This window comes from Aulonocara stuartgranti (assembly GCF_965226115.1).
Source record: "Aulonocara stuartgranti genome assembly, chromosome: 3".
Taxonomy (NCBI): Eukaryota; Metazoa; Chordata; class Actinopteri; order Cichliformes; family Cichlidae; genus Aulonocara; species Aulonocara stuartgranti.
The window spans coordinates 63,141,835-63,213,923 of NC_138941.1; the positions used below are offsets into that span (position 1 = coordinate 63,141,835).

Consider the following 72,089-nt stretch of genomic DNA (forward strand, 5'->3'; position numbering starts at 1 on the left):
GTTTACTCTTCTGTCAGAGTCCAACTTCAACTGAGAACTGCAGTCGACTCATTTAGTTGTCATCACTTCAGTGTCACTACACGGGCAGCACAAGACCATGTTTTGGTCATAGTTGGTGATTTTTTGTCTGTTGATGTTATTGCAATTTTTACGATAATGAAAACGCTGCACAAGATCATAAAGTATTTTATTACAGAAACTTTGAATAGTTCCTACCATTGTGAAAGTAGAGTTAAACCAATGCTATTCTCCAACCCTGCAAGAACATACATACACTGAGGTCGGTGTAAACAGTGACTGACACCTTAAATCCTACAGAGGAAACAAGTTTCAAAAACACCAGAGACAAACTAAAGTTAAAATCCACTCAGAATAAGCAATGAGCATTCCACAAGCACCAAAAGCTGCTGCTACATGTCTTGCAACATTTACTTGCTGCCATGTGATTCGCTGATTAAATATTTCTAGTAACAAGCAGCTGAAGGGGTGTACCTATTAAACCCGATTTACCAGTAAAGTGATACCCAGCAAAGTGGCCAGTAAGAGTGACTTAAATGTACATCACTGCTAATTTGGATGCTAGCAATCTTCTGAAACTAAACCAGACCTGGTAGAGCAGAGTTACCTGATAATCGTAAAGGTCGATGGTTCGATTCCAGTCTGCATGCCAAATAGGCCAAAGCCAAAAAAGGGCTTTGAGTGCTCAGAGCAGAAAAGCAATATACATGAGCTAGTCCATTTATATTTAGCTCTGATCATCACATGAAACTTAAATGAAGAATTTCCTGCAGCTTTGAGATGCATGCCTGCATGTTCCCTAGGATGAGTGGACTGGTCTTGATGAAACTTTGTGTGGTGGCGCTAAGGCGGATAACCAGTAAAGGTGACTAAATGGTGTTGACAACACCACCTGGGGAGGCAGTTACACCCCAGGAGAGATTACTAGTTACAGAAGCCCACAAATTCGTTATTAGCAAGCAGAGGCAAGGAAATTTCACAAATCCAAGTTAAGCCACTTAAGGAGGCAAACTACAGGGAAGAGTGCCACCAATTACTCACCAGCAGTGTTGGGACTAACGCGTTATTAAGTAACGTGTTACAGTAACTGCGTTATTATTGTGGTAACGAGCACGGTAACTAGTTATTATGCCAAAATCAGGAACGCGTTAGTCGTTACTGGGATTTAGATAGGGTCGTTACTCGTTACTTCGTGTGGTGGCTATCGCGGAGCTTCCACAGATTCAGTAACATTAGCAAGTGGTGGAGGCCAGCAGGTGGATGAAGGAAAAGGGACGCAGAAGGAAAAGAGACCCGAGGCGGCCGCCGGTCCAAGTGTGAACTGAACTTCAGGTAAGAAGTTATGACCTGCAGTCTCTCTGGGTCAGATATGAACCAAGTTTAGTTTATTTTCGTTATTCTGACTTTTTCCGTACTGCGTGCTAGCTAGCATGACGGAGTTTCTACACAGCTGGGTGGTGCTATGAAGTTAATGATGTTGAACTTTATTTTGTTCATAAGTTATCAGAGTTGCCAACCGTCCCGTCTTATATTCAGAGAAAATATTACGCGTTTCTTATTGAGGTGAAAAGGAACAGTTTGTCCCGTAATTCAGCTACAATGAAAAAGGCACAAAGCTGGAGTTATTCTGTGTCTTTGCTGCACAGCTGCCTCTTCTTCTCTCATTCTCCCCCTCCCTCTCCCGTTTCTACTTCAATCATGAAAACTGATCAATGATCAGCTGATCGGCTCTCTTGTTTGTTTATCGCCCACTTTGCGCCTAAAGAGGAAACCAGCGGATGTCGCGCTAAACAACAGCAGCAGTTTAAGCTTGATCAGCTGTTGTTAGAATTTAATATTAATTTCTAGTATCAGCTGATGTTTGCTGGAGCCACAGCTGCAAAAAAGCTGCTGGTCATGATATGGTTTGGTTATCTGGTGAGAGGGAAACATGAAGATGAAACCAGGAGACGTCCTTACTGAATCATCAGAGCTGAACAGGTGATGGAGAAACAGGTTTAACTTTTAGGTGACATGAATGAGTTGAAGTTATGAACTGTTTCTGAGAGACAAATAACACCAGGATCCTTTTTTAGGTAGCTGACAGCTGGTAACTGTGCAGGGGCGGATCTAGCAAAGTTTTGCCAGGGGGCCAGGTAGGGCATTAACAGGGAAAGGGGGGCACAAAGAAATACTTTTCTTTCTTATTCTCATTTAAAATGTCTAGCTTTTAAAAAATAATTATCTGAATCTTACAACAAACGATTGATAGATTGATACATATATACCATCAGAACAGTGTACATCACTGTCACAACAGTGTTTATTTTCATTCAAAGGCTTTATGATTTTTCCTATAATGGTGGGCCAGTCTCTAGTCAAAATGCCCGGGCCAATTTTCTGTCCCAGTCCAGCCCTGTATGCAGCTCATCTGCAGTCTGGTGTTACCTACATCTTCCTATTCAGAAGGCAGAATTTCCGAGTTCTGAGTACAATCGAAAGCACCACGACTGCAGTTTTTGTGTTGGATGTAAAAGGCGCACATGACGCTGTGACGTAGGCTAGAATCATGGCAGTAGTCAATGACGGTCCAGGCGTGGGATTTCTCTCGTGGAAATATGCACATTATCTTTTCCTTTCTATTGGTAGGTGGCACAGTGCACCTGTGGCAAGTAAGCAAGCTAGAAGACTGGCAAAGTTATGGAAGCAACACATTAACAAGAGAATTCTGAGTAAAACCAAAGTTACTTTCCCTAGTAACTAGTTACTTTGAAAGTAACGAGTAACTTGAAGTAACTGAGTTACTTTTGAGAGAAGTAACTAGTAATGTAACTAAGTTACTATTTTAAAGTAACTTACCCAACACTGCTCACCAGTGTAGTTTCGCTGCAAACCTCACTGCAATCTGAGTGGTGCAATCTACCCATTTCCCAATGTGTTCCACCATACCTGCCTAGCCCCCACAACAAGAAGCCGTGCCTCCACTAAGGCAAAAATCAACAATAACCTATAAGATCAAGTTATAAAACACAAAACCACCGAGTAAATGAGATATTAAAGAAAAACAAATACATTAAGATACAACTCCTTTGAGGAACATGATTAAAATATAATAAACAGTTAACACTAAAACACCATAAAAACAAACAACCAGTCAATGCCGGACAACAAAACAGCAGCAGTGCGTAGGCCTGTAACAAAAGAAAGAAAGCAGTTATCCAGGGTCCATCCTACTATAAGCCAAACTGTAGATAATCTATGAGGATCCTACTTAACACCCTTTAATAGTTACACAGCTTAAGCAACTGCCAGGGGAAATTAATCTGAACTGCGACACTTAAAAACAGCCTGTGAGCTTCGCCACCTTCACCTGAAAAGAGTGCAAGTTGCCAGGGATCAGGAGTAGGCCACAGCTGTTCCTTATAACCAGCCTCTGGTTACCAGCTAATGGAGGAGTCAATGTTTATGCTTCATTCATACACACCATGCATGAACCAACATCTACCAATCTAGCCCACTACACCAAGGAATATAATGTAAATGACTGGGCTTTTTTGTTTGCCTTGCTAGCTAAGTCTTTGTCGATAAACTCTACAGAGCAAGTCACTGTTCTGTGTGATAAGCTAATTTTTTTTTAAATTTGTTCTTGCTCTCAGGACACAAGAAACTCCCCTTCAGAGAATGGCTTGCTGGTCTTTGCTAATTCGAATGCCAGCAAATAACTTTCTTTCATGCTTGATTATTGGATGGTAGTTTGTCAGATAAATGTGTTATGCTGAGCCTGCAAACTATCTCTGAGCGGTAGTCGTCCATTCTTGTGTTGACTGGTTGTTAACATAATTAGCATGCTTGGTGGAAAAGTGACAGCTGATGTTGTATTCTTCTAAATCCACAATGATTTCTTGGCAAATAAGATATACAGCCTATGGCTGAGCTTCTGTGAAAAAGTATTTAGTTGTCCATTCTTTGTTAATTAAAAACTTGTCACTCACTGTCAACTTTTCTTTTATTTGGCTCACTCATTGTGGCAGATATGCAGATTGCAGTATGTGGTACAGTTTTCAGTATTCACTGCTCAAATGCATACCTAATTTCAGTAACCTCTTACTGCATGCCCCATGACTTCACAGCATGAGACACGGATGAGACACACCAATCTTTGGCAGGCCAGAATAAAAAGACCAATGGGCAGGAAGTGGCCCACGGGCTGCAGTTTGCCCACCCCTGTATTAGAACCAGCTTGACTACTGTTTTTGCCAATCTGAGTTACAGAAGCTTATCTGTTGGGTCAGACCTTACAGGCCAGCCTTCACTCCCCTCACTCATTAGTGAGCCTTGATAAACATGTCGCTGATTCATCACTGTTGCTTCTTGGGCCACTTTTGATATACTGACCTCTACAGACTGGCTCCACAAAGAAAGAAAGAGTATGACACACAAATGTACTCTTTCTTGTCTGGAAAAGCAGCAGTGAGCCCTGAACTGATCCTTTAAGTGTGTAAAACACAGACCACATGGGCACAAAAGGAGCATCTCTGAGTGCAGCTCTAAACATCATGAACCAACTGCTATGTCTGTGTGCTATCATGGATCTGATGAAGGATTTTAAGACTCTCCTTCACCCTTTTCCAGATTTTCACACCTCTGACCATGTGAAAATTACACAGTTGCATAACTTAACTTAACAATTACAAATAAAGATATCAGTGTAAGAGGAAAGGTCACCCTAACATGATCTGGAAATTAATTTGGTTGCAATATCAAGGCAGGAGAAAAATCTTTTCACTTCTTCCTTACTGAAGTTGAAAGCTGCTCTGTTTTGGCTCTCACCTCTCCACCTGATCTAAAAACAGACTCAATGTAATGCATGTGAATCAGCACAGGAAATATAAAACTGTCATTAAAATTACCTTTGATTTGAGATGATGTTCCTGTGGAAAGGTGAATAAGAAAATTGCTTCTCATCCTTGTTAAACTGATGATGTTTTTGAGCTTCTCCACCTCATAGCTGCAGATCACCCAAAAGCATGTGCAAAGATTCACTGAACCTCATCAATCTCTTTACATGCCTTTCTTACATAAGAAACATTACTCATGGCTATATATCTGTAAAAGACCAATTCAAAGACAATTACTGGCATGCAGCACTGAAAACGAGAGGACTTACTCTCAAAATATATCATCCAACCTTCCCGTTGGTCTCTGGTTGAAGGTCTTCAGTCACTGTAAATTTTGCAAAGATGCAGATGAGGCAGAGACGCAGGCACTGATGCGCATTCAAAACTGTTCCCAAGCAGCTTCCATTATATTTTTTTATGTGTGCAACTTATTAGAGAGGTGAGATACAAATGCTGAGAGATAAACAGCATAACACAGTTCGGAAACTAAGAAAAATCAAAAAACAAAACAGCTCTGAGAAAATCTATAATTCCATATTGCTTTGACATTTACACAACCTACAATATTCACACATCCTTTTGTGCATGACCACTAGAGGGCTAGTTTTATCACTTACTTTCATCCTGTTGTCTTGTTCAATGATTCAGTTATTGAAAAAAAAAATTCAATTTACCTATGCCCCCCCCTCCCCAAAACAAAAAAAACCCAAAAAACAAAAAGACAATCAGGGCGGGGATTAATTTTTTCGTGTCCTCAGACTATAAATGAAAAAAAAAGCTCACATCACTGAGAGGAACGATGAGGGAAGCGTCTCTGCGATGTCTGCTTAGTAAGTAAAACATATCTTTAAGTTGCGTAAAGCTTATTTTTACAGACTTTTAGTCACTGATTGATGATGAAGATGAAAGAAACTAACGTGAAAATCAGGTTAAACTGAATTACAAACAGTTTTAAAACACAGGCCTTAACCCCAGACCTGTACAAAAAAAACAGGCTGTGGAAAACTTCTGTAATTTAGTGTTTTTTTTTAAAGAACTGTACAGTGAATATACATTTATTTTTATTTTAATGTTGCAAAATGTATAATTCATTTATAATAGGAAATCTTAGTAATTGATTCTGCACTCATTGGTTTCTAAAATAAACAAAGGCATACTGCATTTGACCAACAGTTACTAAAACAGAACTCTGAGAAAATCCACATTTCCGTATTTATGGATGTTTTTAAATGTTCAGAAGAAAGATAAACACGTTATTCACGTGCCTGACCGCTAGAGGTCGCTTAATTTCAAAACATACAGTTGGTCATGAAATCTGCTCAGTAAGTAAAAGACCTCTTTAAGTTACCTAAAGTTTATTTTTATAGTGTTTTTGGTTGCTGATTGATGATGGATGAAAGAAAATGACATGAACAACAAGTGAAATAGAATTCAAAGCAAGTTTAAAACACAAAGAAGATGCATTTCAGCTGTATAAAGGAAGTTTGAGCATCTTAACGCCAGAAAACAGGTTGTGAAAACCTTTAGTTTCTCAGGCAATTTAGTGATTTTGAAATAAGAACTGTAAATGATAAATATTGCCTGTTTATTAAAATTCCATAAATTCCTCCCTCCCAAGATTACGATAACAGTGTTTCAATTCGAATGGATGAATGATCACTGAGATCATTCATGAGTGTTTCAATTTCAATGCGAATTTGCATAATTACGATTAAGGAACTGACCTCCCAGCCCATTGTTCCTTCAGTGGGCTGGTTTCAGTCATTATGCAAATGTACTGTTTATAAGATTTGGGGAAACCTGCAGTCAGCTGAGACTGAAGAAGTCACTTGGATGAGTGACGAAACGTTTGTCCCACAAAATGCTACGTCCAGATGAACAGAATCAACTTTTGGAGTTTTATGTAGTTTATTTCTGTCAGTGTTTTGTGGGTGTGATTCATGTCTGTCTGCAGAAGCATAAATCAGACTTTAGAGGAACATTTTACTCAACACTAACACCACAGAATCTCTTCTCTTTATCGGACACAGAAGTATTGAATAAAATATGACTTATCACTTGATTGTTTGACTGATTGATGAAGAATTGATTTGTTTGTGAAAGCTCAAACCAACCTTTTCTCTTTAGTTCTGATCTCACTGCTGAGCTGCACAACAAACCAAGGTCAGTAACCTTCTTCTGTCCCAGTTTAAACCTGATAAATGCTCACTGATATGACCTGTTTGGGTTCATGTTTCAGAGTGTAAAGTAAAAAGATCATCAGTTTTTCATTGTAACCCTCACAGCTCGTCTGACTGTGAGTCCCAGCAGCTCTCAGTTCTTTAGAAGAGACTTTGTGTCTCTGAGCTGTGAGGAGGACGACAGCTCTGCTGGATGGACTCTGTGGAGAAACACAAGCAAACAACAGAGGACTCAGTGTGGGGCTGACTGGGGGAAATCAGCTGGTTCTTCCTGTAACATCAGCTACACTGACACAGTTGACAGTGGAGTTTACTGGTGTGAGTCCAGAGAGGGTCCCATCAGTAACATGGTTAACCTGACAGTCACTGGTAAGCTGAGTGTGTGGAGTTAGTGTTGATGAAGCTGTGTGTAAATGGATGAAATGCTGTAGTTTGTCTCTGTGTTGAGGTGGATCAGTGATCCTGCAGAGTCCTGTCCTCCCTGTGATGGAGAGAGATGACGTCACTCTGCTCTGTAAAACAAAGACCACTCCCTCCAACCTCCCAGCTGCTTTCTATAAAGATGGCTCCCTCATCAGGAAGCAGCCTACAGGTCACATGACCATCCAGCATGTTTCCAGGTCTGATGAAGGCCTCTACAAGTGTGACATCAGCGGTCATGGAGAGTCTCCATCCAGCTGGATCACTGTCACAGGTGACACACTCACCTGTCTGTGTTTCTGCAGCTTTCAACATTCACAATGTGACGACAACTTAATGACTGTGTTTGCTTTATTTTAGGGGAAGACACCACCACACCTCCACCTACATCCACACCTCCACCTACATCCACACCTCCTTCTTCATCCACTTCTCCTCCATCACTGTCCTCCACTGCTCTCTCTGTGTTGTCATTTCTTAAATCAATCTGTGGGTTTTTACTGGTGTTACTGGTTCTGTTAGGGAGACCATGTGTTCACAGGAAGCTTGAAGGTGAGACTCAGACTTTCTATTTCATGGTAAATTATTTTGATGTGATGTTCACTAATATTTTATGAAAGAGTAAATTATTTCGCTGTTCATTCTGACTGATTTCAGCTGATGGGGGAGAAGTTGGCGATAATGACATCACATACAGAGAGAGAAAATCTCAAATCATTGGCAACAGCCAATCAGAGGAAGCAGAGGTAGTGTTTAATATGCTGTGTCTAGCGTTCATGTTGATATTGAAAGAAAAGGTTACATGGTTACATGAACTCATTGTGAACTCACTGAGCCTAAACTAATGTGTTAAACACAATAAAAAGTCCTTACATATTCTGTGCATAATATGTTTATGTCCACATTCACGCTTGTTAATGATTGAGGAATAACTCTTTGAGCTGCTTCAGCCCAAAAATATACTTTTTATAAGACTTTTCATTTAAACAAATTAAACTCATTACTACTATGACTCTCCAAAAATCTAATTCTACATGTAAATGAATCAAATTTATAGAGCCAGTGAGAAAAATAAACAACAAGTAACAACTTGCAATTTTATCAACGTGTTATTATAAAATTGCACACACACACAGAAGATCTTATTTCCTGTTGCCTACACTGGTTTATTTTTTATTCTTTCCACTGTGAAGTTTTTTTTATATTTGTACATCTTTGATTTCTTCGTCTTCATTTTAAAGTGACGTCAGTTATTTGTTTTAGTTTTTACTTTTCACCAGCAGGACGCTCCTAATAAAGTTAAACAGTTACACAGTGAATTAGCGTTTATTATTATATTTACAAAATAACAACATTTTTATCTTCGTCGTAACATTTTATTTTGTTGTATTTATCCGCAACACCTTAGGCTGGTCCATGAAAATATTGTCTGACATTAAACTGAACCGTGGCGCAAAAAAGCTTGGGGACTGCTGCTGCAGGTCGTTCAATTTTGCTTATTCTTGTCAGGGCCATTGCAGGGCTGGAGCCTATCCCTGCTACCACAGGGCGAGAGGATGCCAGCGTGACATAGGGGTAGCCATTCAAGGTTACATTCACACCTTGGCAATTTAGAGTTGCCCTTAATAATAACTTAATAACTGCATGCCTCTGGACTGTGGGAGGAAGCCGGAGTACCCGAGCTGTATCTCAATTCATCGCATTCCTCGAAGAACCCAGCCTTCATGGTCGACGTGGGCAAGGTCCTCCAAAGACCAGAAATGCGAGGCTGTGAAGTGGGACGGTGTAGCCTTCAGATTTGCGTCACCAGTTGTCTCACCAGTTACCGCGCTATGATTTCTGAGATATGGTAGGCCACGAAGAATACACCGGACCCATCTTTCAAATCAGGGGAAATGAAGGACGCATTTGTCGGCCCCGTTTGGAGCAGTCTTAGAATTGGGACAGCCTTCGTCGTCTGGCTGTGACGTAATTGGCCTTCAAATGTGGCCTCCGAAGGATGCAGCTCCTGAATGAAAACGCTATCTGCTTTTTGCACAAAATTATCAAATTTGCAGCTTCAGTTAAGTTAAGTAGGATGGTTTGTCAGAACACCTGTTGTAGGTGTGAACGAGTGTTTAGTTGTCTGTCTCTTTGTTAGTCCTGTGATGGACTGGTAACCTTTCTGCTGTGTATCTCAGCTGGAATAGACTCCAGACTTTGTGCTTCAATAAGATGGATCAGTGATTCAGAAAATGGATGATTTCTTTCAATGATACCATTTTACGGAACTTATTTAAAGACTAGAATTGAACTCACTGTAGGTGTTCTGAGTTTGTAGGTGACCGTTAATGAATGCTGCTCTTTGCATGTGTTTTTCAGCCTGTGGTTAGTCTGTTAACAGAAACAACAGCTCTGTGGTCGTCATGTTTCCCCTGTCAGATAAAAATACTTCAGCTCCTCAGGTTGTACTGCAGGACTGTTAATGTCACATGTATTTCACTGGTATGATTGCAATTATTTTGTAGTTTGCATGACATCCTGGTCCAGTGAGTCTGTGAGGCCCCTGATTCAGCGGTTCTGTGTTCCACACGTACAAACATTATATTTGTATTTATGAGTAAATCTGTTTTATGCTTGTGATAGCCTAGCTCTGTATTTGTCAAAGTGTGTGGCATAGTTCTGAGTTGGGGCACAAGTTACCTGGCAGAAGATTCATGCAGAACTAATGTTTAACATTGGAATCACTTTTACAATGGAACAAAGAAATTTGCAGCAGTTACTTTAATAATATGCACATCCGCTGAAAAACTGCAGCCGTGTGTGTAAGGGGACAGCCACAATGAAGAAGAAGTGTACTGCAAAGTGCGAACATGTGGTCGGGTCTGTCGTGCTAGGACTAAGACTGAGACTAGGACTGAACTTTATTTTTCAATGTTTGACAATATCTAAAAAAAAGTTGCAGCTTTTCTGTCATTGTTTTATTTAGATGGGGCGTGAAAAAATGTCTTCCTGCTATTTGGTAAAAGATGTAAAAAGTTTGAGAGCCACTGGCCTAGATGAAAAAGATTGTGAGTTTATGAGAGGCCACAGTATCTCACATAGAGTTGTTATGCCTGTGATCAGGATGTATTTATGCAAGACGGATTATGAAGACGTCATAAAATGTGTGTTTTCTTCTCATATTTAAAAACAATAAGCGAACAAATATATCTAGTGGGTTTCCCCCCCCAAAAAAGAGCTGATCAAATTTTTAGGAATTTTTTTCATTGTGCTACATAGGAATAGTAATAAATTTTATCTTTTTACACACATCCTGTTCAATAGCATCACTTCTATAACTTCTAGTATTTGCAGTGATTCCTCTCTGTGTGTTTTGTTGTGCAGAGAGTGATCCCTTTCCTGTCCACTCAGCCCTGAGAACAGAAGACATCAGTTATGGACAAACAGCTGTAAGAACAAACACACTCTGGTACAGCTGCTCTTTATTCACTAAAAACAGAGTAATTATTTTTCATTATTATTATTTTCCACATTCAGCAAATTAAAGTCTAGGGTCTTCAGAGACCTGCAGCAAGCTTTCTTCTCCACACTGAACCAGGTCCTAGCTTACTATGCTAGTAATTAACAATTTGGAATAAATCATCAACAGCTGAGCGAGAGAAAAACCAAACTAGAAATCCAAGGTGAACAAGATGATCCCTTAAAAATGTCATATTGATTTTATTGATGATTGATTTTATGTATGAATTTAAACAGTTACATCCTACTGTAATGCTTTACTGTTATAAAGAATTTAGCAATCAGATGTCATGTTTACTGTGTAGGACAAAAATGTTCATTTTTTGCAATTGTTTTTTACTGAAATGAGCTCAGATGATGAGAAACACCAACTCCCTCAAATGCCTTGAAACGTTTGACTGGTACTATGTAAGATCTGAATTAAAAATGTTACATAAGTCAAGAATAGATTTAGAAAAACGTGTCCCAAGAATGAAAGTAAAAGTAGATCTTATGACTCATATCTGATTTTACCTGACTTTATTGCATTACTGATCCTGGTATTCAGGAAGGATATTGTCAGGGAATTTTTAACTTTTATTGTCATGAAATGTAACTGAGTGATATACTGATAAGCAGAGATGGGCAGTAACGCATTACTTGTAACGCGTTACAAGCTCACATAGATGAGGCCCTCATCTATTTAATGTGATGCAGTGTTTGTCTCTTTTCTTTAATGAAAGTGAGCTTCCAGAAATTATTAAGTTGTTCTTCTTGGCCTCTTTTTATAAATAGACCAATATTATATACAATACCATAGAATGTGACAGATCTGACAGACTCAGTAGATCAAATTGTAAAAATGACTTTTATTAAGATAAAATCACATCAGCAGCAACCTCCATCTGTGAAGTGTAAACAACCTGTAAAATGTGTGAAAATAGGAAGATATGTCCATACTCAGCAGTTAATTTATTTTAGTTTATTTCGTATTTTGTAGTTAAAATTCTTTTGTACAGCCATGTGGACTGTTAATCTGTTAAACTTTAAACTGAACTTACATAAATGAAGCTTTATCTGGAGTTTGTTTCTTCTGTAACAGTTTAATGTTTCAGAGAGATGATGTCTCAGCGTCACTGTCTGAACACTCAACAACACATTTAAATTTAAATCCTCTCCCCATTCTGTCAGTTTACTTTACATAAACATAACTGAGTTTTCAGAGCTGCTTATCCTTCTTATGTTGAACTGTGTGTGTTTGTGTTTAGACTTTAAGCCAGTGCCCAACGTCGCCTACTTTTCACTGAAGCAGTCCACCGGTCCAACCACTGATGTCCAGCTGCTGGTCTCTAACTGGCCCACGCAGCCCTTGTAATCACTCTCAGTGGTTGTATAAGTCTGTCTGCATATAGTGTAACAAAGCGTAACTAAAATATAAATGTAATGAATTATTTTAATTGTCCTCAATAAAGTTTGCTTTTTGTTACATTTCATTTCTAAGTGTGGCACCTCTGTTGCTTCTATACAGCAGTGAACTGCTTCCTCTGCAGCATCAGTAAACTTTGCGCTCATGTGTCGTTCCTGTCGTGTGGTTCTGTGGGTTTCAGAAGTAGTGCTGATGGAAAATTTGAACTGTGTTTCTAACTGGTACACACCTCTATTCAGAGCAGATAACAAAGAACAGACAAACAGCTAAACCTCAACCACAGACTAAAAACAGCAGGAACATCATCGAGTGGCTGAAAAGATTCAGAACACAGTGTGTGTGTGTGTGTGTGTGTGTGTGTGTGTGTGTGTGTGTGTGTTTGTTTGAAGAGTTTCAATTCAAGGAAATCAAATCTGTAAGAATTTTCTCCCTGGCTAGCTTGGTGTTAGCATGCTCTTTGTGCAGATGTTTGCACAGTTAAAGCCGCAATGTGATTTTTTTTCTGTCCTTGATGCAGTTTACACTTTACCATCACATTCTCAGCCTCTCATGCTACAAAAATAAGAGGAATATCTCCACTCATCCAAAGTTGTGGACCTCACCACCAATTTCCTCCTCCGTGCACACAAACTTCAGCTGCTTGTAGCAGGAAGGAAAACACATCTGATATGTATTTAATCCGTCCATTGTGCAGATATTTAAAGAGCCTTTGTAATGCAAGTAGCGACAAAATTGTAATATTATTACAGAATTTTGTACAGTAGTGTGTTGTATTACTACATTATGCTAATGTAAATGTGTTATTTTGGAAAGCATTACACACAACAGTAAACCAGTTACATCAGGAGGTGTCCTGGTAACAGTCAGTGCTGCAGGGGGTTTCATTTGTTGTAATACCAAAAGTGACCACTTGTACCTAAAAGTGCACAATTTGTGTAAAAGAAGTAAAGTAGCCAAAGTGCAGATGATAGTTTAGGTGTTGATTTGGATTTTACATTTGGAACCACACATCTGTGTGTGTGTGTGTGTGTGTGTGTGTGTGTGTGTGTGTGTGTGTGTGCTTTAAAGCTTTGTGATGAAAATTGCTCTTCTAATGACCGTCCCAAGGGAAAACCATGGTCTGGTGCTGCCACCTACTGACACTGAAGTGCACCAGCAAACCCTCCAGCACTGTCAAGATGACAGAGTCCAAAGTGCACAGCATGTGAGACCAGAGAAGTTTGGGGATGCATGCTCAGGGTGCTGTGATGGCTTTAAGGTAAAATAAATAAATCTGTGTCCTCCAAAGTTTCCAGACACTGAATGCTTGCTGTATTTAAATTAAAAAATGTGCTATTTCCTGTGTTTTAATGAATCAAATATCACATTTCCTTCACTGTCTAATTGCCCTTGAACCTGGACTTCATGTGTATCACTGAGACTTGGCTTAACCCTGGTGAGTCCAGTATTTTATCAGAACTTTTACCAGCGGGTTGTTCCTTTTTAACACACCGAGGGAGAGGAGGAGGTGCGGCAGGTGAATTTTAAAAATGATTTTAAATGTAAAGAGTTATTTTTGAAGTCTTAATCTTCCAGCTCTGATCTGACGTGTTTTGAAGTCAATCACTCCAACTCAGTGCTCTTTGCACACATTTATCGTCCCCCAAAATACAATGAGAATTTTGTAAATGACTTTTCAGAATTTCTAGCTGGGATAATGTTCTTATTATGGGAGATTTTAATATCCATGTCTGCTGCACTGACAAAGGAGGAGAAGTTTTATTGACTCTTTTAATCTGGTCTAGTCCATACCTGGTCCTACACATGAACATGGACACACACTAGACCTGGTCTTGTCACAGAGTCTACCTGTGCCTAATGTGGAAGCTGTCGGATCATTAACCCTTCTACTGCTGCCCCGTTCTCCTCTGCTTTTAGCCAGCTGTCTGTCCCCACTGTTTTCAGCTGGGAGTTGTTCTGAGAGTGATATATAAATTGCTTCCTTGCTTGCCCCATGGCCAAGTAGATGAAATCACAATGGTTGTACTTATCTTTGATGAAGATGAGAAAGCGCACTGGGCAGAGGTAGAGAATTTATTCTTGGGAGGGGCCGTGCTGACACCTACTGCTTTCTGGCAGGAAGCACCATGCCCCTCCTGTGTTTTAAACAGTGTTGGGGAGTAACGGAATACATGTACCGCCGTTACGTATTTAAAATACAAAATATGAGTAACTGTATTCCGTTACAGTTACCGTTTAAAAAGGTGGTATTCAGAATACAGTTACTTTGTCGAAATAAATGGATTACACTGCGGTACTTTCCTGTTTCATATTGTCGCGGGTCAGGACTGTTTGGGTTTGTTTGACAGCTACGTTCTGTTGTTCCAGGTGGCAGCGTTACGGGTGGTTGCATGGTTACAGGGTGACGCTCTCTCTCTCTCTGTGTTTCCTGGGTGAGAGAGCGCCTTTTTGTTGTTGTTGTGCTAAGCTAATAGGCAGAATGCTACAAGCATAGCTCTAAAGAATGTAGCATCATGGGCAGTGTAGTCCGTGTTGCAGGGAGAATAGACTGCCATACACGTTATGGGTCTGTGAGCGAGGGAGGGAGAAAAAGGGGAGTGGAAAGGTACGAGTTGTCGTCGAGGAAAAACGGAAGCTGGAAGCATGTAAATATAATAATAACCACTGCAGCCAAGAAGAGTGCCTGACGAGCCCAGTTGTAAGTAAGCTATTAAGACTCGACTGTACACCGTGTTCGTGTTTTCCTCCGAAAACAATAAGTTCCGTTGGAGCAGCCTTTCAACGCCTCTCTCTGTCTCTCGCAAGAAAAGTTGACCCACACAACAAAGTAAAGCTATTTTTCGGCTACCAGCCGACAGGGACCCCGCCGTATTAGTCAGAGGTCCCTTTACTACAGTTCGGAGTCGTGGACCTTCAGTAACAGTAATATATCACAGCAATAGTACTTTCACGTTGTTGTAAAAAGCATGATAATATATTAAGTGATCCAAAGTATTCAGAATACGTTACTGTCATTGAGTAACGTAACGGAATACGTTACAGAATACATTTTGGGGCATGTATTCTGTATTCTGTAATGGAATACATTTTAAAAGTTACCTTCCCAACACTGCTTGTAACCTATATCACCAATTATGTTATGGAAAATGACGCATTAACTACTACAAAACTCTGACCTTTGTGGGAATGCTTGGAGCAGACTAACATGTGAGCTGGAGTGTTCTGGGACGTTATATATTTTTTTTGAATGGCTGCAATCCAGGCCATCCGTCGCCTCTTTTTACTTCGGAAACATGGCTCGAACAATTTCTCTTCAACGACGTAATCCATTAACAACCGATCTCTTTACCCGTCAGCTTCCCGTGGCTGTCATGAGACCGGCTATTGCAGTTAATAATGCAACAAAAATTAAATTGCTTTATACGGTGCTAAAAGCACTACTTAAATTCTTCTCTACTTTCGGGCTTCCAAAGGTTGTTCAAACAGACCAAGGAACGAATTTCACCTCAAAAATATTTGCACAGGTTGTGGAGGAGTTGCACATAAAACATGTAAAATCCAGTCCATACCACCCGGAAAGTCAAGGTGCTCTGGAAAGATTCCATCAAACCCTCAAAGCTATGCTGCGCAAGTTCTGCGCGGGGTCGGATAGAGAATGGGATGAGGGTCTGCCGTTATTGTTGTTTGCAGTCAGAGAAGTCACTCAGGAATCCTTGGGATTCAGTCCGATGGATCTGGTGTTTGGACACGTGGTCCGCGGTCCCCTCCGCCTTCTGAAGGAGAGGTGGTTGTCAGAAACTTCTGAAACTCAGCATAATGTTCTGGATTATGTTAGCGGACTTCGGGAAAAGCTTCACCTTGCATGTCAGTTAGCTCGAGAGAATCTGTCACATACGCAAGCTAAAATGAAAACTCGCTATGATAAAAAAGCTGTTTGCAGAAGTTTTCAGCCGGGAGAGAAAGTGTTGGTGTTGTTGCCTGTGGTAGGGTCCAGCTTATCAGCTCAGTTCGCTGGCCCATATGTGGTGGAACAAAAACTCAGTGACAACAACTATGTGATCCAGACCCCAGACCGCCGGAGAAAGTCTAGGGTTTGTCATATTAATCTGTTAAAATCGTTTCACTCGAGGAGTCCTTCGGGTGCGCCGTCTCCAGTGTGCGCCGCTAGTACTGTTCTCCCTATGAACCCTCTGATGACGGGCTACTCCAGAAAAGTGAAGCGCTGGGTAGCGGCCGGTTGAAAAATTCGGAGATCTTAAATGATTTAGACACATATTTAGTCCACCTGTCTGAACCCGCTCGAGCTGACATCACTGACCTGATAGAAAAGAACTTATCACTTTTTTCTGATCACCCTCGTCAAACTGCGGTCCTGTGCCACGATATTGATGTGGAAGGACATAAACCGATTAAGCAACATGCTTACCGAGTGAACCCAGTGAAAAGGGCGATAATGCAGAAGGAAGTTGACTATCTCTTAGAACACGGTTTAGCCTTTCCGAGCGCCAGCGCATGGAGTTCGCCGTGTGTGCTAGTACCAAAATCCGACAACACTCCTCGGTTTTGTAATGATTACAGGAAGGTTAACGCTGTTACCAAACCTGATTCATTTCCTCTTCCTAGAATGGAGGATTGTATTGATAGAGTGGGATCGGCATCGTTTGTAACCAAACTTGATTTGTTAAAAGGTTACTGGCAAGTACCTTTAACTCCCCGAGCCTCTGAAATATCTGCTTTTGTTACACCGGACCATTTTCTCCAGTATACGGTTATGCCGTTTGGGTTGCGTAATGCACCCGCTACTTTCCAGCGCCTTATGGCCAAAGTACTGGCGGGCGTGAATAACTGCGATGCCTACCTGGATGATGTTGTCATTTACTCATCCACCTGGTCTGACCACTTACAAACACTCTCTCTCGTTTTCAGCCGTTTTCAGGAGGCCTCGCTTACGTTGAACCTAGCCAAATGTGAATTTGGCAGAGCCACCATCACATATCTGGGAAAACAGGTGGGTCAGGGACAGATACTGCCGGTGACCGCGAAAATACAGGCGATCGTTGAGTTTCCAGTCCCACAAACGAGAAGGGCGCTGCGCCGATTTCTAGGAATGTGTGGTTATTACAGGGGTTTTTGTAAGAACTTTGCCACTGTTGTCGTTCCTCTCACCGATTTGATCAGTCCGGTGAAGCCTTTTGTGTGGACGCCTGTTTGTCAGACTGCTTTCGAGTCTGCGAAAGCATTACTGTGCAGTTCCCCTGTTCTTACGGCACCAAATTTCATGTCCCCTTTCAAGCTCGAGGTTGACGCTAGTGCGGTTGGTGCAGGAGCTGTCCTTATGCAGGAAGGCCATTGCGGCGTGGATCGCCCAATTTGTTACTTTTCAAAAAAATTCAACAAACATCAGATGAACTACAGTACCATTGAAAAGGAAGCCCTTGCCTTGTTGTTAGCCCTACAGCATTTCGAGGTGTATATCGGATCCAGCTCTATCCCTGTTCAAGTGTTCACTGACCATAACCCATTGGTTTTTCTCTCCCAGATGCAGAACTCAAATCAGAGACTTATGCGTTGGTCCCTTCTTTTGCAAGACTTCAACCTGCAGATCAAGCATAAGAAAGGGACGGAAAATGTCATCGCGGACGCCCTGTCGAGAGCAATTTTGTAGTTTAGGAATTAAACAATAGGAGGATTGTTTAAATCTTATGGAAGGGGGTGTTACGAACTTGTATGTCCGTGTGTTTGTTTGTGCAAGTGCTGTGTTTTTGTCTATGTTAATTTAGCTGTGCCAGGTCCCTGTTCCGATTGGTGCGTGGACTTACTGCCCCGGCGTGATTGGATCCAGCTGGAGGACCCGCCCAATAAAAGGAGGCTGGAGCGCTACAGCGGGAGAGGTCCTCGCATTTCTCCTCATCACCCAGCAGTAGTCCTGTGGTAGCCGCTGGCTGCAGTATACGTGCGAGAATTGTAGAAGTGGAGTGGGTAGGGGTGAGCTGCCGTTTATTTTGATCACCCGTTTTCTCCTGTTTTGAGTTGGTTAAGGAGGTCAGACTCTGTCTTTATTTTGACTTTATTTTGGTGAGGTCAGGGGTGCGGGATTGGTGTAGGTTTGTTTTGTTTCTTGTTTTGGCCTTGGCTCACCCTGAAGTGTTGACACTCCCGTTTTGGTTCTCTTTATTCACTTTGTAAATAAATCACTTCACATCTAACGGATTTGTTGCGTGTGACTGCTTGGGTCTTGGGGAGGGAAGCGAGTGCCTCGCTCATGTTATGGCCTGGCCCTAGACGGGTCGTAACAATGACACAATAAGATTACTTACACAACATAAGTACTATGAACACCAGGAAAAAAAACAGGTAGTTTACTAGCAAGGCAAGTTAAAGAAGTTGCAGCATCAAGACTGATTACAGAAATAAGAACTAGTGCAGGGCAATTAACAACTGACCCAAAGAGAATTAATGATGTATTCCGAGAATATTATAAAGCACTTTACTCTTCAGACTTAAAAAAAGATCCAGACATAATCGAAAGTTTTTTCGATGTTATTCCATCTAGAACACAAACTACTGTTAGAAGAACCAATAACATTAAGGGAGATAAATCAGGCTATTCAAAGTATGCAGTGCTCAAAAAGCCCCGGTCCAGATGGGTATAGTGCTGAATTCTATAAGACCTTTAGCGAACAGATTTCACCCGTTCTTTTGGAGGTATATAACGAAGCTCTAACTAAAGGATGCTTACCTTCAACCATGTATGATAGCACTATCTCTCTAATCCACAAGCCTGGTAAGGATCCTTTGGAACCTTATTCGTACAGACCAATAAGTCTATTGAACGTAGATAATAAAATATTGGCAAGCATTCTGGCTATGCGATTAGAGATAGTTCTCCCAACAGTTGTGTCGGAGGACCAAACTGGATTTGTAAAAAATAGACAGTTATCTTTTAATATTAGAAGGCTATTCAATATTATATATACACATGATACTTATGATCAATCTGATATACTACTCTCATTAGATGCAGAGAAGGCCTTTGACAGGGTTGAGTGGGATTTCCTCTTCTCGACCCTGTCAAAGTATGGCATAGGCCCTAATTATATCTCCTTTGTTAAGCTGCTTTACACAAAACCTCAGGCCTCGGTTAACACAAATAATATAACTTCTAGTCCTTTCCTCCTCCACTGCTCTACAAGACAAGGGTGCCCTTTGTCCCCATTGCTATTTGCACTTGTCATAGAACCTCTCGCCATTCAATTACGCTCTACAAAAAATTACAAAGGAATAAGGAGATGTGATGTAGAACATAAGGTGTCTCTCTTTGCAGATGATTTGTTGCTATATATCACTGACCCTACTAAATCATTGCCAAAAATTATGACAGTTCTAACTGAATTTGGGAAAATTTCTGGATACAAAATCAACTTAACAAAAAGCATATTGTTTCCTATTACTTCGTTAGAAAAATTAGATAGCGCTACATTGATTTTGTTTCCTTTTACAATCTAAAATACCCGTGTAACCCATGAATTCTCTGGCCTTTTCAAACATAATTTTATTAATTTATACCATCAAACTTAACAGAACTTGGAAAGACTGTCTAAACTGCCCAGCTCGCTTGCTGGCCGAATAAATATCATTAGGATGAGCACAAGCATACGTTCCTACCCTCATTCCTTCAAATACAAATACTCAGCACTCTCCCAATGTGGTGACAAACAGAAATGAGCACTATACACCTATTCATACTCCCGAGACATATTCTATACTCCCAGGTCCAGGTTTCACCACCCCCACGGGGGCAATCAACTGCCAGACACAAGAGATGTTACCCCTTTCCCTGCCGTGGGGGCAAGCAGACCACCCCCGGCCTGGCAGTCGCGGGGGAGGCCCAGTGTCACAGATCCTGACCAACTCCTCCCAGCCACCCTGCCCCGATGGTGAATAGAGAATGGGGGTGTGAAAACCGCATACCTCACTCCGCCCTCTCATATGTCGTGTTACTGCGTCCTGTTCTAAAGTGCATTTAAAACACAGGAGGGTCATGGTGCATCCTGCCAGAGAGCAGTAGGTGTCAGCACTTCCCGAGAACCCTCAATGTCTATATGCATTTAAAATTAAGAGGTGCACACCCACCCCAGAGGTTAGGTTGGATATACAAACCATACTCTGGACGCCATATATCGTGCCCACTCCCAAAGCCCTATATGTATGTGTTATGAGACTATAAGTAATGTGGATGTCTAGGTTGCGGAATAAAATTGAGGTACAGGTCGCAAGAAGAGGACAGTCCCCTGCACACTGGTGACACACCTGCACCCCAAGGCCCTGTGTGGGTGGGTGAGATGGAACGGGAACAGGGAGGCCAGGGTGGCCCACACAACCCCACCGCAAAGGAAACTACACCCACCCCATCATCCAATCATCTACCATACCACATAAGACAGTAGACACCCAGGTTGAGTTCATTCTCCATCTCTCCTGCAGGGTGGACTCTTGTGGATCCGAGACCTCCTGTAAGGATGTGACAAACTCCATGCCGGTCTAAGCGACACCTATTTCCACCAGCGCATCAGAGGTCCCCCACACCAGGGCAGGGCCCCAATGCATGCACCCACCCACCCACAACCCTGGCGACACACCAGCCAGGGCCCAAGCCCCCAGGACCTAGACAGATCCCTAGCCCAGAGGCGGAGCCCCCCAGACAGTGTGAGCAGTTGTTAGTAGATGTCCTGTGTACTCTATGTAGTATTTTGTATTGTATTAATTGCAGACTGGGATTTCTTATCATTTGAAAGGGTTTTAAGCATATCTGACTGAAAAGTCTGCTTCCCACTTTGCAATAGGAAGGGATATTGATTCATCTATTTTAGAGAGTGTTTTGTATATTTTAGACAATGATTTGGGCAGATTAAGAGTAAAACATTGTACCACACTTGGTAGTGTTTGTAATTCAATTTGACTGGGTTTATCTTATTATTTTTTTACTATGGATTTAATTTGTTGATATTCTAAAAATCTTTTCTTGTTGATCCCATGTTGTATAACTAGTCTGTCAAACGGAATAAAGTCTGTTCCTTCTAAATTCCTTCTTCCAAGTATTTAATTTCTTTGCAACTCCAATCTGGGAAGTTAATCAGAATCAGAAATACTTTATTAATCCCGAAAGAAATTATAGGTTACAGCAGGCAGCACGCTAATGGCGCATGCACACTTACGAAGGAACCCTCTGACCAAACATACTTTACACAAACATCACATTGAGGAGACATGTCAGAGAGCTAAGCTGATAGGAAAAAAACAACGAAAATACATAACTTGAGGTGAGAGGAGGAGAAAAAAAAAACACTCCACTCAGACTGAGCTCCTAATGGGAGAACAGAAAAAAAACACAAAAAGTCTTCCAGCCGACCCAGGTGGCCTTGCGTAGGATAGGGATGAACAGTCTAAACACCGTCTGTTCTCGGGATGAAAATTTGTTTTTGTTTAGCTCCAGTCTCGAGACCACAGCTGGCACCGATATGGTAGCCGCATGAAATGATGGTGGTATTCCTTTAGTGCGAACAACTGCATGTCAATTTCACAGCCGATCTAGCAGTCCTAAACCGGTCTCTCAATCTCCGAGATGTTATCAATCTTGCGCTCAAAGACCAAAGTCTGAGAACTCACGCCCGCCGTGAGCTTCTCCAAGATGTTATCCAATTTTTGCTCAGAGGTCTTAGTCTGAGTGCTCACAGCAGCCTCAAGCTTCTCCAAGATCTTATCTTCAATGATCCCATTTTGAGAAATCACGACTCGTCCAATTGCTTCAATCACAGCAGCCTTGTGGGGTTTTGAATAGCCGATTCCGCTTTCTTTAATCTTTGATAAACCAGGGGCCAAGCCAGGTCCGATCAGCAAGAACCCTGTTTTCATGGTTCCGAAAAGGTAGATGTCTTCAGTGTCCTCGATCGACAGTCCTGGCAAATGACCCTCCAGTTATGCCACCCGTCCATCGTGTATCTGGCAGGGAACGTCCCTCCAGGACACTCAGGCTTACCTGAGCCCAGGCTTGTCATTGTCAATTGCATTCAGGGACCAGCTGATCAAATCCATAATTCCTCTTTTAGGTTTTAGAGAACAGACTGTGAGAGAGTGTTCCAGGGAAAAGTAATACAAAAAACATGAGACTAGACAAGGACACAAGAGGCTAAGCAGGGAAGCTAAGGGAGAAGAGAGGAGGAGAGGAGAAAAGTGCAACCGCCTTCGTCAAGAGCAAGAGATAAAATGAACTGTGTATAATTAGGGGTAGAAGTTACTAATTAGTGGGATGTGAGTGTGCATTAATCTGTCAGAATGATAAACTGGAGCTCTCACCCTAAATACAGACTGAGGGGATCAGACCAAAGAGGAAGGACATGAAAACAGACCAGGTGGAAGCTGACATCGTAACATCATAAGTCAAAGGTGATGTGTTGTCCTTCAGAGCAGGTAGCCTTGACACTGGTGAAACTTTGTTTTCACAGCTCAGGGTGGAAATTTTATCCCACATCTTTCTGTTTTATTTAGCAAAATAAACATGTCACCTGGTCCTTGCCTGCTTTTGTTTGAGTTCATTCTTTTTTTTATTGTGCAAACAATAGAGTCTGTTTCAAGGTGAAGTGTTCCCAGCTGCTCGCACATGTCAGTCTGCTGTTTTCCTCTAGCTCAGAGTCACAAACTGCAACCACGTGAGGAACAAATTCAACACAGAATCGAGATCAAATATTTAGTTTTTCCTCAAGATTGTTTCTAGAAAGAAGTAGTCATATAGTCATAGCTGAGGAGACACCGGAGCGTCATGAAAGGAAAAGCAATAAGAAACCATCTCACCATCGAACTAGATAGTGAGCATGATGAGTGACACATCATCATGTCATCATGTCAGTCATAATGTATTTCGTAGAAAAAATTTTCTGGCACAACTTCACCTGCTTCCAAGGTGCATGGAGAGGATGAAAGAATTCACAAAGCAGGTTAAAAAAAAAGAAAAGAAAGGGGGGTTGGGGGTCTTTAATGGTAAAAGCACGTTTAAATAAGAAAACAAGATTACATCATCACATAGGAACACATTTGTTAAAAGTTTTGAACTTTTAACAAAATTTGCTTTTAACTTTCGGTGATAAAAGGATTCAAGTTTGATTTGTTGCTTGTAGCAAAGAAAAACATCACTTTCTCTCAACTCTGTGAAATTTAAAACAACATTGGCAGTAACAGCGTCACACTGTGTGATGGAGCGTCAGCGTCACAGGGGCGCACACAACCCACTTCCCTGTTCACTCTGTTTGCACTAAGAAAGTTAAAACCACCATTACTGTTCTCCATGAACAAGAGTTTACAGTTACAGAACATACTACACTTTGACTTACCCTTCATTTATGAGGTGAGCACATGCTTGCCTGATATTTATTTATTTATGTACCGGATTCACAAAATAAGTTGTTGGAATAATGACCAAAAGATTTAAGAAAAGCTAACTTATACAACTGAGTTTTCAGTAGTGATTTAAAAAGAATCAAAGGGCCAGTCAACCTGACAGGCCGATGGAGGCTTTTCCAAAGTTTAGGAGCTAGTGTGAATACAGTAGAAGATGAATAGAAGATTGAAATGGTCTGAAACAGTGGTATGTAGAGCGGGGTTTTATTTAAGCAAAAGGAAGACACTGGCATGCATTCAGATGATCTTTTAGAGGAGCCAGGAGGTGATGAGTATAATCTCCTTAAGGAGGAGTAATGGCAAGTTGTGGAGATCTGGATGAAAGTTAAATAACGGGGTTTGCTGAGACACTTGGATAAACTGACAGGTTCCACTTCCAGGCTTGTTCTGTGATCTGCTACTGCCCAAAAGATTAAAGACCTTCTTCACAATCATCAAACAATGTGGCAGGAAAACCAGACTGAGTGGCATCCAAGGCATTTCATTGGTTATTAATAACAAGTTATGAAAGTAGAGATGCCATTGATGCCTAACATTTATGGAATATTATCTTAACTTGTGTTTAACAACCGAACAATGTTGATTGACAGGGCGAGTGTCACAAAGATACCAGGGGCAAATGTAAAGAAAAACACAAGCATTCATTACCTCTGACACACACACACACACACACACACACACACACACACAGTGAACATATTTTTTGTATGACTGAAGTGCAGTTTATCTGCCAGGTTTCTCTGCTGTGATTCAAGGTGAAGTGACATAACCTGTATAAAGCTACCATCAAGTTTATGTCTAACCTGTCTCTATAAGAGATGTACATGTGTAAAAGCTGTGATCAATACAACTTTCATGCTTATCTCTGTATCACAGAGTCTGGGGGAGAGCAGAGCTGCTCTGATTAGAGACGTAAGACTTCACAGACATTACATAACATAAAGAAAACACTTTGTAAACACTTCACAATACAGATGTTTAAATGGACTTTTAGTGGGAGTGTAACTGCCTCCCCTTACCTTCACTCCATATGGTACAGATGTGAGAGGTGACACAAAACACTAGTCAGTAGTGTGACGGTGTCAGAGCAGGTTTTAATATTCAGTTCAGTTTTATTATTTAAATTTGACATAAAGTCCACAGTGTCCTATTTTATGATCACATCGATAAATATGGAACAATAAGTGTAAAACTGTATGCAAGAGTCTGTATCGTGTTACTCATCATGGAAACAAAGACATTACCTAACACGGTGAATCACAGTGATTCATAAAGACCACCAGCAGCCAGCTGACGGACAGCTTTTTCCCAAGATCTGTGAAAGCCATCTGTCCACCCACCCTTCCCTCTGCTCCTGTGGAAACACCGTCACATAGACCCATTGACCCCCTGTACGTACACTCACATCCTGTTACTGTACTCTAAAGAATGCTAAGCATTTATCTTTTTTTAAGTCTTTTTATTCATTTGTCTTTTTTTGCATTTTCTTTTTCACTGAGAGAAACAGTGTAATTAAATTAAAGAAACTGACATCTGAATATTTATTTTTTCGAAAAACATGATGATATCATGCCTGAATCAAAACAAAATGTCACAAACTCATCAAGGACCATTCTTATATTTTAATGATTATATCTCTGTATGTATGCATGTAACAGGACACTGCCATGAATGGTAAGTGTATTATTTAAAAAGTTCCAACAAATTATTGAGATTATTTCACTTTATTTTTCTAAAAAGATGAACATCCATCAGTCAAGAATTAGAGAACAGTTGTCAGTAGCAACTGGTGACATGTCTGTCTGTATATCTCTGTCAATCTCTCTCTGGTCACTGTTAACAAGTCATTATGAAAAAACAAACACATAAAAGACTCCAGCTTCTGTCATGGACCCGTTTTCACTGACTTTCTGCCGAGGTGTGTTCTCTCTCTTTCTCTTTCTTTTTCTCGCCTTCTGTTTGTTTTGATTTTACCACCTGCTGTGGAAAAGGTTAGGTGAGTAAAGTGAACCAACATTCAGTACAGAAAAATCCAGGGTTAATCCTGAAGTTACCTGCATAAGACAGAATTCTGCTTCATACTACAGGCCTTTGGTCTTCAGCGTCTTTGTGAAGAGCAGTTTCTAAACTTCTACCACCTGAGGAGCAAATGCCTCATCATCCTCGCCTCAGAACAGATAGCAGAGATGAGCAAAGCCAAAATTAAACAAACTAAAAGTTCCACAAATGTAATCGTAATTAAAAGAATAAAGGGGTCATTCTTACTATTCGGTGCCATTTGAGTCCTAATGACATAATATGGTATATTTAGTGTAAAACTTGTCTAATGCTTATTTCTAAACCATTTTCTTGTATGTTTAACCCCCCTCTACCATAGAACACATTGATATATACACAGGATAAATACATTAAAAGTAAATTACTTTTATTTTAGCACAAGTCACTAAAGTACTATGTCCCCAGTCATGCTTGCTCGACTTCAGTTACAAATATAACTTAAAAAAAAAAAAAAAATCTAAATTTTTCATCATTTCTGGATTGGCTTATTTCTAATGTTCCTCATCAAATGTTCTTTTTTATTATTAATGCATGTTTAATACTTAAAATCTTTAAAAAATGTTGTGTCCCTGAATCAACTGTCACCCCTGTTACTCTGATAAGAATTCCATAGAACACATCACCTGATTATTCTTTTAGTCACATGACACTCCCGGATGTAACATATTTTGGAGGGAAAACTTTCAAGAAGAAGACGAGTAAGTACCACTCTTTAATCAACCCTTTTTTCAATGTTTTAGCAAGATTTTGTAATGTGGCAAAGCATAACACGTCCAACCTGTTACGCTTATTAATAGTGGAAACAATTTTTTTTTTGTAATTTTTATAATATGGCTAATAAACATGTTAAAAATGGTTCTTAGTGGTCACCATGTACTAGCTTGTTGTTCATCATACTAGTAGTAATGGCTAAGTTTAGCATAAAATCTCCCCCCTGTTACCGTCACCCCTGTTATTGCTATGCACTGTAACATGAAATTTCCTTGCAGATTTTAAAAAGGGACATTGTAGCTTTTAGAAAATGTAAATATTACTATAACTGTGTATTCAAAACAGTTATTAATAGAAAATTGAATGTCCTGTAACAGGGTGGACATTTGGCACGTCATGGGTAAAGACTTTGATTTTAAAAAATATTATAATATAATATCCTTAGCTGGACCAATACATTTTTCTTATAGGTTGAAAATCCCTCTTTTAGATGAAATGTTAAAATAATTCAAAATTTTGTATTTTTTGATGAAGAGTGATCACACTGAAATGGCACCGAATAGTAGGAATGACTCAAAGAACATGAATAAAACTGTTGGATCATCAGTCTGAGCCAATCCATCTCTTTGGATCAGGAACTGAAAATGCACAAGAAACAGACTCATCTGCTGTTGACAGTGAGACAGTTTTTAAATTATTATTAACAGTTATCATTATTATCAACAGACAGGTCAAAGGTCAGATGAAAACCACCATTTGTTGAGCATTCTGAAGCTCCTCTGCTGCCACCTACTGGCCCTATGACTGATGTCTTTCTACACAGTGCATACACTCATTGGCCACATTTTTAGGTACACTTTGTTAGTCCTGGATTGAACCGTCTTTTTGCTTTCAGAACTGACATAATCCCTCCTGGCATGGACTCAACAAGGTGCTGGAAATATTACTCAGAGGTCCGTATAGAGATGATAGCATCGCACAGCTTCAGCACATTTGATGATGTGGATCTGAAACATCGCTAAAGTGCTGCACTGGATTTTCAAGGTTTGGTGCAAATGTTAGACATGTGCTTATGATAAAAATAAGTCTTTTCACCCCCACAATATTCTTTTTGTTGAAAGTAACTGTAATAGCTTTATATTCTAATACTTGTTTACTGTTTACTCTTCTGTCAGAGTCCAACTTCTATTGAGAACTGCAGTCGACTCATTTAGTTGTCAGCACTTCAGTCTCACTACACTGGCAGCACAAGACCATGTTTTGGTCAGTAGTTGGTAATTTGTTCGTCTGTTGATGTTACAGCGATTTTTACAATAATACAAATGTTGCACAAGAACACAAAGTATTTAATTACAAAGGTTTTGTTTAGTTCCCACCATTGTCAAAGTAGAGTTAAAACAATGCTTTTCTCAAACCACAAAAGAACTTAAAATACACTGAGGTCAGTGTAAACAGTGACCGACACCTTAAATCCAACAGAGGAAAAAAGTTTCACAAACACTCAGGTTAAAATTCACTCAGACTGAGTACTGAGGAGTCCACAAAGCATGAGAAGAAGCTGCTACATGTCTAAATACATTGACTTGCTGCCATGTGATTGGCTGATTAAATATTTCTAGTAACATGCAGTTGAAGGGGTGTACCCAATAAAGTGGCTAGTAAGTGTGACTTAAATGTACATCACTGCAAATTTGAAACCAATCCAGACCTGGTAGAGCAAAGTCAACTGCTAATCGTGGAGGTCGGTGGTTCGATTCCAGTCTGCATGGCAAATATGCCAAAAGGGGCTTTGAATGCTCAGTTGGAGCAGAAAAGCTGATCATCACATGAAACATAGATGAAGAATTTTCTGCAGCATCGACATGCAGAAAAGAAACTTTGAATTAACATTATATAGGACACTGAGTGGCAGCATCTATTTGACTTACACAAATATTTTATACAGATGCTGTAAACATCTGTGCTTTTCACAGTCTAGTTGAGCAAAGAATGAAATGTTAGATTAAAATGAGTCACGCTATAATGTCCATACCATCATATTATAATGATTGTAGTATAGATGTGTCTGTCTGTGTAATATAAGTTTTTTAAACATAGATAAAAAGAAGTCGAAATTACACGAGGCAGTTAAAGTGACTCAGAATGATCCTAAAATCAGTGGTTGGAGCTCTTCAGTGTCACTAGATGGCAGCACCAGACCGTGCTTTAAGCTGTTGTTGGTGCTTTTTACTGTCTGTGGATGCTGCTGGAATCAGCTACATACAGTTAGCTGTAAACTGACCAGTTATTGATTGTATATAATTAAAGTGGCCGGAAAGACCGTGGGGACAGTTTAGGCACAAAACTGACGTGATCACATCTACAGACAGATAATTATTTGGGTTTGAACAGATGACACTCATCCTCATACCTATAATAATAAACATGTAGAGCTCAAACCTCTTCCTACCTCTCTGAGAACAAAGTTAAATTCATGTTTTTACTGAGGAGCGTGTAAGCATGGATTGAAGTAACCAGAGAGACACTGTATAAAAATCACTCTAACACAAACTCGAGGAGCTGCTTTGAAAAATGAAGCAAACAAAAAAGCAACAACAAGCGATGCAAGCGAGCTTCCACACAGACTGCTGCTAAATGCAAGTCTCACTTTTCCACCTGAACCAGTGCTAATCTTAGATTTTCTCTCCTGATTCATTCCAGATTATTCTAAATTATGAATGAATGGTTTACTTCACCTCTTTGATAATAAAAATGTGTCATATGACAGGTCCCAGTGGTATTTGGTATTGCAGAAATTCAAAATAAATAAATATCAGTAGAAGTTATTCTCTTTCAGAAACACATGATTCATGTTAGTGTGCATTTGTTATGGCCGCATAATCTGACCCCGATTTTGACTGAATCGACACCGAGATCATCATCATCACACTGAATGAGGACAGATGTCCTCACTATGTGTCCTGTGCAAGCACAACCACACATATCAACAACACAGTTACTAAGATGCATCTGAAAGATATCTGTTGATGGAGACGTATTTATTTCAAACAGCATCTAAAGTCTCACATATTTCATTTCCTTGAATCTAAACTTACTGTACACAGACACATACGAGCTTCTCAAGCTTTTGTGTGAAGTTTCCAGCCACTGAGTGATGTTAGTGCTGCTCTCAGTCTGAGGTTGTGGTTTTATTGATATTTGTTGTTTTCTATCTGCTCTGTGGAGACGTGCATGGGTTAGCCACAGCAACTCATGTTTTCCATCAGAGAGCTTCATGAAACCCACAGAACCACACGAGAAGAACAACAAGTCCGACCAAAGTTTATTGATCCTGCACAAAAAAACAGATTTCTGCTGTGGAGACGACAGCAGGGTCCCACAAGTTACTGATTATTTTAAATACATTATGTTTATTTATCAGTTATAGATATAATACATAGCATATACTTACAGTATAATGTTTCTGTTTTGGCCTGAGAGACATAGAGAGGCAGTGTGACAAAAATACATTTACTTCTTTTTTTTTTGAGCTTCTTTACAAAATGTCTCATCACCACATTCAGTTTTTCTTTGTCTGTCTGCAGTTCTGTGAGTGCATTTAATGAAGAGATCAAACAGAATACATACACATCTGTTTTATAACGAAAACCCTCTGGTCTGACGGCCTGTGTGGACCAGCAGCTGGTTGTCAGGTTGGACTTGCAGATTTCTTCAGTGAGGAATAGACAACATCTGGATTTGATGGAAGCTCTGAAAACACAAGAACACACAATTCAAACAATATGAGACCAGTCACAGTTAAAATAACTCACTCATTTATTTAAAAAAAAAAATCCACATCAGTGGTGCCTCAATTTTCACATTAATAGTCTTGGAGCCAAACTGTCACAAATAATGTGAAATAGACCAACCAGGAAGTGTGACTCAGAGCCTCCCTGTTTCAAAAAAACATACTGATGAGCGCCACGAAAATTTAAGCTGGAGGATCCAAATTGGAAACATATTCACATATATAGGTAATCTTTTTATTAGGTGTTCTATCCAAACTCAAAGAAAGACAAAATCTGAAAATATTTCCAGCAGGGCAGCTCAAAAACCTGAATTCTGTGGATAACAACAAAAAGGCTGCAACTGACCGAAGAGTGCAAAACAACCAGGCAGTGGTTTCCTTCCTGACTGCCTGAACTTTTAGACTTTCACCTCCCTTAAATTCAAACTCTTCACTAAGTTCAAACCACATCCTGTGCTTACACTGAACGTTAACATGGGACCCATAAATCATTAAATATGAGCATAAATCCAAACTTCAACATTATCCTTTGGCAAAGTAATTTGCCCAAGACCCACAGCAAAAGATTCAATCACTTTAATAAACTGTATCCTTTGTAGTATTATACACTGAATCCTGGGGCCAAATTCTTTCAGCTGTTTGCCCGGGTGTTACGATAAAGTTCAGCACCCAGACATATAGATGATGTAATGAAGCAACAGCATACACATGGTGTGTGTATGCTTTTCTGCCTGTTATGTGGTTTGAAATCCCACATGATATTGTGATATCGTGAGTCTAGCAAACTAACACACTTGCTAGATTGTATGACGTCAACTATACAAGAATAAATGAAACCAGTTTTAAGTTGTTGAATGCAGATCCTATGATTTTATACATTCACCACAGAAACAAAATTATTTTGTTCAAATTACATGTTCAACTCTTGTAAATGGAAAAACCACCCAATATCACAGAGGGGAAATATTTCCTTAAAATTTTAAGTCGCTGTAGCTGATAAGAGGACAAGTGAAAGTAGGTCCAGGGGAAGCTTGTCTAGCATGATAATTCTCTTCCAAAGACTAGAGGCTTATCCAAAATGTGCCAACAATCAGTAAAGCAGCTGGCATCTTAGCTCCGCATCTTAGCTCCACCATTGTTAAAAAGAGATGGACACGCCTGTGAAATGAACATGCTACAGTCTCTATGGGAGGCAAACTTGCTTCCAACAACAATCAATTGTTGATAGCATAAGATGGCATTAATGTAAAGGATGGATGCAAATACATAAGAGGCTTAATGATCTAATGCTGTCTGAGCTAAAAGCAGAGAGATCATTGATATTTTTTTAATTGACTAGACCTTCAATATTCTGACAGACACACAGCACACAAAACAATACCTCTGCTCCGGTTGGTTGGCTGGTGGTGGTGATGATGTAATATTTTGAGGTCACTGTATGTGATGTCATTACCTCCAGATTTTACTCCATCAGCTGAAATGAACAAAGACACACACACACACACACACACAGACACACACACACACACACACACACACACACACATACATATATATATATATGACTGGATAATAAATTTCACTGGAAACTTAAGAATGCTGGCCTTCCTTGTTTTTCTTGTCTAAAGATGTAGACAAGCTGCAAGCTGTGTGTATAAATATGCATGTATACACAGACGAATAGAGAAAACAAGGAGAAAACAAAACTTTTGCTTTGTTTCTTTTATGTGTAAACACAAAAGTGGCTCATTCCTAAGTGCATTTCTTGTATTTCAGTGATTTACAGGTTGGGGTTATGTGGCTTAACAAATAAACAAAAAGAGAAATGTCCCTCTGAAAATGGAAACTAGAAGGATTGGGATGAAAATGAGTGAAAAATAAGCCAATGTCCAGAACAAAACTTCAGGAAGCCTGAAGAACTATTACTCAAGACCACTATAATGTATTACAAGAAAATAATTTCTTATTTTGCATCTCCTTGGATACAAAATGTTAATAAAGAGGGATGGCTCAAGACTTTGCTCAATACGAGAAGTATATTAGAAACATCATTTTAAAATTTTGGTGTTTTGGTTCTTTAGGCGCTACAATTTCTTTAAGGTTGTGATTTAGGTTTTATTTTGTTGCATGTTATATTAAAAACACTTGTTAAAATTATAACATATACAATTAGCCCATTCCAAGCTCCTCCAGTTCCCATTTAAAAACATAATTCTTTCAGCCCCAAGAAAACCATCTCTGTATCTGTAGGAGTTCGGAAAGAATGTGACTGGACTTCATCACGTTTCTTGACATCACACCTTTCAACTAAGAATCTTCTTCAGTTCTAACACCAAATGCCTCATCACAGGTAATGTCTCACAATGGTTTTACTCTAAACTTCTGCTGATAATGACTTACAGCCTGATGAGAGATAAGTATTTCTCAGTAAACGCTCAAGGTGCTGGACAGAAATGGGCACAAATGAGATATAGAGCACCATATGACCAGATAAAAATAAATAATAATGTCCAGGCTGAAAGTTGACCCAAGACTCATTCTTAAACATGTGAGAAACATCCAGGGCTTTAACACTGATTGTAGGCGACCAGACTTCAGAAGTTGGCTGTGTTCTCCTCATGGTTCCACATAAGGGTCAATAATCTATTAATGCTATTACCTCTACTTTTTAGTCACTATGTTAGTTGTTGCATGCACTATCAACAAATTAAAAGGTTTTTGAGGCTTTTTGAGGAACAATGTCTGAAAAGACATGAATGCAAGTTGTGAAACTTAAAGTGCTGTCAGTATACAGGATGTGTGTTAAAAGAACAGTTATTATTTCCCAGTCAGCATCATGAGCAGATTTCTTAGAAACTGTCAGCAGGTTTCAGAACCCCTGTGGTCATCTTTCCTGTTTCAGAAAAACACCCACCCGTTATTTCTAGTCATTCATGATGAACATGAAAAAAACATGCATTTTACCACAAAGTACTGTGTAGATCAACACTCTGTCAGACTATATATACATGATCATCAGCACTGTGAATTGAAATCACTCTTTATCTAAATACAAATTCCGTGTGCAGATAAAGACAGGAGGAAGTAGCTTGTATGGTTTCAAATACAGAGCTTAAAACATTAAAAACTTATTAATGTTGTTAAAGGACAGTTTGACAGAAAATACACATTGTCCATTTACTATATTACTATATTATACTATTATTATTATACACTATATTTACTATATTTTACTGAACTCATTTTCATGAGTTTTGCTGCAATCTTGTCTGCTATTAAGACTCAGAATTTTCTGGGGTAAAAAAACCCTGTAATGTGCTAGATCCTGTCAATGCCCTAGAGTATAAAGAGCTGTATGTCCGAACCATGAATCTAGTTTGGGGCAGCACTGACTGTCAGGCTCAGATCACAGTTCAAAAAGCGCTTCAGAAAGAAGAGGTTATAGATATGTTATTGTGAGTCACCTTAGAGCCATTGAATATATTTAATCCTGACTTTTTAACACAATAACATATAGGATAAATCATGGGCGTAGATTTGGCATGGACGGAAGGGACACGTCCCCACCAATATCCAGCGATTATTGAATTGTCCCCACCAATAATTTGATCTCTTCGAGTAAAGAAAAATAAATCCGATAGAAGGAAAAAAAAGATATGTCAACGTCTCATTCACCCAAAAAGCAAGAACCTGGATATAAGAAAGTATTTTTCAAAGAAACCTGTAAGTCACTTAAAGTCAAGTTCAACTCATAAAATGTGTCCCTCATAGTATCGTTACAGGCTATGCTAGGCTTTGGCCCACATCAGTCTAACCACGAATAACGTGTTGCCATGTCCACTAGGAGAGACTGGGTAGTATAGATGTAAAACAAATATGCCAGCAGTTTATCTCAGTTAACGAGAGGAGAACTATAAATTGTAATTTTAAATGGTTTAAAAGCATGTAAAATAGCATATGTAGGCAAGCAGTGGCGGTCCTAGCCTGTTTGGCGCCCTGGGCGAACACTCCCTCTGGCGCCCCCCCCCACACACACACACACACACACACACAGACAAAACATATTAAGGATTATACATTAACATAAAGCTGTTGTACACACACACACACATATGAAGAGAGAGAGAGTATGCATAGTATGCAAACAGCCATCATATTTTGTCATACAATGAGAACAGGACAAATCAACAATTGACACTGACTAATTAATACTAAAATCTGTAACATAATGTATTGTTTGGAGTTTAATCTGTTACTGATACTATTTTTTACCATTTCTTCTTGGAGCAACTGTAACCCACATAATTTCCTTAGGGATTAATAAAGTATTCTGATTCTGATTGGTTCAGGATGACCTGCCATTATCCAATCACACATCTGCTTACCTGTATCTTTTGCTCATTTCTCCTCCTCTTCTTTTCTCTTTTTTCTAAACTGAGCACCTGATGGCTTTGAGCTTTTCTTGTCCATCTTCCATTGGTTTTAATTTTGCACTCCAGTATGAACACCCATCTCAACCCAAGGATCACCACAACATAACCAAACACACCTACACCTTAGTTCACAGATTCACTTTGTCTAGGGTGCATTTCTGAGATTTCACACAACCCAGAATTCAAATCATGAATACATAATGGGCTTGGATTTACAACAATATAAATGAAATGTGCTCTATTTGGAAGCATCATGTCCCCCTCCCCTTTTCAACGGGTTGTGTGAGACTTTAAATCATCAAACTGTAAATTTTAAATTGTTATTGATCCCTTTACTACGGTGGCCCCTAGAGACAAAGCACGTACAAACTCCAAAACACTTGCAAACTCCAAAACACATGCAAATTCCAAAACACATGCAAACTCCAAAACACTTGCAAACTCCAAAACACATGCAAATTCCAAAACACGTACAAACTCCAAAACACTTGCAAAATCCAAAACACTTGCAAACTAAAAAACACTTGCAAACTCCAAAGCACGTACAAACTCCAAAACACTTGCAAACTAAAAAACACATGCAAACTCCAAAACACGTACAAACTCCAAAACACATGCAAAATCCAAAACACTTGCAAACTCCAAAACACATGCAAACTCCAAAACACGTACAAACTCCAAAACACATGCAAAATCCAAAACACTTGCAAAATCCAAAACACTTGCAAAATCTAAAACACTTGCAAACTCCAAAACACGTACAAACTCCAAAACACTTGCAAAATCCAAAACACTTGCAAACTAAAAAACACTTGCAAACTCCAAAGCACGTACAAACTCCAAAACACATGCAAAATCCAAAACACTTGCAAACTAAAAAACACTTGCAAAATCCAAAACACTTGCAAACTAAAAAACACTTGCAAACTCCAAAGCACGTACAAACTCCAAAACACTTGCAAACTAAAAAACACATGCAAACTCCAAAACACGTGCAAACTCCAAAACACATGCAAAATCCAAAACACTTGCAAACTCAAAAACACGTACAAACTCCAAAACACGTACAAACTCCAAAACACATGCAAACTAAAAAACACATGCAAACTCCAAAACACGTACAAACTCCAAAACACATGCAAAATCCAAAACACTTGCAAACTCAAAAACACGTACAAACTCCAAAACACGTACAAACTCCAAAACACATGCAAAATCCAAAACACTTGCAAACTCCAAAACACATGCAAACTCCAAAACACTTGCAAAATCCAAAACACTTGCAAACTAAAAAACACTTGCAAACTCCAAAGCACGTACAAACTCCAAAACACATGCAAAATCCAAAACACTTGCAAACTCCAAAACACATACAAACTCCAAAACACTTGCAAAATCCAAAACACTTGCAAACTAAAAAACACTTGCAAACTCCAAAGCACGTACAAACTCCAAAACACATGCAAAATCCAAAACACTTGCAAACTAAAAAACACTTGCAAAATCCAAAACACATGCAAACTCCAAAACACTTGCAAAATCCAAAACACTTGCAAACTCCAAAACACTTGCGAAATCTAAAACACTTGCAAACTCCAAAACACGTACAAACTCCAAAACACTTGCAAAATCCAAAACACTTGCAAACTAAAAAACACTTGCAAACTCCAAAACATGTACAAACTCCAAAACACTTGCAAAATCCAAAACACTTGCAAACTAAAAAACACATGCAAACTCCAAAACACGTACAAACTCTCGCGCTCACTTTTCGCGTATAGAATTTTGAAAAAACATCGGTGCAAATTATAAGTCTGTATCATAATGTCTGGTGTTTTTGTGTTTGTTGGTTTGTTTTTATTTTGTTTTATTTTGTGAGTTGGTTATTAGATGCTGCTCCAGCCGGTCAGAGAATCCCCGCCGCCCCGCCCTCTCCTCTCTGCGCCGCAAGCAGCAGGCGCACCTCGCAAACGGAGGCCGCCCTTACTCCCAGCAAATGGGAGATAGAAAACCGATTAGTGCCTGTGACATTCCCAATATGCGCTGGCATGATGTCGGGGCAGCATGAATACGAGCATTGGGGTTTTTTTTGCCGATGCCCGTGATGCCGCCCCCCACCACGATGCCACCCCGGGCAACTGCCCGTGTCGCCCGTATCAAAAACCGCTACTGTAGGCAAGTATATTTCTCCCTTTTTTTTTTTATCAAGAAGCAAAGACAAAAAGGAAAAAAAAGAAACAGGGTTTGGTGGTTGAATCATCCGTCCCCACCAATGCCAAAACCAAATCTACGCCCTTGGGATAAATATGATTTAAAGCATCTTTGTGATGAAATGATGTGAATTTAAACATTTGAACTAAGCCGATATTTGTTTAATTAAGTTGCTGGACTTAATTTTGCTGTGTTAAAAGCAGGATTACTTATTGTGTTATGGCATGTTCATAACATAACACAACTTATTCATAACACAACTTGTTCATAACTTGTTCATAACACAACTAAAATCACTGACTGCACTTCACAACGTCTGTCCTGTATGGATCTCTTGTTTGAACTCTCACCATCATCACACTCATGGAGAACTCATGCTGCAAAATGTGACAGCTAACAGTAACCGCTACAGATTGTCAAATAGCATCTCAATATTTACAACAAATACCATCTTTGTGAAGGACAAAAACACTTGTTCTGAACCATGATGGAGACAAAGAAGAGCAGCTGTACCTCTGGTCTTTGATCTGTTTTTCTTCTCTTTGATGGTGATCTGATCATAACTGACGTCTCCAGTTTGCACTGATGAATAGACTGCAGCTGGTTCACACTCTGAACAATAAAACACACAAGGAAGACATCAGTGCAGTAGTAAGATCATACTGGTACTACATTAAATACAACACAAAAACAATTTTGATTATTTACACTTCTTTTATATATTGTACAAATAGGAAACACACACACGTGTGTAATGCTGCTGCAGAAAGCACCAAATAAAAATGTTAAATAGTTGACAGAAACCGTTAACATTTATAGGTATATTGCAAATTTATTTGACTCTTTTACTGTCCTGAAAACATGCTAAAATCACGGGATGTGTGTACGTGACACAACATGCAAAATTTCTAACTGTGCTGTGCTTTTATTTTGCAGATATTTCTATGCTATATTTCTATTCTATTTCTATATTCTATTATAGGTTTTGATGCAAACCTATAATCACTGTCATTTGATTAAAGATAGGAGTCAAGACTTCTGCCATAACTTCACATGATGCACAGAAATGATGAACAAAGTATGGGGGTGTTACAAGCCTAAACAGACAATAAACTTTGTGTCTGTGCTTCAGCTGTTGCTGAACCTTTCACGTCTATAGATAAGAGCGGAAATCACACTTTTTGCATGTGTGAAGTTAATTAAAGCTGAGGCATGTATGCACGCAGCTTTGTGAATCTGATGAAAGGAATGTGTCTGCATCAGTTTTTATCAGGGAGAGAAAACTGGTGATCTCACTCTTAAATGCAAGTCCCTGTTAATCGATTCATGACTTCACCCCTGTTTAAATAAAGATGCTTTGATCAACAGTAATTAGTAAACAGTGTCACACTGATTCAGACAGAAATCTCAACACCTGCTGGACTACTTTTCTCATTTTTTATCCATGATGAAGACAAAGAAGTACAGCTTTACCTCTTTTCTTTGATTTTCTTTGCTTCTCTTTGATGGTGATTTGCCCATAATTGACGTCTTCAGTTCTCACTGCTGAGTAGACTGCAGCTGGTTCAGTCTCTGCACAATAAAACACACATGGAGAAAATCACTGCAGGCAGAACAGTCATATAGCTACTAATGTTAATATCTAAATTATATTGCAAAATTATTATTTTGTTTCCAGTATTCAAATTTAAATTGGACATAATGAAAAAAAATGAATGAAAACATTTCTTCCATCAGCAACTAGCAGTGAAACAGCTGCTTTGTGCAGATCTTGCAGGCACCTTATCCCAGGTACAAGTAAGACAGATGATAGGTATGAAGAACTGGAGAGTTTTTCTTACATAAATTTACTATTTTGAAAATGAAAACAGATCTGATACTCACTCTGACCCAGATCAGAGTGTTTATAGAGGATGGAGAGATGCTGATAATGGTGGGAATGCACCAACTGGTGAAGATGTTAAGATGTCATACCACCTCAAAAATAATTAACTTCATAAAATTAAGATCGCAAATAGTCAGTAACTTTTTTAATATTTATTGTGCCTAAACAGAGTTAAAAAAAAATATATATATTTTACTGCCCTGCAGTAAATCCTGAGCCGTTGAAGTGTTACATCAGAAATAGGAAAGTGGACAACCACAGAGCTGCTGGCTTATGTTAACAGACTAACCACCGGCTGAAACACATGCAGTAAGCATGTAAAAAACAACCGTGTAATTTGTTGACATTCAACGTTTGAACGCTGTGAACATTTATAGGATGAGTTTTGAATGCATCCCTAAAACACATTTTATCTAAGATAAATACAGTTAATTATTTAAGATGCACATTAATTGAAATTGAATAACATAAAGGATTAAGAATAGGCAGTTTGTGTGGCGGATATGTCCAAAAAATGATGCCAACAGACTATCTGAATATACTGAATACCTGCTTTTTCAATTAATAGATGTTTGTTTTTCTTCTTTCTCTAATGGATTGACCAAGATGACAAAACCAAAATAACAGTAAATGGAGGTGGACAGACTTTAACTCTAAAAAAGATGTACTTTTAAGCCTATGAAACTCACAAAATCTATGTCTATACTTCTATACTCTATACGCTTTATTCATAGTGTAACAGAGAAAATAATACATTTTCTAAATGAGGGTTTATAAGATTTTCAAATGATTGCATTATGCTTTTATTTATATTTTGAAAGGCTTAAAAATGCAGTTTTACCTCAAACCTCACCCATGGCACTAATCCTAAGACTTATTAAATATTACAGGAATTGGCTCTGTAAATGTTGCTTGCGAAAACCTCGATTGAAGCTGAACACCAAAAGTGAATTTTGGCGAGAAACTAATTTGTTTAATGGAAGACTCCACTTCTTTAGGTTGTAATTATATGTCACACCATTGATAATTCAATTGCACTGCCTCCCTATTAGCTTCAGAGACACATATACGATACTGGTTTTGATTTTTAGAGCTCTGCATGGAGACAGTGGCTCATAGACTCTGGAGCTCGCTCCCACAGAGATCTGTGAACTCAGTGGCATTTTTTAAAAGCAGCTAAAACCTCAGCTTTTTAAACTTACTTTTTGGTCCATTTCTGTTTAAGAAACAGGTCATTCTGCTCTAAGACACTGTGATATTTATCTTGAAAATGTCTATATGAATCACATTTCACTTTACCTTCTTTACTTTAACTATTAAATCAAACACATACAAAGGACATAATACAGTACCTCTGCTCCCCCTTATTAGCTTATGTTGACGATTTGAGATTTTGATATCACTATATGTGATATCCTCTGTGATGTCATTTTCTTCAAGTTCTGATGAAGAACCACAATGAACAGCAATATAATTTACTTTGTACATGTCTTACTGGGGACTTTATTTATTGCCAAGAAGAATAACAGATGATGTTTGGAACCAAATGCATGTATATAAAACTTGATAACTGGATAAACGAAAAGCCCAAAATCTCATCACCTTTAAATTTTTTGTGAACAAGTCGTTTCACCAGCAGAACCAGTAACACCAGTAAAGTCACAACACAGACTGATCCAACAGATGACCACACAGAGACAACATGAGGAGAGAGCAATGGAGGAAGAGTGATGGAGGTGGAACCAGGTGGAGGTGTGGTGGTGTGTTCCCCTAAAATAAAGCAAACACAGTCATTAAGTTGTCGTCACATTGTGAATGTTGAAAGCTGCAGAAACACAGACAGGTGAGTGTGTCACCTGTGACAGTGATCCAGCTGGATGGAGACTCTCCATGACCGCTGATGTCACACTTGTAGAGGCCTTCATCAGACCTGGAAACATGCTGGATGGTCATGTGACCTGTAGGCTGCTTCCTGATGAGGGAGCCATCTTTATAGAAAGCAGCTGGGAGGTTGGAGGGAGTGGTCTTTGTTTTACAGAGCAGAGTGACGTCATCTCCCTCCATCACAGGGAGGACAGGACTCTGCAGGATCACTGATCCACCTCAACACAGAGACAAACTACAGCATTTCATCCATTTACACACAGCTTCATCAACACTAACTCCACACACTCAGCTTACCAGTGACTGTCAGGTTAACCATGTTACTGATGGGACCCTCTCTGGACTCACACCAGTAAACTCCAGTCTCCCATTTGTAGATGTGACTGATCTTACAGGAAGATCCAGCTGGTTTTCCCCACCCATCTCCACACTGAGTCCTCTGCCGTCTGCTTGTGTTTCTCCTCAGAGTCCATCCAGCAGAGCTGTCGTCCTCCTCACAGCTCAGAGACACAAAGTCTCCTTCAAAGAACTGAGAGCTGCTGGGACTCACAGTCAGACGAGCTTGATTTGTTGTGCAAAACAGCAGAGTGATCAGAACTAGAAGAAATTACACTTACAGTCAGTTGTCAGAAAAACAAAGTACAGTGGGGCAAAAAAGTATTTAGTCAGCCACCGATTGTGCAAGTTCCCCCACCTAAAATGATGACAGAGGTCAGTAATTTGCACCAGAGGTACACTTCAACTGTGAGAGACAGAATGTGAAAAAAAAAAAAAAAAAAAAATCCATGAATCCACATGGTAGGATTTGTAAAGAATTTATTCGTAAATCAGGGTGGAAAATAAGTATTTGGTCAATAACAAAAATACAACTCAGTACTTTGTAACATAACCTTTGTTGGCAATAACAGAGGTCAAACGTTTACTATAGGTCTTTACCAGGTTTGCACACACAGTAGCTGGTACTTTGGCCCATTCCTCCATGCAGATCTTCTCGAGAGCAGTGATGTTTTGGGGCTGTCGCCGAGCAACACGGACTTTCAACTCCCGCCACAGATTTTCTATGGGGTTGAGGTCTGGAGACTGGCTAGGCCACTCCAGGACTTTCAAATGCTTCTTACGGAGCCACTCCTTTGTTGCCCGGGCGGTGTGTTTTGGATCATTGTCATGTTGGAAGACCCAGCCTCGTTTCATCTTCAAAGTTCTCACTGATGGAAGGAGGTTTTGGCTCAAAATCTCACGATACATGGCCCCATTCATTCTGTCCTTAACACGGATCAGTCGTCCTGTCCCCTTGGCAGAAAAACAGCCCCATAGCATGATGTTTCCACCCCCATGCTTCACAGTAGGTATGGTGTTCTTGGGATGCAACTCAGTATTCGTCTTCCTCCAAACACGACGAGTTGAGTTTATACCAAAAAGTTCTACTTTGGTTTCATCTGACCACATGACATTCTCCCAATCCTCTGCTGTATCATCCATGTGCTCTCTGGCAAACTTCAGACGGGCCTGGACATGCACTGGCTTCAGCAGCGGAACACGTCTGGCACTGCGGGATTTGATTCCCTGCCGTTGTAGTGTGTTACTGATGGTGACCTTTGTTACTTTGGTCCCAGCTCTCTGCAGGTCATTCACCAGGTCCCCCCGTGTGGTTCTGGGATCTTTGCTCACCGTTCTCATGATCATTTTGACCCCACGGGATGAGATCTTGCGTGGAGCCCCAGATCGAGGGAGATTATCAGTGGTCTTGTATGTCTTCCATTTTCTGATGATTGCTCCCACAGTTGATTTTTTCACACCAAGCTGCTTGCCTATTGTAGATTCACTCTTCCCAGTCTGGTGCAGGTCTACAATACTTTTCCTGGTGTCCTTCGAAAGCTCTTTGGTCTTGGCCATGGCGGAGTTTGGAGTCTGACTGTTTGAGGCTGTGGACAGGTGTCTTTTATACAGATGATGAGTTCAAACAGGTGCCATTCATACAGGTAACGAGTGGGGGACAGAAAAGCGTCTTACAGAAGATGTTACAGGTCTGTGAGAGCCAGAGATTTTCCATGTTTGAGGTGACCAAATACTTATTTTCCACCCTAATTTACGAATAAATTCTTTACAAATCCTACCATGTGAATTCATGGATTTTTTTTTCACATTCTGTCTCTCACAGTTGAAGTGTACCTCTGGTGCAAATTACTGACCTCTGTCATCATTTTAGGTGGGGGAACTTGCACAATCGGTGGCTGACTAAATACTTTTTTGCCCCACTGTATATCCGCTTTCAAGTCTAACGTTTTACATATAATCAATTCATAAAAAAAAGTCATTTGGTATTCAGATTAACTGTGAAAGTTTAAATCCTTATTGATTGTTGTTAAAGTTAACAATGCCATAATATAAAGAAAAAAGGAGGCGAGAGTAGTGGTTGTAATTGCAACAAAGCTGAGCAATACTTCAGTTAAATCCCCAAATTAAAACATTGAATTGAAATAAGTTTTGATTACAAATTAGGCGTTTTTTACTAAAAAAAAAATTCATTATGGTGGTATGAATGCATTCATACCACCATAATGGATTTTTTTTTAAATGGGGAAAATTAAAAGAAAAAATAAAAAGCATCTTTTTACGCAGGAAATCGTGGCTCTGACTACATATATGTTGGTTGACCTGAGAATAACGCAAAACATTTTTACACTGTTTTCAACTTCCAGGTACTTTTCATGAAAGTGAATCATAAAAATCATAAAAAAAATCAGCTGTCCAAGCTCATACAAAAATTTACAATCTGAACCTTCAAAACAATTTTTTAGGTCTTTTATGCCTTTTATGAATGTGATCACGGAAATTGGTGTAAATAAAACTACACTGCGAAATGCAAATTGTACATCTGAGAATTTTCAGTTTGTGCTTCACTTCTCACCTTAGTTCTGAAACAAAAGAACCAACAGGACCAACCCCAGTAGATAAGCAGAATTAAAACCAAATATAATTATCATCTTCGTTTTTCTATTCTTGTTGTCATCATCTTATTTCTTTTGATCAGAGCAGACAGTACAGTACAAAGGCATTTAAACACATTTTTACTTACAGAGCAGGCATTGCACAAATATGTTCTTCATTTTCCTTTTCAGTAATCAGATTTTTTTTCCTGTGATATCAGCTAAACCCGTCCTCTTCCTGCAAACAGTGGGGACGGGGCATAACACATATATAGATGTTATGCCCCGTCCCCACTGTTTGCTTCCTTCTTCACTCATTTTGTAACAGAGTATGTCCCTCTCTCACTCTCAGACTAAGCAGTGTTATTAGTCTTAACAATGTTTCAAAACAATCTAGCATCTATCACACAGCAACACCCAATGGACAGTTTTTGTAATGTCACATTTTAATAAGGCGATAACGTGAAACAACACAGCAAAGACTTGCACAATTCAAAATAAAGCTAATACAATATATCAGACTATCATTAATTTCACAAATACTATTTTCCCCATGTTGCCTGTTTGTTCAGATGCTCAATCTGAATGTTGATTACTTTAGTGTAGGCTGCAGTGAGCTTTAGTTACTGCAGTGGGAATTATTGTTTTTACAAATTACCTTCCCACCCTTAAAGAAAAAGAAGCATTCACTTCGCATACTTGATGTGGGTACGCATTGCACTAACAACCTCCTCCTTTTTGTCAATTTTCTTTTCACCATGGCTAAATTTTAATATGAAAGCAGCACTTTTCCAGTTTAGGTGGAAGTGTTTAAAGTGGTCCGTCTTCAGTTGAATTCCATTTTATTTATATAGTGCCAAATCACAACAACAGTCACCTCGAGATATTTCATATTGTAATAATATAAAAATCTTACCATAATGCAGGAAAAAACCTCAACAATCAGATGAACCTTTGTAAACAAACACTTGGCAACAGTGGGAAGAAAAAACTCCCTTTTAACATTAAGAAACCTCCAGCAGAATCAGGCTCAGGGAGAGGCGGCCATCTTCCATGACTAGTTGAGGGTAAGGGGATAAAAACAGGACAAAAGACACACTGTCAAAGAGAGCAAGAGGTTAATAATGTCACAATTTCCAGGGGCAAATCGTGCAGAGAGAGAGGAGTGGACTCAAACGCAGACATGGATGCAGGAGAATGATTTAACAGAAAACAGGCCTTTATTTTGGCTGATAAAATACACTACAAACGCGTGGAACACAGAAAACTAACCTGAACCTGAGAAATCAGAGCTAGTGAGACAAGGGGACGAAAAACCAGACCCACAAAAAAAAATTCCTGCATATTTTTTAAGTGAAGGACAACCTGGTTACCTGGTTCAAAACGACTTCCTCATAGTATTACTGGAGGTTAAGGCAATGGCATCCATATCAAGAATCTGGTTAGATACCGTATTTCAAAGATATTAGGTTACAGCTTATCGATTTAGTGATATAGTATTTGGAAGGTTCAAATAAATACAGGCCCCCCTTTTTATTTACATTCTGGTCCAGTGTGATCTACGTATAAAAATGTCACAAATGACTAAACAGAAAGGTTTCTCGGTTTCCCAGCTGGCCGCCCTATTCTGTTTAAGTCATCAGAGGGCAGCAAAATACAAGGGGAAGAAAAACGTATGGGCTCCTGTGCTATTGTTACTTTAAAACCTGTGATGTAGCTTAAAAGCACACTATGCTGCCTTTATAGGTTTTAAACATGTCGACGGGTTAAAGATGGTTAATAAAATTTTACTTTGACATATTCTACGCAGCAGTGTTGGTGCAGACTATACACACCCCCACCGCAGAACAGACAGCAGAAAACGTAAACAGCCTCTCTGATTGGTGGATTCAAATTTAGCAGTTATGTAAGCGAATACATTTACTATCAACAACAGATATGTCTGTATAACATTAGGCTACTGGTTGGTCATTAAATAACATGTACAACTAAATTCAGTGATCTGCGAGTAAGAAAAACTATCATCGAAATGAAGTAGAGCAACAGAAGTAGCAAAACATTTGAATCGCAATGTGATCACGTGATTTACAGGAACGGGTGCAGCTCAGCAAACCTCCTCGAAATAGCACTCAACGTCCACACGCACACGCGCGCGCCCAATCGCAGGATCTACAGTTCAGCCGCTTTTCGGTGGCTTACAACTGAAGTTTAATCAAACTTATTATTAAACTTCAATTGTTTGCTGTGATGGTCGTTATCACACTCACACAGCTGAACAACATGAAATGAGAGCGAACATGGTGCCCTTCCTGGTTTTGCTGTTTCTCTGTCAACGGATTTCTGCCACCGAAGGTACGGAAGTATTAGGTTAATGTATGTTATATGTGCCGTAAACTGTGACACATCTTTTTTGGTACTGTTCTTTTACACAGAGATTCTGGAAGGAATTTAGCAGGTTTGTTATTGTCCATATTTTAAGGGAGTTTTCTTTACGATGGGAAAATGTTTTATTCTGTTTCTTTAAGTTCCCAAAGAAGTATGATAAATGTTTTTTTATGATAAATTTGTTAATACTTTTAGCTAAATTTTTTATCCATAAATGTAAGTTTACTAACAAAACACCATATTTCTGTCATTATTTTAAGGATGTGGAAATGTACATACATTCAATATCAGACTCCACCAACAAAAATATGGAACGCCAGGACTGCCATAATGAATTAATTAAATACACCATTAAATAATTAATTAAATGTGGCAATAATTAATTAAAAAAGGAATTAATTAATTAAATAAATAGTTATGACACATGTAATTAATTAATTGTTGACACATTTAATTAATTATTTATGTATTTCACATTTTAATTAATTATTGACACATTTAATTAATTATTTATGTATTTCACATTTTAATTAATTATTGACACATTTCATTAATTATTTAATGATATATTTATTTATTTCATTTTGGCAGTCCTGGTGCCTGGCTCTTATCATGAAATAATTTTATCTGTCAGCCTCACCCATCAAACTCAGGGGGCGGGGTCAACGCTGCCCATGCAGCTTCTCTAACATTTGATTGGTTGCCGTGCAAAGTAAGTCAAAACAGGTCGATCCTAGATAATCGATTGCTTGTGTAGACTTGGGGCAGCCAGGTATCCCAGAATGCAGATCAAATCACAGGCAGCAATGGTGGTGGTGTAGTTTTTCTGTCACCAGCTACACTTTTAACAGTGTTTTAGCCGCGAATGTCGCGACGTATGTCTGGTCAGGTTGTCAACATAGAACATGTTTGCAAAAGTGCTCAGATGTTTTCAGAGATTTCACTAGCTCTGCTAACAATTAGCATGCAGAGTGCACCGAGGGGGTACGTTAACCGGTTTGTTTACATATTCCACTCTCCGTGTTCCACATGTTGCATTCGCAGATTCTCATTTTCACCGAACGATCGTCTCTTTCCGCCTGGTCTTGTGTCTCTGTGCTTCTGTAACATAAAGAACGAGCTGACATTTTTCTCACGAAACCAGCGATCAGCTCAACAGACCCTCAGTTTACCTGCATGCATCCTCCTCCTCATCTGTCAGCTGTTTAACACCTGCTGCTAATTCAAGAAACACGCCTACGTTACCTGGTGATAGTCACAGTTTAACTGGGCAGCCGGTGCTCGATATAAAGCAATGTCAGCGCATTTTTCTGCACAAGATAAGGAAATATAGTGTTTTCCCCGAGCGCAGAGCTGCTGGAGCTCGTTTCCTTACAGAGCACTTTATAGGCGAACAGCTTTATCAGCGGCTGATGTCCAATCACCGGCACACAGCTTTCAAACCTCAGCTGAGTTTTAGCTCTCAGTGGTTAAACGCTGGACTTCATTCACTCAGGTTCTGTCTGTCGGGTCACGTTTACTTCGCTGTTTTATTTACAACTGAGCAAATCGGTTTGGCTGAGGTGAAAGTTACGTTTCATAACTGCATAGTTTCACAGACGTTTAATGGTTCACTGGCACATGTGTTAGACTGAACTATCATCTAAATATCATCTGTTTTTAATAGTTATTCAACTGTATTCTAAGCACCAGCTGTCTGTTAGAATGTGATTTTTTTTCTCTCTCTGTTGGCAGAGGTATAAAAATGCGCAGGAAAATCTGACGTGCATGGCAAACTTCACCGACGATATTTAGGGAGGAATAAACACACATCAAACATAAATGAACCATTTGCCTGTCTCCATAATTGAGAGCATTTTCTCTTCTTATGTCAACACTCTCTCTCTTTTTTTTTTTTTTTTTCGCTTTTTCGGTCATGTTATGTTTACCTGTCAAAGGCTTGTTACAAACTATGAAACACATCGTGCAGACTTCTGGATGTTAGAAGAAAACTAATACTGCTCATGAAGGAGACTACAGGCAGGAAGGTGTCCTTTAAAACTAAACATGTTAATAGGACCTCCCTATTTATATCATAGTTTATGATATAGCACGTGTATTTCAGTAATAGCCTGCTGATTTCAGTGTAGTGGTGAACAGTCGCACAGCTCACGTAGGCATTATCTGTGATACTCCTTAACTATAATTTATCCAAGTTAACTTCAGTTAACCATTCAGACAGTTCTTTTGCAATGAAAAACATAAACACAGCTGTTAACATTATAGCTGCTTATGCAGTAACCATGGTAACCACGGACTGAGCGGCTGGATCGACGGAGGTCAGACAACAATTTTACATGTATGATCTTAAAACAGGACACAGCCACTATACGTGCTGGCCTCATATCAAATGTGAAGGCAGACTGAGTCTATGTTTGACGTTTTTTATATCTAATCTTCCTTTTCAAACATTTAAACAGCAGCGAGTCTGCAGCTGAGGGAATACAAACTCAAATTGTCGGAACAGGTTTGCTCGTTTCTTGGATTCATTTGGTGATTTATTAAATTTATAACTGTTATTCTAATCTGCTGCTGAGTCTCTTACACTTTTCTTTATGCTGTATATTTTCACGTCTCTGGAATAGTTGGCAGTTAGATAGTCAGCTGGGAAACTTTGTGTTAACTCATGGAGCTGAGGATATCGTGGATATGCTGACCTCGCTGCGTGGTGTACAGAGCGAGGTCAGCATGATTAATATTCACAATAAAAATATTAGCCGAACATCATGAAGTCTGTATGTGTTTCATAGTGTCGAACAACCTTTGTACAGTTAAAGCCAGCAGTTACTACATGACGGAAACACCAACGTTATCTCTTTTATGCGTTTATACACAGGTCACGCTGATTACTGAACAAAAACCCAAAGATCAGATGTTAAACAGATTTATTTGCTCTCTCTCCTCCTTAAACATGTTTTTAATGTTAGTTATAATTCAGAATTGGCGACTGAAACACGTAGGACACATAAGAACATCAGGAAATAAAACATCGATAAATATAACCTCAGTAAAAGAAGTCAGCGGGGGTTACTACAGCTGTGTACCGGGGCCTGCGCTTTGTCGGTGGGATTGCTTGCGAGGCGAGCAGGTCTATCCCACGCTTTGCCGTGAGACTGGGCAGACATCTCCGAAATCATCGAAGCACTTTTGCAAAGAGGCTGTATCTTGACAAACCGACCAGACACATGAAGATTAAACCACTACATTCTCGGCTAAAAAAATATTAAAACGGTATTTGGTAACACACAAACAGGGTTTTTCAAAGTTCAGTTCTGTTAGCTTCCACATGCTGGTTGTTGTGTGCTAGAAACAATGGCCACCGGGCCAAAGCAATGGTTTTGACTCGATCAGCGTTAACCCCGCCCCCTGAGTTTGATGGGTGAGGCTGACAGATAAAATTATTTCATGATGAGAGCCAGGCTCCAGGACTGCCAAAATGAAATAAATAAATATATCATTAAATAATTAATTAAATGTGTCAATAATTAATTAAAATGTGAAATACATAAATAATTAATTAAATGTGTCAATAATTAATTAATTAAATGTGTCAATAATTAATTAAAATGTGAAATACATAAATAATTAATTAAATGTGTCAATAATTAATTAATTACATGCGTCATAACTATTTAATTAATTAATTAATTCCAATTTTAATTAATTATTGCCACATTTAATTAATTATTTAATGGTGTATTTAATTAATTCATTATGGCAGTCCTGGCGTTCCATACAAAAAGGCTCTCAAAACAATATATGTATGTGAATTTTTGCGTGTATTCTTATAATTGTTACCTTTTTCTTTTACCCCTGGCTTTGTGTGTTCATGTTCTGTTGTTTTGTATACTTCATCTGTTCGTTATGTGTGCGAGATCTCGCAAAACAAACTCGGGATCTCGCAAAAGTTTTAGCCGCATTCTTCGGACGCCGGCTCGAAGCCGACCGGGAGGTCAAGGCACGATGTGCCGGGAAAGCGGTGTTCCTCCCGGCTGTAGTAGGTCTCGACCTCCCGTTAGCTTCGAGCTAATGTACGATTCATCCACCTGTTATTTATCAGGTTCGCGGGGAGTTGGTTCCCAAACTTATTTTGGTATGTGCTTTTTTTCACGTCATGCTATGCGCCACGTGATTGTTTACATGAGATGAATTGCAGAATGTAAGAATCATGTGCCTTAACTTGCCTCTTCCAAGCACCAGTTAAGTCGCCTATAGTCTGTTTATTTAGAGAATGTGACGTTATTCAGTGCTCCTCCCAAAGACCGTTGAGGCTGTTTGTGTCACTCCACAGAGCTTAGTGGTTCCTCTGGAAGCAGGTAGCTCTGATTGGCTGCTGTTGAAATAATAGCCTTTAACCTCTTCTGGGTTGTTTCCGCTTTCAGATCTGAAAATTATCACAGCTGAGTCTGGACAAAAGAGCGTCACTCTGACATGTCGAGCTCCAAACAACAGCAAGAACCTGATAGGTGTGGAGTGGAATAGAGCTGACCTGAAAGAAGAATATGTCCTCTTGTATCGGGATGAGCAGTTTGTCCCAGATTACCAGCATCCATCTTTTAAGAACCGGGTGGATCTGAATGACACACAGATGAAGGATGGAGACGTGTCTCTGATTCTCAAGGATGTGATTACTGCCGATGATGGGATATACGTGTGTCGTGTCCTCATCCCAGGAACAAAGCGCAGAAAGAGAACTGCTGAAACTGTCAGGAGCATCAGACTGAGTGTTGTTCCTCCAGGTGAGTGAGTAGAGTTGAGTGTGTGTGTGTGATCAGAGGTGAAGCTGCTTCCTGGTTGTTGATGTTTGTTTCTAAAGATGTTGTTGATGAGACTTTGTAGAAAGCAGCTGGTCTGAGTGATGTGATCAGAGTGCAGTAGATAATGTCTGACAGCAGTTTGAAGAGGAAATGGATTCTGTTCTGTTCTTCACTCATCACCTACCTGACAGCTGACACCTCACACCTGTTTCTCACCTGCAGGTCAGACAGGAGGACACACAGAGGATGGAGGGAAGGAGGATGGAGGGAAGGAGGATGGATCTGTTGGATTAATCGTTGGTCTGTCTGTTGCTGCTGTCGTCATTGTTGCCACTCTTGCTGGTTTTTTGATCTACAGAAAAAAAAAGAGTCAGAGTCCATACCAGCTTCCAGCTGAGCTGTAGTCTATTTGAAATGTTTCAAAGCTTTTTTTACATCTTAACTGTGAGTCTTCTGTTGCTGTTCCAAAGCTTCAGTGGAGACATGGAAATATGACCTAGCTCCCGAATCTGGGCCCTGCACTATGAAGTGCGTTCAATTAACACCAGGGTACCTTTTCGTCATCTGCATTAATTTACGCTAACATTGGCAATGAGGATGACCAGGTTCACATGAACGGGGTAGCATGGGCGATATCTCACCATCGCATTGATCATTGTAGCCGATTGGCTGATTTCAACATTTTTTTGTTTTGTTTTCTAAACTATTAAAAAAATATGAAGAGGTAACACATAAAACAGAAAAGTAGCACTGCTGCAAACAAGGCAGAGAAGGAGTTGAAAAGCAGTGCATTTCATTAGATTTCATTTTTAGTTTTAAAAGTGCTTTGTATGTGTAAGCTTGAACAGTATTGGTCAGTAAGACTGACCCTTAAAGGCAGGAAGTAAAGACAGGAAAATGGTGAGTGTGTGTGAGCAAGTGGGAGAAGATGTAGTTTTAGTACTAGCAGGCATTGTAAAGCCCAGAAGTACAAAATGTTTGCAGGCAGAAGGTTAGAATAATTTTTTTTGATTACATTAAAAAAAAAAAAAGCTGCATCGAAGAATCTGTATATATTGCTGATGCTCATTGCGGAAACACAGACTTGTGAAACCTTCTATCCACTTGCACAGGTCAGAGGGATCCTCCAGGAATGATGATGGTAATTTCTGAAGACTTATTGGTCAGAAGCCAGTGATTTCATCCCTGCTGATCTCCAATCTGGATCTTAACCTGATCCGCAGGTATGAAATCACTGCTTTCTGAGCAATCAATTCTCTATGAAATAACATCACCGTTCCTGGAGGACCCCTCTAATCTCTGCACTGGTACTAGGAGAAATTTATCTAGCGTTTGTTTTTCTGATGAGCATCAGTAATAAATACAGATTTTTAGATGCAGCTATTCATTTTGTCCCCCCAGATTAACGATGTACCAGTAAGACGTGAACCATTTTTTTAGTATAGAAAAAAAAACAGGTTTAATCATAAAGTTACCTGGATAGCACAAAATTCCGCTTCTGCTATGTAGAATAAAGCACTTCATGAACTTTTACCATCTACCTAATCATCCTCATCTGACAAACAAACAGCAGAGGTGATAAAAAATGAAAATGGATTTTGGATCCATGAATTTAAGCATTTCCATACTATTGGTGCAATAAGGGTGTGTTAGGCAAAAAATGAAATGAAAAATAAATAAATATAATAAAAACTTATAGAAATTAGATATAAATAAAAAAAAAACAGTAAAATATATCAACATAATCATGCATCAGCCTGAACGATGCAATTCATCACTTTGTGTGAGGAGCTGAAAATCCACTAGAGATCTACAGATGTGATGTTTGAATCAGAGAGTTGTCTGATAGTGATCCAGAAACCTGGATCTGTCACACTGAGTCAATTAGAATACAATAGCCCTTTGTTGTCATTGTACAATTAAATTGTAAGTGTTCCACGCCAACTGGGAATAAAATATAAATGCTAATAGGAAGGAATAAATTACAAACAAGAGAAATATACATTAAACAATTATTTTCTTTTCAATATGAATGCCATGTTTGAAGCTAAAGCAGGTTTCTCAGCTAAACGTACTATACATACAACGTATACTATATATACAACGTTCTGACTCGTTGACATTCTTGACATTATTTAGCAGTGGCTCACAGTTATTCATAGGTTTAACAATGTTATCTCCCGCTGTCTCAAAAGTTAACACATACCAACTATGCTTATGAAGAAAACCAATTAAAAACCATAAAAATAATAAATATTAAAAAGTAACATGTATTGAAATTAAAACTAAAATAAATTAAAAACAATAACCCAAAGTACTGAGATCCCTTTGAGATATGGGATAGGCTCCACGTGCTCTTTCTTTCTTTCTTTTTTTATGGTTGTTCATATATTTCATGTTCATTGGCTGTCTTTGTAGATGTTATCTTGGATAATGGAGAAGATTAGCAAAAGTGCATCCTGATTTAAAAAAAAAAAAATCCAATATCCATCTTCCTTCTTCCACTTGTCCAAGTCAGTGTTGCTCAGGGGTTGGAGTTTTCCAAGGTGTGATATGGATAGGTACTATGCTTGTACCTATATTTTGGTTCATTGGCTGTCTCTGTAGATGTTATCATAAATAATGGAGGAGATTAGCAATCTTTTTTTTTTTTTCTTTTTTTAAATCAGTCTTCTTCCAACCCTCTCTCAGGGTTGTGAGGGAGGGGGCCTGGAGCCTATCCCAGCTGTCATAGGGCAGGAGGCTCAAATGCACATTGTTTCAGTAACAGTGCACCACTGTTTAAAGAAAATAACATTGGCTTAAACCAAATAAGGATGAAGCAAGGACTTTTGGCAGACAATGAAGGATTTGTGAACAACTGCTACAGCCTTAAAATTTAATGAAGCTCGTTCCAGATTTGTTTAAAATATAAATTTCCCCCATTAAGACTGAATAGGATTAATGTAAAACGAATAAAGTATCCTGCTTATTTTTGACTTCTATCCTGCAAAAGAAAACCTAAATAAATAAATAAATAAATAATAATATAACACAGTTCCTGATGTTTGTTGTCTGTTTTCCTGCTTTGGTTCTTTACTCTAGAAGTGAATTTGACATGTTCAACATGTTCATGCGGGTCTAAGAGAAGCTGCAGCACTAAAGGTTTAAAGATAATTGATCGCGCCTCTCCCTGAGCCTGATTCTGCTGGAGGTTTCTTAATGTTAAAAGGGAGTTTTTTCTTCCCACTGTTGGATAGAGGATAGAGGAGGGACGTTTACCATACTGTAACTTTGAAAGTATTTGTTCCTGTCATTCAGGGAAGTAAAATTTTCTGTAATCAATAAAGGGGGAAATCTGCTGTTGCTGTTAAAGGAACTTTAGTCATATTAGTGCTATAACAGCAGCTACTCAGAGACTGAAACCCCAGAGCAGACGCAGCACACAGATCTCTGATAAAACTGGCCGTGAGAGTGGAAACTTTGAATGTCAAACGTGCAAAGTTTCCGCTCTCATGTTTCCTCTGGTGGCTCTGTGAAGTCATACCAAAAACACCAAATGAGTTTAACTGAAGCTGTTTGAGAGTCAGGGGACTTCACTGGTTATTGTCAGTTATTATGAAATAAAACTCCAAGAGAGGGAAAAAGAAAGTTATGCAGTAAGTTTTGTTTCACAAGAATCGAGAGAGAGCGAGAGAGAAGACCACGCCCACTAGCAGTTTGTTTATCAGTGGAAAGTTTTCACAATTTGTCCTGGTATTTTACTCGTTCGAGGCATCTTAATGATATAAAGATCACTGTCCATGAATCAGATGGATAAACAGGTTTTTCTCTGTTTAATATGCAGATAAAAGTGAGTCACTTAAAACAAATGACCTCATTACAAATGAACCAGCTGGAGCTTTGGGGCCCTCTGGAGGTCTGAATTAAACACAGAGGCTGCTCTTATGAACACGACACGTATCTATTCATGGACTTCTAATATTTATGTTATGTCTTTAATAATATTTATAAACCAGAGTGTTGACTGACAAGTGGAGTGTTTGAATGTGTGTATGAAATATCAAGAAGCATTAATCAGCGCTGACTCACACATACACCCTGTCTTATCATAACCTGAATTCGGTTCAGCCCTTCCGTGGAAACGTATAACCTTCATTTGTATGTTTGTCCCTAACAGTCGGAGCAAATATAGAAAAACAGCTTTAAACACGTTCCTGGATTCATCTACAGCAGAGCTGAAGCTGGCTGAGCTGTTACTGGAATTCAAAGAACTGAGAAACACGTGTCCTGCACATGTTACTGTTAATCTGGATAATTTTCATTGATATAATTGGTGTGACTGCTTATAATATTTAGTGTCTGCTGGCTCTTTGCAGAGGGCACAGCAGAAGAAGCCCATTTTCTGTTTAATATTCACTGATTGTTTAACTTCTCTGATGTTTATTGATCCACTGTAATGTAGATTGTTTGCTCTCTATCAGCTCATATTTACAATTTTTATCATTTTCGGTTTTTTCCCTCTCATTAAAGGTCAGAGGTCACAGTGAACACCTTCATGTGTTATTGGTCGGACAGAATCTCCTGTGCTGCCACCTGCTGGTGATGAACTGTCAGAGGGCTTCATACACCAATCACTATAAGCATGTTATTCAGTTATAACCTTAATGACATAAACTACACACACACACACAAAACAGAAAAACAAAAACAAAAAAACCTACATGAATATGAAAGGGGTCTGAAAGATGTCAAGGACTTTTTTTTTACTACTGAATGGAAACTTATTACTATTCACATCGTGTGAACAGAATCTGAAGCTCAGTGATATATTTTGTTCATGTTTGACCTGTTTGTGTATTATAAGTATTTCATTTTGTTTCAACATCATGCATTTTTCTCCTCTAATAACAGGATCAGACGAGTTACTGAAAAGCTGTTGTACTCTAAGCCAACAATGGGAAACAGATGTATCTTTCTTTTTCAACAATGGGTTTTCTATGACCTTCTATGATGTATTTTGTCTCCGTGATACTGCAGGCTGACTCAGAGGTGACGTGAACTCATACGTTTGATGTCTCACATATTTGCTTCAGGTGATGCTGCCTCAGTAACTAAGTAGACTCAATAACACGTCCAAGAAGAACAAGATTTCTTTAAGCTTATCAGAAAAAGGATATGAGCAGAGATCTCGCTGAAACACACCTCAGGTGACCAGCAGAGGGAGAGAAATCCACTGAACAGGTGAGCATGCATATTTAAAGAAACAAAAGAAACCTGATGTCAGACTGAGATGCATCTGTTACTCTGACGCTGAGTTCTGGACTCACACTAAGGCTACGTTCACACTGCAGGTCTTAATGCTCAATTCCGATTTTTTGATCAAATCTGATTTTTTTGTCTGCTTGTTCACACTACAAATAAAATGCGACAGCAAAGGTGCTCTAGTGTGAACGCTCAAAGCGGCCCGCATGCGCAAAAGAAGACGTCACACACAACACGCTCTGTTTAGACCCAGAACAAACAATAATGTTTGACTGATGGGCCTTAATATAAAGACTTCGGACTTCACGTTTCCCACTTTTGTGCTTTAAGTTTTGTTATTTACATAATAATGTAAATAACCTAATAATGATCCTTATCGCTGTTTTAGAGGAGCGCTGCTTCAAAGGATAGTTGCAGATTTCTGTCAGAATCTGCAGATTATACAGTACATAAAATATACGTGAAAATAAAATGTTCACGTTTCCCCAACGTTGTCTTCCCAACAGTTTCACTAACATCTACACTTATTGGCCAGGAAGCGTTCGCGATGTCTTCTCCGGAGCTGATAATTGGCGTCTGTCTTGTGTCAGTGATGTAAAAGACGGATTTAATGCGACATGACCGTTCAAACAGCAGTCGCTTTCTAAAACATCGGATATGTATCGGATTCAGGACCACATATGAAAGTGACCCAGATCGGATGTGAAAATATCGGATTTGTGCCGTTCACACTGTCATAGCATGATCGGATATGGGTCGCATAGGGTCAAAAAAATTGGATTTGATGCGCTTTCGCCTGCAGTGTGAACGTAGCCAAAGACAAAAAGATTGCATCATATCTGGATGTGTGCTGAATCATCAGGAATAATAACATGCCAGAAAACTGAAGAATACCTGAGGGCCTCATTCTAGCTCACCTGGTCCCTTTACCTGAGTAACATCCCCCATAAACTGATGTAAAATGGTAAGATTGGTGCATAAAGATTCATCGTCTGACCCTCTGCTGAATGGGTCTCTCACAATGCTCAAACACAGAGCCTCCTTTCATGAACCGGGTTCTTATTTTGGACCAAGCTGCACAGAAGCGACATTTGACTTTTTTTCCCCTCTAAAAACATGATCATTGATCGATTAGGAATTACCTGAGTGTGAATGGGAGACATATCACATGACTTATTTATACTCAGTTTGTGTGATTATTTTTGTTAACTGATGATTTGTAAAATTATTGAAATTACTTTTTGATGAAAGTGTTAGTAATGACTGGTTGAAAGTAAGAATGTCATATTCATATTGTCATATTTTTCTACTCCTGTATGTGGATTCATCGTAAAGAATTTGAAGACGACACTCAGTTGAGCAGCAAATATAGGCTTCCTCACATCTCACAGGAGGATGAGGTGCATTTTGTTTTATGTATTTAATGTTCTAGTTTAATTTAGTTTACAGTACACCTGTTTAACTTGCTGATGTAAAGCACATTACTCCATCTACAGTTCAGATGCTGTGTGGTTGTGCCAGCTGCAGGCTGAAATCTGAGATTTATTGGATTTAGGTTTGGACATTTTTTTCATTTCTTAGGCAGTGAAGAAGGGGCAAAGGGCAATAATGTTCACCATGAACTGAAATAAATCAGCACAAATAGTTACATAAAAATTCAGTGTTGAACTCTGTTTGATGTGTCTACAACTGTAAAAACCAACCTCTGTCCATTAAGCAGCTTCTCTTATTATCATGAAAAGTAAACATGTTTTAGAGAAAATTCACTTTCTCTACATGTGTGTCACTGTCCACGTTGTGTGCATTGCACATTTGCACTTTCTGTGAACTTTTATTTTGTGGTAAAAACAAACAAACAAACAGATGAATGCTGCACTTTGTGTGCAGTTTCTTTTCATCATTACTCCCTCTGAAACAGCAAACAGCTATGACCCTGCGAGACCGCTGAAGGTGATGCAACATCTGTCTATGTGCTAGAAAAACAACCCAGTATGTGTGGAGTAGGTCGAGCTGGATAACATGCAGTGACTGTTTTCAAAGACAATCTCTGCAGGCATGGACGTGCACGCTTAGGTCCGTTGACATTGCCTTAGGGGAGAGTCTCTGATTGGCTGAAGCTGCATGACTGTTTGCAATGATTGGCCAACTGAAAAAAAAAATCCACCACACCCTCAACTGTACATTCAAGTCATTTATTTCAGTGCAACTGTAAAACTGCAAACACACACACAGCATGTAATTAAATAACTAACATATGCTGCACAGAGGTGCAGGATGTATTTTACAGCAGAGCTTGATCCTATGCTGATACATTTTAAACAGTCAGCAGTTTGTTAAGTTCACAGGCAAAAAATAATAGAATATAATTTTATTTTTATATTTCAATATCACAATAATCTTCCAATTTAGAACTACAAGTTAAAAAAGACCTAACATAAATAAAATACACTTCAGCTAAATACTTCTAATTTATTTTCCAAAACCACGCTGAGCCGCAGTACAAGGACTAAAGAGCCGCATGCGGCTCCGGAGCCGCAGATTGCCGACCCCTGGTTTAGACTGACTCACATAAAAAGTCCCGAGTGTCACCTTTCCTTTTTCAAACATGTCACGACTATTGACATTTGAAGTGCACAGAAAAGAGGCTGATTGGCTCATTACAAGAAAGCTAAGAAATGATTGGACCAGACTGCTGACAACACAAAGGCGTTTCACAGCGCGGGAAAGGATTGTTAGTGTTTGCCTAACACACAGTGGTTGTCCTGGTTTCCTCCCCTCACCTTCAATTGTTCACAGCAGAAGGTTGTCGCTCCCCAAACCTGATTCTAAGATTTCTTTCTGCTAAAAGGGAGTTCCTACCAACTGTCACCAAGTGCATGATGTTATTATTGTTATTGCAGGGTCTTTATAGGGTCTGTATAAATAAAATTGAATTGAACTGTATAAGGTGTCACCTGGTTCTATTTATTGTCTTAAGGTCAAATACTCCCAGCAGTCTCATGTATCAGAGAGTCTGCTGTTTTCTGTTGTTATGGAAATTTTTAACAATAACCTGCAACACACCCAGTGAGCTTGATTTGATGTGGGTTTAATAAACACATTGCAATGTGGAGAGAGCATCCCAGTGAAACACCAGGACCATCTCTGAATTGTGGCCACCGCCCTTACATCTTATATACAGACACACAGACAAAGAACATTTCTCAAACTCTTACATGTTGGCCCCTCTCATGGGGTGGGGTGGGGGGCTATACCTCCTCCCTCACAGAGAGAATTATGACCTTGTTTTCTGCTTAGCCTTCACCTAAGGATTTACATCCCTGATAAGCAGGAGTCCCACTATCTGTTTAATGTCTCCCATTACAATGGCCTCACTGTGTTAACTTTCCACATGCATGTAAAGTAGTGGCAGGACTGCTCTTACTATGGTAAAGTGAGAAAGTAATATTGCTATAACTAATGTGATATGATTAAATATGTGATTAATACATGAGAAAAGAAATCTGCCACCACATTGCGTTGCTCTAAGAATTTCTTACAAACTGCAACCATGAGGTACAAATACAACTCAGATTTCAGTCGATTAATTGCAATCAGAGCTGGTTCGATTTTTTAAATAATAGGGAAATATGCATCAATGCTTCCCTTATGACTTCTTTTAGCAGAGTAAATAATGGAGCATCCTTTATGACAATAAAGCAGTAAAAAAAAAACAACTTTTCGTTGTTTTTTTTCCTATCAGCTTAGCTCTCTGACATGTCTCCTCAATGTGATGTTTGTGTAAAGTATGTTTGGTCAGAGGGTTCCTTCGTAAGTGTGCATGCGCCATTAGCGTGCTGCCTGCTGTAACCTATAATTTCTTTCGGGATTAATAAGGTATTTCTGATTCTGACTAACTTCCCAGATTGGAGTTGCAAAGAAATTAAATACTTGGAACATATATTAGAAGGAACAGACTTTATTCCGTTTGACAGACTAGTTATACAACATGGGATCAGCAAGAAAAGATTTTTAGAATATCAACAAATTAAATCCATAGTAAAAAAATAATAAAATAAAATAAACCCAGTCAAGTTGAATTACAAACACCACCAAGTGTGGTACAATGTTTTACTCTTAATCTGCCCAAATCATTGTCTAAAATATACAAAACACTCTCTAAAATAGATGAATCAAAAAAAAAAAGACCTTGCATCATTCCTGCACCTCGTGATGTTTTCTTTACAATTCCAGGAAACAGGACAAAAAAGGGAAGTTTGAAAAAATTTGTTCCTGCCATTCAGTAGAAGAATAAGGTTCCTGTAATGAATAAAGGGGAAATCTTCTGGTAATGTTAAAGGAACTTTAGTCATATAAATACTTTAACAGCAGCTACTCACAGACTAAAACCTGAGAGCAGAGCAGACTCAGCATCACAGATTATGATGAAAACAGGCTCTGTGCTGTGGCCTGATCTGAATTTACTATATAGAGTAATGTGCAAAAGTTTTACAGGTGTGGAAAAAATGCTGTAAACATAGAATGCTCTCAGAAATAAAAATGGTTGTTTTTTTGGTCCCAAATGTATTCTGCAGCAGGACAACGATCCCAAACACACAGCCAAAGTCATTAAGAACTATCTTCAGCGTAAAGAAGAACAAGAAGTACTGGAAGTGATGATATGGCCCCCACAGAGCCCTGATCTCAACATCATCGAGTATGTCTGGGATTAGAGGAAGACACAGAAGATCTGTGATTAGTTCTCCAAGATGTTTGGAACAACCTATCACCCGAGATCCTTCATAAACTGTGTGCAAGTGTATAGATGCTGTTTTGAAGGCAAAGGTTGGTCACACAGAATATTGATTTGATTTAGATTTCTCTTTTCTTCTATCACTGCATTTTGTTGGTTGATGACAATAAATGATTAACACTTCCATTTTTGAAAGCCTTTACAGAATTTTTTCTTCGTGTCTATGCTTTTCTTCAAACCTCAGCACAGAAAAAAAAGTAAAAGCTAAATGTGAAATTCATCACTTTGTTTTTGTTTTTGCTTGTTTTTCTTTAGTACAGGTTCATGAATGATTAATTTTCTGTAACAGAAGGAATGTGAGAAAGGAGTATTTTTCCTGGGAAAGGTAATGAAAAGCATTTGAACACTGAAAATTTCAGGCATGCAAACACCCAATAAATATGCTTTAGTTTGCTTGGAAAATAGTTTCTGAATGTCTCTGTTTTCATAAAAGACCTGAATGTGAACTCACCTTCACCTTTTTTTTGTTTATATCAAAAGTGTTTAATGTTCCAAAGAATTAAGGTTAAGTAGTCATTTTGATTGACTCAGTATATTTTTGTTGTTTTTTCAAATATTGTCATTAATAAAAGCTAAATATAGTTTAATGTGCTTTAAAATAACGTGGAACTACTGTACACCTTTGAATCTACTTCAGGTCGTTCAGTGTGGAGTGTGCATGCTCTCCCTGTACCTCTATGGACTGGTTTCCTCCCACAGTCCAGATACAGGCCTGTTTGCTTAACCAGTGATTCCTAATTGGCTTTAAGCGTGAATGTGTGTTGGTCCTGCAACAGACTGGTGGCCTGTCCAGGTGCTTTTCACCTTATCACAGCTGAAGCACCTTCAGGTACTTCTGATAAAGTATAATTTTTTCTTACCCAAGTAAGATCAGGGTTAACCCGAATGGTGAATGGTGGTTTATCATTATGCTGGAATCTAACCTCCCCGGGAGCAGGTTAGATTCCAGATTAAACCCTATAATGCAGAAAACTGGGACAACCTCGTATGGGTAGGCACTTTGGTGACAGAGGGGAGGAAAAACTCTTAAATATGTCTTAAGGAATAAGAAATCGCCTCTAGTGCTGCAGCTTCTCTTTCTGTCGTTCTCACCTGGTGTTGCCTGGAGCTGATTTCAGGTGGTTTCCAGTGAGATTAGACCTACATGATCATGATCACTGCCATTTTTTTTCACATTTATTTTTAAAGAAAAGAACCCAAACAGAAACAGTAATGCTTTTACAAGATTTATTTTTGTTTTACAATCCATTAATCCATCCATCCATTCGCTTCCGCTTATCCTTCTCAGGGTTGTGGGGGTTGCTGGAGCCTATCCTAGCTGTCAAAGGGCGAGAGGCGGGGTACACCCTGGACAGTTCGCCAGTCTGTTGCAGGGCTAACACACAGAGACAGACGACCATTCACGCTCACATTCACTCCCGCATTCACACCTATGGGCAATTTGGATTAATGAATTAACCTATCCACACAGCACAGTTGCACGGTGGTTCACACTGTTGCTGCACAGCAAGAAGGTCCTGAGTTCAATTCCACCATCAGGTCAGGGTCTTTCTGTGTGGAGTTTGCATGTTCTCCCCGTGTTTGCGTGGGTTCCCTCCGGGTACTCCAGCTTTCTCCCACCGTCCAAAGACATGCAGCTTGTGGGGATAGGTTGTTTTACAATACTAGGATTACTTACAAGCAGATAAATTCAAAGGCTCATTTTCATCAAATTTCCATGTGCTGAATGTCAGCACTAAGAAGTTGGAGCAGTAACAGGAGACTCGTGGTTAGGCTGGAAAAAGCTAAGAAATGATACATTGATGTTGCTAGCATTATGTAAACGTTTTATGTTAAAATTAATGTCACCAATTGATTTTTAACTCTAAACACAAGGATATTGTTTTGATTTTAATTAATAACACAATATTTCAATACAACAAAATGCAGTACATTAAATCCAACATAAAAAGTTCATTTAAAATGAACAGCACTTTAATTTGAAGAGGATTGTCCTAACAGGCTCTCAGTACTTCTCAGTTTGCACATGTGCAGTGTGGAAGTTTGAACAACCGCCATTTTTAACCGAAACTTGCATCATGCTCAGAAGCCTGGATAAAATCCATTGCCATTTGAGGATTATTTGGTAAGTACAACCATTTAAGGATGACAAATTTGGTTAATGTGTACTAAATGATAAACATCCGACATTTTCGGGAGTACTTCTGTATGTTTTATTTTAAAACAAATGATGTCTGGTAATTTTTTTTAGCATTCTAGCTTGTATGCCTCTCACAGGTGTTAGTAGTCAGGCATTTAACAAATATTATCGGGCCCACTTCGGTGTAATTTCCCAAAATGTTTTACGATTCATGTTAAGCTGCAACTTGCCTACTAAGAACTGCAGCTTTAAAATTACTCCCAACATCTACCGCGCATGCTCCCTGGTGTCAGTAATGAGCACCAGGAGCGCCAGCGATCCGATCCGTTTGAAGAATGAAATATATGTATAGTGTATTTTAGAAACATGCATCAAATAAGTTGCTACATTGTTTGAAGGAATTCTACCCCGTGTTGATATCTGGTTTAGTGTTAATATCAGTGATTAAAGTGTAAGACATGCATTTATCTTGTGTCATTAAAATGCAGCATTATGTGTAATACAGCTATATGTAATTTATTTAACTCCTTGTATCAGTTCCATTGATTATCAAAGTGACAATTTGTGTGTTCCCCCTTCATTTTATGTTGGTCAGCTAGTTCTGTCTGTCAGTAGATGCAACAAAAGTGGCTCAGATGTGGTTGTGGTTACTGTTATCTTTTATTGTAACTCTTGTTATCGTAATAAATACCAGAAAATATTGTGATAGGATTTTGAATCCATATTGCCGAGTTCTAATCTTCTATTTCATTTTAACATTTTTAGGGGTACAATTAATAATTATATTGTTGAACAGTCTAGAATTGATTAAAACAAAAGTGAAAGCTTTCATGTATTGTCAAAATTGAAAAGCTTCTAGTTTCTTGTTCATATATTTGTTGATCTGACTCAGAAGAGTCAGTGCCTAACCAATCATTAACCTCACTGAATGTCACTAATGTGAGATGTGTATACATTGTTTAATTACTCATCGCTAATCACTCATCTGTTAATATTTTTGACTTTGGTTTGGGAAGAGGTGGAAAAGAACCAAAATCTTGTCTCACATTGAGTTCTTATCTCCACCAGAATATCAGCATTGATGTTCGACAGGAATGCGTCCCAAAAACTGTGTCTACTTAAATAAAAAGCCAGATGACCTGTTCAAGGAATTCTTGGTAAGTTAGAAAAGGGGAAAGATCAGTTTGTTTGTTTGTTTTTTTTAATTTGGGATAGTAAATTGAAGATGGGCTCATTTGTTCATATGTATCTATATGCAATTAGCTTTTTCCCCCCTTGTTTTCATTTTAAGGATGTGGATCTTAGTGCAAGAAGAGAAACGGAGCAGCTGACTTTAGGAGTCTGTGTTGTCAGACATGAAGGAGCAGACTCTGCAGATACACCTGAGGACATTTGTGTCATCATAGAAGGATACACTGTGCTGAAAGCTCTTAGTGATGTGGCAAAGGGGTGTGCCCTCCTGCTTGGACTAATCTACAGTCTAAATCTGAGGTACCCAAAGCACCTGAAATACATATTTGAATTTCTTCAGAAGGTGCTGATGGAGTTGGATGGGAACAACCTATCCATGAAGGTGCAAGTTCTGAAAAACAAACTGCTTGAGTGAAACAGCCTGCACTGAACTATAGAGGACACTGAACTGGTTACAAGATTCTCAAACCCATCTCCTTGCACTTTATAAACTGTTCAGTTTGAATTCCGCAAGAACTTCTGCAAGGCCTCATACTTTTTGGCATGCTTTGTTCATGTTGAACTTTTACCACCATCCAGCTGCATTGAACAAGACTGCTCCTAAGTTTGGACTTCATTTTAAGTTTTGAAAAAAAAAAGTTTTTTTAAAATATGGACAAAAATGCCACTAAAATCATTTCTACTTGTTGTTTATAGGACTGTATTGTGAGTTTTCCATTGTACCTGAAGCAAGTTTAAATTAAGTCATGTTAATGTTAAAAATGTTGGAATCACAACACTTTCCAGTTTTAATAACTTGATTTTAACATTCTGTATTATGTCTTCCTGAACTTAATATGCACTTGCATACATGTGAAGATATTTTTGTTTAGGAAAAAGGCATTGATCTAGAATTTTGAACAGCTCAAAGTTTGCTTCAGCACATTTTACACCAAGTGTTATTAAAGTTGGGTTAACTGAATAAAATTGTTTGATTTATTCAATTTACTTTAAATAGAGTAAGTAATTTAATCCTATAGTTTCAGTAGAGCTCGTTTAGGGTTAGTCAATTTATCAGATGTACTTAAAATTTGTTGTTCAAATTAAATGTGTCATACATTTTAGATTTCACTAACCCAGTTATGTGGAACCGGTTGACATAACTGGGTGGAGTAAATGCAACATTTTATTTCTTAGAGTGTAGACATTTCAAACGTCTTGCAGTTCAGCTGGAGGCTGGTGTGGACCTCGACTGTGTTGTTTATATTGACTATAGATAAAAACAAAAATAACAAAAAGCACAGCAGGAATTGTCACAGCAGCTGCAGGTCCAACAGATCCGATCTTCTCTCCTCCATCCTCCTTCCCTCCATCCTCTGTGAGTCCTCCTGTCTGATCTGCAGGTGAGAAACAGGTGTGAGGTGTCAGCTGTCAGGTAGGTGATGAGTGAAGAACAGAACAGAATCCATTTCCTCTTCAAACTGCTGTCAGACATTATCTACTGCACTCTGATCACATCACTCAGACCAGCTGCTTTCTACAAAGTCTCATCAACAACATCTTTACAAACAAACATCAACAAGCAGGAAGCAGCTTCACCTCTGATCACACACACACTCAACTCTACTCACTCACCTGGAGGATCAACAACACTCAGTGTGATGTTGCCGCTGTACAACCATGATTGCGTTTCCTCCATGAAGACACGACACTCGTATGTTTCAGTGTCATTAATCGTCACATTTTTCAGAATCAGAGACACGTCTCCATCTTTCATCTGTCTGTCCTGCAGATTCACCCGGCTCTTAAAAGATGGATGCTGCCTGAATGGCTCAAAGTGCTCATCCCGGTATAAAAGGACATATTCTTCATTCAGATCAGTTCTGCTCCATTGTACAGCTGTGAAGCTGATGTCTGGGACTCGACATGTCAGAGTGACGTTCTTTTGACCAGATTTAGCTGTTATGTGTTTCTGATCTGAAAGAGGAAACAACACAGAGCAGAGAAGTTACAAAGGTCAAAATGCAAAAAAATTTCCAAATTTACGTAACAGTATGATGTTTGGTAAGTAAATTAATGTTGGCCAAAATAATACTGAGGAGGTTTCAGTGGAGATTTGTTTATCATGGTAGTACATAAAGACTGAAACACAACAAAATATTAAGTAGCCCCAAGCCTTTCAAACAGTTGTTATGGTAACTGATAGCATATTTTCAATGAATAGTCCAGTAACACATATCGGTTATTTAAAATAATACAAATGAAGGGTAAAAATAATCTGTTGTCTAGGGTCTGAACATCCAGAGTTTATAACCACTAAAACTTTTTTTAAGTTATCTCTGATCCCACGAATAGAAACACGTGTAAAATCTCTCATGCTAAATGGGTATAAAATCAGTTTTGAATGTGTGCCAGTGTCAATCTCACCTACAGCAGCAGAAACCAGCAAGAAGACGGAGACCACGCCCCCGAAGAGCGACGCATGCGCAATCGTAGCCATTTTCTAAGGACACAGACCAAGAGATGTGTCCGGGCAATCATTTGTACTGAACGCATGATGACATTTTCATTTCAAGTCGGTTTTCTTGGTGCCCCCGTCGGCTCGTTTTTCAGTTTGGCTTTAGCCTCTGACGGTAAGCTCACGCGCTTTACAGCCCTTTCCGTTCAGGTTCAGCTTTTTACAAATGGTCTGTGGACTCCTGAGTCTTGACTAGATTTTTATAATAATTTCAGTGTTTGTTTTAGAGTAATTAAAATCATATTGGGCTGGTTGTGGGTTCACACGGATTTTCCCCATTTTCGGACACCGGTTTTCTAGTTGTATTGTGTGTGTGTGTGTGTGTGTGTGTGTGTGTGTGTGTTTCTTTCTTTATACATTGTACAATTTAAGTTTGTTTGTTTATTTTTTTGTTATTTGTTGTTGGTTTTCTTTCTAATTTATTGCACGAGTGTTAATCATCGATAATATGTATGTAACTTTGTAATTTTAACGTGTTGTCGCCTCTTGGCCAGGACTCCCTTGCAAAAGAGGTTTTTAATCTCAATGGGACTTTTCCTGGTTAAATAAAGGTTAATAATAAAAAAAATAACCTTGCATCGGTCCGTTTTTGTACAAGTCCACTCTTCCGAGTTTGTGTGTGTCATGTCTGACCAGAGGGTGCAGAAATTTATAACGTCCAGATCACCAAACTGTGTTTATGTGTTAAAAGATAAATTAATTAATAAATTAAACACACCTGAATTCGCTAACTCAGATGATGTATCAACCGTGGCAGTTTATCTTGAAACATGTTTTGACTTTTTTTTTTCTCGAAATTTCGACTTTATTCTCAAAATGGTCAAAAATATTATTTTTTTCTTAATGTGTCCCTAATACTCCTTCCTACCAACTCCTATCCTTGTACTGGAATAACTATTGATTTTATTATAAATGAAATTAGTATCTGCAGACAATATTATTTTTATAATTTTTAAATTTGTTTAAAACAAAGTCTGGAGGTCTTTGTGATCGGCTTAATGCAGTCTGAATGTTTGATGTGAAACTTTGTGTTTTAAAGTATGCGAATGTTTATAATATTTTTGCTGTAAACCTCAAGATAAAAACAATAAAACTCAATTCGAAAATGATCACATTGTAATGTCTTTATTTGCTTTTAACTTTCGGTGATAAAAGGATTCAAGTTTGATTTGTTGCTTGTAGCAAAGAAAAACATCACTTTCTCTCAACTCTGTGAAATTTAAAACAACATTGGCAGTAACAGCGTCACACTGTGTGATGGAGCGTCAGCGTCACATGGGCGCACACAACCCACTTCCCTGTTCACTCTGTTTGCACTAAGAAAGTTAAAACCACCATTACTGTTCTCCATGAACAAGAGTTTACAGTTACAGAACATACTACACTTTGACTTACCCTTCATTTCTGAGGCGAGCACATTCTTACCTGATATTTCCTAACATCGGATTCAAGTTGTTGGAATAATGACCGAAATATTTAAGAAAAGCTAACTTATACAACTGAGTTTTCAGTAGTGATTTAAAAAGAATCAAAGGGCCAGTCAACCTGATGGGCCGATGAAGGCTTTTCCAAAGTTTAGGAGCTAGTGTGAATAGAATAGAAGATTGAAATGGTCTGAAACAGTGGTATGTAGAGCGGGGTTTTATTTAAGCAAAAGGAAGACACTGGCATGCATTCAGATGATCTTTTAGAGGAGCCAGGAGGTGATGAGTATAATCTCCTTAAGGAGGAGTAATGGCAAGTTGTGGAGATCTGGATGAAAGTTAAATAACGGGGTTTGCTGAGACACTTGGATAAACTGACAGGTTCCACTTCCAGGCTTGTTCTGTGATCTGCTACTGCCCAAAAGATTAAAGACCTTCTTCACAATCATCAAACAATGTGGCAGGAAAACCAGACTGAGTGGGATCCAAAGCATTTCATTGGTTATTAATAACAAGTTATGAAAGTAGAGATGCCATTGATGCCTAACATTTATGGAATATTATCTTAACTTGTGTTTAACAACCGAAGAATGTTGATTGACAGGGCGAGTGTCACAAAGATACCAGGGGCAAATGTAAAGAAAAACACAAGCATTCATTACCTCTGACACACACACACACACACACACACACACACACACACACAGTGAACATATTTTTTGTATGACTGAAGTGCAGTTTATCTGCCAGGTTTCTCTGATGTGATTCAAGGTGAAGTGACATATAAAGCTACCATCAAGTTTATATCTAATCTGTCTTTGGACTCTTCCTCCTCTATAAGAGATGTACATGTGTAAAAGCTGTGATCAATACAACTTTCATGCTTATCTCTGTATCACAGAGTCTGGATGAGAGCAGAGCTGCTCTGATTAGAGACTTAAGACTTCACAGACATTACATAACATAAAGAAAACACTTTGTAAACACTTCACAATACAGATGTTTAAATGGACTTTTAGTGGGAGTGTAACTGCCTCCCCTTACCTTCACTTCACATGGTACAGATGTGAGAGGTGACACAAAACACTAGTCAGTAGTGTGACGGTGTCAGAGCAGGTTTTAATATTCAGTTCAGTTTTATTATTTAACTTTGACATAAAGTCCACAGTGTCCTATTTTATGATCACATCGATAAATATGGAACAATAAGTGTAAAACTGTATGCAAGAGTCTGTATCGTGTTACTCATCATGGAAACAAAGACATTACCTAACACGGTGAATCACAGTGATTCATAAAGACCACCAGCAGCCAGCTGATGGACAGCTTTTTCCCAAGATCTGTGAAAGCCATCTGTCCACCCACCCTTCCCTCTGCTCCTGTGGAAACACCGTCACATAGACCCATTGACCCCCTGCACGTACACTCACATCCTGTTACTGTACTCTAAAGAATGCTAAGCATTTATCTTTTTTTAAGTCTTTTTATTCATTTATTTATCTTTTTCTGCATTTTCTTTTTCACTGAGAGCAACACTGCAATTTTTATTATGTTCTAGCAACATAATGACAAAAAATAAATCTTCAGTCTTCAATCATGACTCTGACTCTAATGGGATAACCCCATATGAGCAAAGTGGAGAATACCTGAGTGACTCAATACACCTGGTGCCTGATTTCTCATATATGAATCATAAACAGATATAAATTCACATATACAAATCTTTACAAAGTTCAATGTCTGGCCAGCACAAATTAAAGAAACTGACATCTGAATATTTATTTTTTCGAAAAACATGATGATATCATGCCTGAATCAAAACAAAATGTCACAAACTCATCAGGGACCATTCTTATATTTTAATGATTATATCTCTGTATGTATGCATGTAACAGGACACTGCCATGAATGGTAAGTGTATTATTTAAAAAGTTCCAACAAACTATTGAGATTATTTCACTTTATTTTTCTAAAAAGATGAACATCCATCAGTCAAGAATTAGAGAACAGTTGTCAGTAGCAACTGGTGACATGTCTGTCTGTATATCTCTGTCAATATCTCTCTGGTCACTGTTAACAAGTCATTATGAAAAAACAAACACCCAAAAGACTCCAGCTTCTGTCATGGACCCCGTTTTCACTGACTTCCTGCCGAGGTGTGTTCTCTCTCTTTCTCTTTCTCGCCTTCTGTTTGTTTTGATTTTACCACCTGCTGTGGAAAAGGTTAGGTGAGTAAAGTGAACCAACATTCAGTACAGAAAAATCCAGGGTCAATCCTGAAGTTACCTGCATAAGACAAAATTCTGCTTCATACTACAGGCCTTTGGTCTTCAGCGTCTTTGTGGAGGGCAGTTTATAAACTTCTACCACCTGAGGAGCAAATGCCTCATCATCCTCGCCTCAGAACAGATAGCAGAGATGAGCAAAGCCAAAATTAAACAAACTAAAAGTTCCACAAATGTAATCGTAATTAAAAGAATAAAGGATATGAATAAAACTGTTGGATCATCAGTCTGAGCCAATTCATCTCTTTGGATCAGGAACTGAAAATGCAAAAGAAACAGACTCATCTGCTGTTGACAGTGAGACAGTTTTTAAATTCTTATTAACAGTTATCATTATTATCAACAGACAGGTCAAAGGTCAGATGAAAACCACCATTTGTTGAGCATTCTGAAGCTCCTCTGCTGCCACCTACTGGCCCTATGACTGATGTCTTTCTACACAGTGCATACACTCACTGGCCACATTTTTAGGTACACTTTGTTAGTCCTGGATTGAACCGTCTTTTTGCTTTCAAAACTGACATAATCCCTCCTGGCATGGACTCAACAAGGTGCTGGAAATATTACTCAGAGGTCCGTATAGAAATGATAGCATCACACAGCACATTTGATGATGTGGATCTGAAACATCGCTAAAGTGCTGGATTGGATTTTCAAGGTTTGGTGCAAATGTTAGACATGTGTTTATGATAAAAATAAGGCTTTTCACCCCCACGATGTTCTTTTTGTTGAAAGTAACTGTAATAGCTTTATATTCTAATACTTGTTTACTGTTTACTCTTCTGTCAGAGTCCAACTTCTAATGAGAACTGCAGTCGACTCATTTAGTTGTCAGCACTTCAGTGTCACTACACTGGCAGCACAAGACCATGTTTTGGTCAGTAGTTGGTAATTTGTTCGTCTGTTGATGTTATAGTGATTTTTACAATAATAAAAATGTTGCACAAGAACAAAGTATTGAATTACAAAGGTTTTGTTTAGTTCCCACCATTGTCAAAGTAGAGTTAAAACAATGCTTTTCTCAAACCACAAAGGAACTTAAAATACACTGAGGTCAGTGTAAACAGTGACCGACACCTTAAGTCCAACAGAGGAAAAAAGTTTCACAAACACTCAGGTTAAAATTCACTCAGACTGAGTACTGAGGAGTCCACAAAGCATGAGAAGAAGCTGCTACATGTCTAAATACATTGACTTGCTGCCATGTGATTGGCTGATTAAATATTTCTAGTAACATGCAGTTGAAGGGGTGTACCCAATAAAGTGGCCAGTAACATTGACCTAAATGTGCATCACTGCAAATTTGAAACCAATCCAGACCTGGTAGAGCAAAGTCAACTGCTAATCGTGGAGGTCGGTGGTTTGATTCCAGTCTGCATGGCAAATATGCCAAAAGGGGCTTTGAATGCTCAGTTGGAGCAGAAAAGCTGATCATCACATGAAACATAGATGAAGAATTTTCTGCAGCATCGACATGCAGAAAAGAAACTTTGAATTAACATTATATAGGACACTGTGAGTGGCAGCATCTATTTGACTGATACAAATATCTTATACAGATGCTGTATCTGTGCTTTTCACAGT

General features: G+C 39.0%; 2 protein-coding genes across 4 annotated transcripts; one reads left to right on the forward strand and one right to left on the reverse strand.

The window, feature by feature from the left end:
- Positions 1 to 29,676: 29,676 nt before the first annotated feature.
- On the reverse strand, positions 29,677 to 43,984 carry LOC309694187 (uncharacterized protein). 2 transcript variants are annotated; one of them, XM_082514044.1, is made up of 9 exons: positions 43,901 to 43,984; positions 41,122 to 41,421; positions 40,797 to 41,042; positions 40,543 to 40,710; positions 40,293 to 40,382; positions 38,529 to 38,627; positions 37,569 to 37,667; positions 31,793 to 31,885; positions 29,677 to 30,371 (listed from the first exon to the last, which is right to left on the reverse strand). In XM_082514044.1, exons 1-9 carry the CDS (start codon positions 43,929 to 43,931, stop codon positions 30,310 to 30,312), a joined length of 1,188 nt encoding a protein of 395 aa, XP_082370170.1. In that variant the 5' UTR covers positions 43,932 to 43,984; the 3' UTR covers positions 29,677 to 30,309. The 2 variants fall into 2 exon arrangements, with proteins under 2 accessions (XP_082370170.1, XP_082370171.1); XM_082514045.1 differs by lacking the exon at positions 40,293 to 40,382.
- A 1,791-nt stretch (positions 43,985 to 45,775) lies between these two features.
- Positions 45,776 to 53,971, forward strand: LOC309695544 (V-set and immunoglobulin domain-containing protein 1-like). Of its 2 annotated transcripts, none has more exons than XR_014273173.1 (3): positions 45,776 to 46,103; positions 50,558 to 50,922; positions 51,178 to 53,971. XR_014273173.1 is itself a non-coding variant. In XM_082516260.1 (3 exons), exons 1-3 carry the CDS (start codon positions 46,037 to 46,039, stop codon positions 51,334 to 51,336), a joined length of 606 nt encoding a protein of 201 aa, XP_082372386.1. In that variant the 5' UTR covers positions 45,777 to 46,036; the 3' UTR covers positions 51,337 to 53,971. The 2 variants fall into 2 exon arrangements, 1 of the variants encoding a protein (XP_082372386.1); XM_082516260.1 differs by having other exon boundaries at positions 45,777 to 46,103; positions 50,558 to 50,914; positions 51,155 to 53,971.
- Positions 53,972 to 72,089: the final 18,118 nt, after the last annotated feature.

Excerpts from the sequence above, each read along its gene's own strand:
- LOC309694187 (XM_082514044.1), bottom strand. The coding sequence starts at position 43,931 with ATGAAGAACATATTTGTGCAATGCCTGCTCT. Across the intron at positions 40,383-40,542 it reads TGTTCACAAAAAATTTAAAG|AACTTGAAGAAAATGACATC; the intron begins GTGATGAGATTT and ends GTTCTTCATCAG. Across the intron at positions 31,886-37,568 it reads AAACAGATCAAAGACCAGAG|CTGATGGAGTAAAATCTGGA; the intron begins GTACAGCTGCTC and ends TGTTCATTTCAG.
- LOC309695544 (XM_082516260.1), top strand. The coding sequence starts at position 46,037 with ATGAGAGCGAACATGGTGCCCTTCCTGGTTTTGCTGTTTCTCTGTCAA. Across the intron at positions 46,104-50,557 it reads ACGGATTTCTGCCACCGAAG|ATCTGAAAATTATCACAGCT; the intron begins GTACGGAAGTAT and ends TTCCGCTTTCAG. Across the intron at positions 50,915-51,154 it reads ACTGAGTGTTGTTCCTCCAG|GTCAGACAGGAGGACACACA; the intron begins GTGAGTGAGTAG and ends TCTCACCTGCAG.